The following is a 72,089-nucleotide window of genomic DNA, read 5'->3' on the forward strand; positions in this document are numbered from 1 at the left end:
GGGGAGTCCTCCTCCTAGTGGGAGTAGGACTCCCCTTTCCTAGTCCAACTAGGAAGAGAGAGGGGGAAGGAAAGAGAGGGAGAGGGAGAGGGGAAGAGGGGCCGCGCCCCCCCCCCCCTCCCTAGTCCAATTCGGACTCCCTATGGGGGGCGCCACCTCCTGGGCTGCTGCCCTCTCTCTCCCCTCAGGCCCACTAAGGCCCAATACTTCCCCGGGGGTTCCGGTAACCCCTCCGGCACTCCGGTTTTCTACGAAATCACCCGGAACACTTCTAGTGTCCGAATATAGTCGTCCAATGTATCAATCTTTATGTCTCGACCATTTCAAGACTCCTCGTCATGTCCGTGATCACATCCGGGACTCCGAACAACCTTCGGTACATCAAAATACATAAACTCATAATGAAACTGTCATCATAACATTAAGCGTGTGGACCCTACGGTTCGAGAGCAATGTAGACATGACCGAGACACATCTCCGGTGAATAACCAATAGCGGAACCTGGATGCTCATATTGGTTCCTACATATTCTACAAAGATCTTTATCGGTCAGACCGCATAACAACATACGTTGTTCCCTTTGTCATCGGTATGTTACTTGCCCGAGATTCGATCGTCGGTATCTCAATACCTAGTTCAATCTCGTTACTCGCAAGTCTCTTTACTCGTTCCGTAATACATCAACTCACAACTAACTCATTAGTTGCAATGCTTGCAAGGCTTATGTGATGTGCATTACCGAGAGGGCCCAAAGATACCTCTCCAACAATCGGAGTGACAAATCCTAATCTCGAAATATGCCAACCCAACATCTACCTTTGGAGACACCTGTAGAGCACCTTTATAATCACCTAGTTACGTTGTGACGTTTGGTAGCACACAAAGTGTTCCTCCGGCAAACGGGAGTTGCATAATCTCATAGTTATAGGAACATGTATAAGTCATGAAGAAAGCAATAGCAACATACTAAACGATCGAGTGCTAAGCTAATGGAATGGGTCATGTCAATCAGATCATTCAACTAATGATGTGATCCCGTTAATCAAATAACAACTCTTTGTTCATGGTTAGGAAACATAACCATCTTTGATTAACGAGCTAGTCAAGTAGAGGCATACTAGTGACACTTTGTTTGTCTATGTATTCACACATGTATTATGTTTCCGGTTAATACAATTCTAGCATGAATAATAAACATTTATCATGGTATAAGGAAATAAATAATAACTTTATTATTGCCTCTAGGGCATATTTCCTTCAGTCTCCCACTTGCACTAGAGTCAATAATCTAGATTACACAGTAATGATTCAAACACCCATGGAGCCTTGGTGCTGATCATGTTTTGCTCGTGGAAGAGGCTTAGTCAACGTGTCTACTACATTCAGATCCGTATGTATCTTGCAATTCTCTATGTCTCCCACCTGGACTAGATCCCGGATGGAATTGAAGCGTCTCTTGATGTGTTGGTTCTCTTATGAAATCTGGATTCCTTTGCCAGGGCAATTGCACCAGTATTGTCACAAAAGATTTTCATTGGACCCGATGCACTAGGTATGACACCTAGATCGGATATGAACTCCTTCATCCAGACTCCTTCATTTGCTGCTTCCGAAGCAGCTATGTATTCCGCTTCACATGTAGATCCCGCCACGACGCTTTGTTTAGAACTGCACCAACTGACAACTCCACCGTTTAATGTAAACACGTATCCGGTTTGCGGTTTTGAATCGTCCGGATCAGTGTCAAAGCTTGCATCAACATAACCATTTACGATGAGCTCTTTGTCACCTCCATAAATGAGAAACATATCCTTAGTCCTTTTCAGGTATTTCAGGATGTTCTTGACCGCTGTCCAGTGATCCACTCCTGGATTACTTTGGTACCTCCCTGATAGACTTATAGCAAGACACATATCAGGTCTGGTACACAACATTGCATACATGATAGAGCCTATGGCTGAAGCATAGGGAACATCTTTCATTTTCTCTCTATCTTCTGCAGTGGTCGGGCATTGAGTCTTACTCAACTTCACACCTTGTAACACAGGCAAGAACCCTTTCTTTGCTTGATCCATTTTGAACTTCTTCAAAACTTTGTCAAGGTATGTGCTTTGTGAAAGTCCAATTAAGCGTCTTGATCTATCTCTATAGATCTTAATGCCTAATATGTAAGCAGCTTCATCGAGGTCTTTCATTGAAAAACTCTTATTCAAGTATCCCTTTATGCTATCCAGAAATTCTATATCATTTCCAATTAGTAATGTGTCATCCACATATAATATCATAAATGCTACAGAGCTCCCACTCACTTTCTTGTAAATACAGGCTTCTCCAAAAGTCTGTATAAAACCAAATGTTTTGATCACACTATCAAAGCGTTTATTCCAACTCTGAGAGGCTTGCACCAGTCCATAAATGGATCGCTGGAGCTTGCACACTTTGTTAGCTCCCTTTGGATCGACAAAACCTTCTGGTTGCATCATATACAACTCTTCTTCCAGAAATCCATTCAGGAATGCAGTTTTGACATCCATTTGCCAAATTTCATAATCATAAAATGCAGCAATTGCTAACATGATTCGGACAGACTTAAGCATCGCTACGGGTGAGAAGGTCTCATCTTAGTCAATCCCTTGAACTTGTCAAAAACCTTTTGCAACAAGTCGAGCTTTGTAGACAGTAACATTACCGTCAGCGTCAGTCTTCTTCTTGAAGATCCATTTATTCTCAATTGCTTGCCGATCATCGGGCAAGTCAACCAAAGTCCACACTTTGTTCTCATACATGGATCCCATCTCAGATTTCATGGCTTCAAGCCATTTCGCGGAATCTGGGCTCACCATCGCTTCTTCATAGTTCGTAGGTTCATCATGATCTAGTAGCATGACTTCCAGAACAGGATTACCGTACCACTCTGGTGCGGATCTTACTCTAGTTAATCTACGAGGTTCTATAGTAACTTGATCTGAAGTTCTATGATCATCATCATTAACTTCCTCACTAATTGGTTCAGGCGTCACAGAAACCGGTTCCTGCGATGTGCTATTTTCCAATAAGGGAGCAGGTACAATTACCTCATCAAGTTCTACTTTCCTCCCACTCACTTCTTTCGAGAGAAACTCCTTCTCTAGAAAGGATCCATTTTTAGCAACGAATGTCTTGCCTTCGGATCTATGATAGAAGGTGTACCCAACAGTCTCCTTTGGGTATCCTATGAAGACACATTTCTCCGATTTGGGTTCGAGCTTATCAGGTTGAAGCTTTTTCACATAAGCATCACAGCCCCAAACTTTAAGAAACAACAACTTTGGTTTCTTGCATAAGGCGTCGTCTCAACGGATTTTGATGGTGCCCTATTTAACGTGAATGCGGCCGTCTCTAGAGCGTATCCCCAAAACGATAGCGGTAAATTAGTAAGAGACAACATAGATCGCACCATATCAAGTAAAGTACGATTACGACGTTCGGACACACCATTACGTTGTGGTGTTCCGGGTGGCGTGAGCTGCGAAACTATTCCGCATTGTTTCAAATGTAGACCAAACTCGTAACTCAAATATTCTCCTCCACGATCAGATCGTAGAAACTTTATTTTCTTGTTACGATGATTTTCAACTTCACTCTGAAATTCTTTGAACTTTTCAAATGTTTCAGACTTATACTTCATTAAGTAGATATACCCATATCTGCTTAAATCATCTGTGAAGGTGAGAAAATAACGATATCCGCCACAAGCCTCAACATTCATCGGACCACATACATCTGTATGTATGATTTCCAACAAATCTGTTGCTCTCTCCATAGTGCCAGAGAACGGCGTTTTAGTCATCTTGCCCATGAGGCACGGTTCGCAAGTACCAAGTGATTCATAATCAAGTGGTTCCAAAAGTCCATCAGTATGGAGTTTCTTCATGCGCTTTACACCGATATGACCTAAACGGCAGTGCCACAAATAATTTGCACTATCATTATCAACTCTGCATCTTTTGGCTTCAACATTATGAATATGTGTATCACTACTATCGAGATTCATCAAAAATAGACCACTCTTCAAGGGTGAATGACCATAAAAGATATTACTCATATAAATAGAACAACCATTATTCTCTGATTTAAATGAATAACCATCTCGCATCAAACAAGATCCAGATATAATGTTCATGCTCAACGCTGGCACCAAATAACAATTATTTAGGTCTAATACTAATCCCGAAGGTAGATGTAGAGGTAGCGTGCCGACCGCGATCACATCGACTTTGGAACCATTTCCCACGCGCATTGTCACCTCGTCCTTTGCCAGTGTTCTCTTAATCCGTAGTCCCTGTTTCGAGTTGCAAATAGTAGCAACAGAACCAGTATCAAATACCCAGGTGCTACTGCGAGCTCTAGTAAGGTACACATCAATAACATGTATATCACATATACCTTTGTTCACCTTGCCATCCTTCTTATCCGCCAAATACTTGGGGCAGTTCCGCTTCCAGTGACCAGTCTGCTTGCAGTAGAAGCACTCAGTTTCAAGCTTAGGTCCAGACTTGGGTTTCTTCTCCTGAGCAGCAACTTGCTTGCTGTTCTTCTTGAAGTTTCCCTTCTTCTTCCCTTTGCCCTTTTTCTTGAAGCTAGTGGTCTTGTTGACCATCAACACTTGATGTTCCTTTTTGATTTCTACCTCCGCAGCCTTTAGCATTGCGAAGAGCTCGGGAATTGTCTTATCCATCCCTTGCATATTATAGTTCATCACGAAGCTCTTGTAGCTTGGTGGAAGTGATTGGAGAATTCTGTCAATGACGCTATCATCTGGAAGATTAACTCCCAGTTGAATCAAGTGATTACAATACCCAGACATCTTGAGTATATGCTCACTGACAGAACTATTCTCCTCCATCTTGCAGCTATAGAATTTATTGGAGACTTCATATCTCTCAATCCGGGCATTCTGCTGGAATATTAACTTCAACTCCTGGAACATCTCATATGCCCAATGACGTTCAAAACATCATTGAAGTCCCGGTTCTAAGCCGTAAAGCATGGCACATTGAACTATCGAGTAGTCATCAGCTTTGCTCTGCCAGACGTTCTTAACGTCGTCAGTTGCATCAGCAGCAGGCCTGGCACCCAGCGGTGCTTCCAGGACGTAACTCTTCTATGCAGCAATGAGGATAATCCTCAAGTTACGGACCCAGTCCGTGTAATTGCTACCATCATCTTTCAACTTTGCTTTCTCAAGGAACGCATTAAAATTCAACGGAACAACAACACCGGCCACCTATCTACAATTAACATAAACAAGCAAGATACTATCAGGGACTAAGTTCATGATAAATTTAAGTTCAATTAATCATATTACTTAAGAACTCCCACTTAGATAGACATCCCTCTAATCATCTAAGTGATCACGTGATCCAAATCAACTAAACCATAACCGATCATCACGTGAAATGGAGTAGTTTTCAATGGTGAACATTGCTATGTTGATCATATCTACTATATGATTCACGCTCGACCTTTCGGTCTCAGTGTTCCGAGGCCATATCTGCATATGCTAGGCTCGTCAAGTTTAACCTGAGTATTCTGCGTGTGCAAAACTGGCTTGCACCCATTGTAGATGGACGTAGAGCTTATCACACCCGATCATCACATGGTGTCTGGGCACGACGAACTTTGGCAACGGTGCATACTCAGGGAGAACACTTTTATCTTGAAATTTAGTGAGAGATCATCTTATAATGCTACCGTCAATCAAATCAAGATAAGATGCATAAAAGATAAACATCACATGCAATCAATATAAGTGATATGATATGGCCATCATCATCTTGTGCTTGTGATCTCCATCTCTGAAGCACCGTCATGATCACCATCGTCACCGGCGCGACACCTTGATCTCCATCGTAGCATCGTTGTCGTCTCGCCAATCTTATGCTTCTACGACTATCGCTATCGCTTAGTGATAAAGTAAAGCATTACAGGGCGATTGCATTGCATACAATAAAGCGACAACCATATGGCTCCTGCCAGTTGACGATAACTCGGTTACAAAACATGATCATCTCATACAATAAAATTTAGCATCATGCCTTGACCATATCACATCACAACATGCCCTGCAAAAACAAGTTAGATGTCCTCTACTTTGTTTGTTGCAAGTTTTACGTGGCTGCTACGGGCTTAAGCAAGAACCAATCTTACCTACGCATCAAAACCACGACGATAGTTTGTCAAGTTGGTGTTGTTTTAACCTTCGCAAGGACCGGGTGTAGCCACACTCGGTTCAACTAAAGTTGGAGAAAATGACACCCGCCAGCCACCTGTGTGCAAAGCACGGCGGTAGAACCAGTCTCGCGTAAGCGTACGCGTAATGTCGGTCCGGGCCGCTTCATCCAACACTACCGCTGAACCAAAGTATGACATGCTGGTAAGCAGTATGACTTATATCGCCCACAACTCACTTGTGTTCTACTCGTGCAAATAACATCAAACCATAAAACCTAGGCTCGGATGCCACTGTTGGGGAACGTAGTAATTTTAAAAAAATTCCTACGCACACGCAAGATCATGGTGATGCATAGCAACGAGAGGGGAGAGTGTTGTCTACGTACCCTCGTAGACCAAAGCGGAAGCATTGACGCAACATAGAGGAAGTAGTCGTACGTCTTCCCGGTTCAACCGATCCAAGCACCGTTACTTCGGCACCTCTGAGTTCTTGGCACATGTTCAGCTCGATGACGCTCCCCGGGCTCCGATCCAGCAAAGCTTCGGGGAGGAGTTCCGTCAGCACGACGGTGTGGTGACGATATTGATGTTCAACCGTCGCAGGGCTTCGCCTAAGCACCGCTACAATATGACCGAGGTGTAATATCGTGGAGGGGGGCACCGCACACGGCTAAGGAATGATCACAAAGATCAACTTGTGTGTTCTAGGGTGCCCCCTTGTCCCCGTATATAAAGGAGCAAGGGGGAGGCCGGCCGGCCCTATGGGGCGCGCCAAAGGGAGGGGGGAGTCCTCCTCCTAGTGGGAGTAGGACTCCCCTTTCCTAGTCCAACTAGGAAGAGAGAGGGGGAAGGAAAGAGAGGGAGAGGGAGAGGGGAAGAGGGGCCGCGCCCCCCCTCCCTAGTCCAATTCGGACTCCCTATGGGGGGCGCCACCTCCTGGGCTGCTGCCCTCTCTCTCCCCTCAGGCCCACTAAGGCCCAATACTTCCCCGGGGGGTTCCGGTAACCCCTCTGGCACTCCGGTTTTCTCCAAAATCACCCGGAACACTTCCGATGTCCGAATATAGTCGTCCAATATATCGATCTTTATGTCTCGACCATTTCGAGACTCCTCGTCATGTCCGTGATCACATCCGGGACTCCGAACAACCTTCGGTACATCAAAATACATAAACTCATAATGAAACTGTCGTCGTAACGTTAAGCGTGCGGACCTTACGGTTCGAGAACAATGTAGACATGGCCGAGACACGTCTCCGGTCAATAACCAATAGCGGAACCTGGATGCTCATATTGGTTCCTACATATTCTACGAAGATCTTTATCGGTCAGACCGCATAACAACATAGGTTGTTCCCTTTGTCATCGGTATGTTACTTGCCCGAGATTCGATCGTCGGTATCTCAATACCTAGTTCAATCTCATTACCGGCAAGTCTCTTTACTCGTTTCGTAATACATCATCTCACAACTAACTCATTAGTTGCAATGCTTGCAAGGCTTATGTGATGTGCATTACCGAGAGGGCCCGGAGATACCTCTTCGACAATCGGAGTGACAAATCCTAATCTCGAAATACGCCAACCCAACATGTACCTTTGGAGACACCTGTAGAGCACCTTTATATCACCCAGTTACGTTGTGACGTTTGGTAGCACACAAAGTGTTCCTCTGGCAAACGGAAGTTGCATAATCTCATAGTTATAGGAACATGTATAAGTCATGAAGAAAGCAATAGAAACATACTAAACGATCGGGTGCTAAGCTAATGGAATGGGTCATGTCAATCAGATCATTCAACTAATGATGTGATTCCGTTAATCAAATAACAACTCTTTGTTCATGGTTAGGAAACATAACCATCTTTGATTAACGAGCTAGTCAAGTAGAGGCATACTAGTGACACTTTGTTTGTCTATGTATTCACACATGTATTATGTTTCCGGTTAATACAATTCTAGCATGAATAATCAACATTTATCATGATATAAGGAAATAAATAATAACTTTATTATTGCCTCTAGGGCATATTTCCTTCAGCAGATGCATTACATAAACCAAAAGGCATACGTCTATAAGCAAAAGTACTGAAAGGGCAAGTAAAAGTGGTCTTAGCTTGATCATCAGCTGACACATGTATTTGAGAGAAACCAGAGTAACCATCTAGAAAGCAAAAATGTGTATGTTTGGATAATCTTTCTAGCATTTGATCAATAAAAGGTAAGGGGTAATGATCTTTTTAGTAGCCTTATTTAATATGCGGAAATCAATTACCATCCTATAACCTGTAATAATTCTTTGCGGAATCAATTCATCTTTATCATTAGGAAGAACAGTAATACCTCCCTTCTTAGGGACACAATGGACATGACTTACCCACTGACTATCAGCAACGGGATAAATTATACCTGCCTCAAGGAGCTTTAATATTTCCTTTCTTACCATTTCTTTCATCTTAGGATTCAGCCGTCGTTGGTGATCAATAACTGGTTTGGCGTCTTTCTCCAAAAAAAATTGTGTTGACATAGAGTGGGACTAATGCCCTTAAGATCATCAAGAGTATATCCAATAGTAGCATGGTGCTTCTTCAGAGTTTTCAATAATTTTTCTTCTTCATGCTCTGAAAGGTTAGCACTAATAATAACAGGATATATCTTCTTTTCATCAAGATAAGCATATTTAAGAGACCTCAAACATGTGATCACCCTTGGGTGGAGGAGGATCCCCTAGGATTTCAACAGGCAAATTGTGTTTCAGAATGGGTCCTTGTTTAAAGAATACTTCATCTATTTCCCTTCTTTCATTCATAAACATATTATTTTCATGGTCTAGCAAATATTGTTCTAAAGGATCATTAGGAGGCATAACAATAGAAGCAAGACCAATAATTTCATCTTTGCTAGGCAATTCTTCATCACTGGGTTGTCTACAGAATTTAGAAAAATTAAACTCATGAGACATATCATCCAAACCAATAGTAACAACATCCTTCTTGCAATCTATCTTAGCATTAACAGTATTCAAGAAGGGTCTACCAAATACAATGGGACAAAAGCTATCTTGAGGGGAACCAAGAACAAGAAAATCAGTAGGATATTTAACTTTCCCACACAAGACTTCAACATCTCTAACAATCCCAACTGGTGAAATAGTGTCTCTATTGGCAAGCTTAATTGTGACATCAATCTCATCCATCTCAATAGGTGCAATATCATGCATAATTTCTTTGTATAAGGAATGCACTTGCACTAGTACCCATATCACATAAGCCATGATAGCAATGATCTCCTATTTTAACACAAATAACAGGCATGCCTACAACATGTCTATGTTTATTTTTAGTATCAGGCCTAGCAATTCTAGCAGCTTCATCACAGAAGTAAATAACATGCTCATTAATATTATCAGCCAAGAGATCTTTAACAATAGCAATATTAGGTTCAACTTTAACTTGCTCGGGAGGTGTATAAGTTCTAATATTACTTTTACGAACCACAGTTGAAGCTTTAGCATGATGCTTTATTCTAACACAGAAATGTGGTTTCTCAACATAAGCAGTGGGAACAACAGGATCATCATAAGTGATAGTTTTTTCTTCAACTTTAATAGGTGCAACTACTTTTACTTCAATGGGAGGATTATATTTAAACCACTTCTCCTTAGGGAGATTAACATGAGTAGCAGAGGATTCACAGAAAGAAGCTATTATCTCAGAGTCAAGTTCATATTTAGTGCTAAATTTACGGAAAACATCGGTATCCATAAAAGATTTAACACAATCAAACTTAGGTGTTATACCTGACTCCTTACCTTCGTCGAGATCCCAATCTTCAGAGTTGCATTTATTCTCTCCAATAAATTCCATTTGAATTCAATAGTCTTCATCATAAAGGAACCAATACAAGAAGTATCGAGCATGGAGCGATTGTTGTCAGAAAGCCAAGCATAATTTTTTTGAATAATCATTTCTCTTGAGAGCTCATGATTGGGGCATGAATATAACATTGACTTAAGCCTCCCCCAAGCTTGAGCGATTCTTTCTCTTTCGTGAGGCCAAAAATTATATATATAATTACGATCACGATGAACAAGATGCATAGGATAAAACTTCTGATGGAATTCCACTTTCAACCGTTTGTAGTCCCATGATCCCATATCATCACATAGCCTATACCATGTCAATGCATCTCCCTTCAAAGATAAAGGTAAGACTTTCTTCTTGATAACATCAGCAGGCATACCTGCAAGCTTAAATAATCCATAAACTTCATCCACATAGATTAAGTGTAAATCGGGATGCAATGTTCCATATCCTACAAAAGGATTAGCTAGCAGTTTCTCTATCATACCCGAAGGAATTTCAAAGTAAACATTTTCAGTAGGTTCAGTAGGTTGAGGGGTAACTAATTGTGGTTTTGGACGAGGTGAAGATACCTCGAACAAACCCCTTAAAGGATTACTTTCCATAGTAACAAGTGACAGTAAATTTCATCACACTATATAAATTTTTCCTTACCAAATTCCACCTACTAAAGGCGTTTCACTCCCCGGCAACGGCGCCAGGAAAGAGTCTTGATGACCCACAAGTATAGGGGATCTATCATAGTCCTTTCGATAAGTAAGAGTGTCAAACCCAACGAGGAGCGGAAGGAAATGATAAGCGGTTTTCAGCAAGGTATTCTCTGCAAGCACTGGAATTATCGGTAACAGATAGTTTTGTGATAAGGTAATTGGTAACGAGTAACAAGTAACAAGTGTAAATAAAGTGCAGCAAGATGACCCAATCCTTTTTGTAGCAAAGGAAAAGCCTGGACAAACTCTTATATGAAGGAAAGCGCTCCTGAGGACACATGGGAATTATTGTCAAGCTAGTTTTCATCACGATCATATGATTCGCGTTCGGTACTTTGATAATTTGATATGTGGGTGGACCGGTGCTTGGGTGATGTCCTTACTTGGACAAGCATCCCACTTATGGTTAACCCCCATTGCAAGCATCCGCAAATACAAAAGAAGTATTAAGGTAAACCTAACCATAGCATGAAACATATGGATCCAAATCAGCCCCTTACGAAGCAATGTATAAACTAGGGTTTAAGCTTCTGTCACTCTAGCAACCCATCATCTACTTATTACTTCCCAATGCCTCCCTCTAGGCCCAAACAATGGTGAAGTGTCATGTAGTCGACGTTCACATGACACCACTAGAGGGATGACAACATACATCTCATCAAAATATCGAACGAATACCAAATTCACATGACTACTAATAGCAAGACTTCTCCCATGTCCCCAGGAACAAACATAACTACTCACAAAGCATATTCATGTTCATAATCATAGGGGTATTAATATGCATAATGAATCTGAACATATGATCTTCCACCAAGTAAACCAACTAGCATCAACTACAAGGAGTAATCAACACTACTAGCAACCCACAGGTACCAATCTGAGGTTTGGATACAAAGATTGGATACAAGAGATGAACTAGGGTTTGAGATGAGATGGTGCCAGTGAAGATGTTGGTGGAGATTGACCCCCTCCCGATGAGAGGATCGTTGGTGATGACGATGGTGATGATTTCCCCCTCCCGGAGGGAAGTTCCCCGGCAGAACAGCTCTGCCGGAGCCCTAGATTGGTTTCGCCAAGGTTCCGCCTCGTGGCGGCGTAGTCTCATCCCGAAAGCTTGCTTATGATTTTTTCCTCGACGAAAGACTCCATATAGCATAGGATGGGCATCGGAGGGCCACCAGGGGGCCCACGAGGCAGGGGGCGCGCCCAGGGGGATAGGCCCCCATCCTCGTGGCTGGTGGGTGGCCCCCCTCTGGTACTTCTTGTGCTCAGTATTTTTTATATATTCTGGAAATAACTCCCGTGAAGTTTCAGGACTTTTGGAGCTGTGCAGAATAGGTCTCTAATATTTGCTCCTTTTTCAGCCCAGAATCCCAGCTATCGGCATTCTCCCTATTCATGTAAACCTTGTAAAATAAGAGAGAATAGGCATAAGTATTGTGACATAATGTGTAATAACAGCCTATAATGCAATAAATATCGATATAAAAGCATGATGCAAAATGGACGTATCAGTTTGCATCTTGGTAGACCATGCTCCTTTACTCTTCCCCTCCTCTACTATTGGAATCATTCCCATGACATATGGCGCATGCGACGTGAATGGATTCGTACAACGCCCACTGCTCATCCATGATGCCCGGATTCTCCTTGATGGCCTCCTCATTCGCCTGAATGCTGGTGATTTGGCCTCCATGAGCCGGTGCTGCTCGAGGAGCTGCAGGATGTACCACTGCTCCTCCTATGGCATCCGAAATGCGGAGACCAACGGTGCCGCCTACTGCTCCGACTACGCCTCTGCAATGACGTGGTCGAAGTGTGCCAAGCCTGCTCCGTAGTTAACCGATCGATCGACGCCCGCAAACATCCTCAGATTTGATGTTGTTTTGTGTGATTTCGGATGTGCGGACGTGTCTGTGGATGTTTGCAGCACGACCTTGGGTGGAAAAATATGTATGAACACTGCAGTCGATACATTTAGGGCAATTTGAGGTACACCGTTGGAGCTTCCCTAACAACACATCTAATAAAAACAGAAGCGGTAAGGGTGCATTTGGTAGGCTGCATCGCTGGATGCAACTCTTTTTCATGTTAGAATGTTTGGTTATATGCAAACACTGTTGGGTGTGCATCGCACAGTTCTTAAAGCACTATTTTGCCTGCATCACTGGAAATGCTTAAATCGACCGTTTCAAGTGAGTCAGGACCAGGCGGTGCTCTCGAGCCCACGTGGGTGACTCCGGCGAGGCATGCATGTACTTGGTTAGCAGGTATTTTCTTCTAAGCACCTCTTTAATCTCCTTCATCCCTTCTACACAATTGTGCTTCAATTCGTGATAAACAATACACAAAAAACATGTGCCTTGATATTCTGATTGCATTCAAGCGATCATATCGTAGTTTTGTTCACTCTATATGCGGAATTTCACGTTCATGTTTGAAGCATTTTTGGAAGAATTTTGACAAATTCGTGAGACGCGGTCGACCGTTTGAAGCTTCCTTTCAGGAGTAGTTTCACCTTGTTGTCTGACACGACTTTCGTTTTTGTGCGTTTTTTGTTTCACTAAGCATAGACGAGTAGATCTACATGTGACAGTGTGTGGAGGTTGGAGGGCGGCGTGTTGTCGTCAATGGAGATAACTGCGGGGCAAACCTCCTCACCAAAGGAGACGACGTTGCGGAAGGCATCTTCGTGCGCAGAGGAGGTGTTGCCATCGGCATAGGCCAGGAAGCATCCCTCGCTCCTCCAGTCGTCGGCACGCCTGCTCGCGCTGCAGTCGGTGAGCTTCTTGGCGGCCGTGACGAGGCACGTACGCCCGGCAGTCTCTCGACGCGGGGTCGCCCAGGCAGAGGCTCTAGGCAGCGCGGCTATGAGCGGCAGGAGGGTGTCCTGGAAGGCGGCACCAACGACGTTGTCTGAGGCAGGGGGTGGGGCGCAGTCGACCATGGCATAGCTAGTCGTGAAACACAGCTCCATGGTGCGACTGAGCAGCAGGAGGACGAAGAAGAGGAGGGCGGTGGGGATGGCTATGGTGGTGAGCGCGCAAGTAGACGCCATGGACGTGCATGATAGCTCCTCGCGCCGGCGGTGGCAGTGGTAGTGAGTCAGTGGAGGAGGAGCCAGCAGAGATTAGACTCGGTTCCGGTCGTAGTGGCAGTGAACATTCTATTTTAACCACTCTACTCAGTGTAGTTGTTAACTCCTAATCATGATGCATGTATGCAACCAAACACCGAGTAGAGGAGTCTTCCACGATGCAGGTAACCAATCAACATGCAAACGTCGTATTTTGGCATGTATCTCCTCAACCAGACTCTACTCGGCCTGACCTGTTTTTCCCATGCAACCTCGAAAAAACGGTGCAGGTAACAAAATGCGCCCTAAGTGGACGCCCTTCGGTGCACGAGTTGGTGATGCAGGCAAATCACAAAAGACCGTGCATTGCTAATCGGGGGAAGGATGGTAGCAGGAATAATCTGACACCAGGGTACGTCGGGGCACACATGTTTGACAAGGGTGGTGCATGGAGGCCAGGCCCACCCAGCCAATGCCAGCGACGGCGACCTTCTTTCGCTGCTCCTGGGAGGCGCTTCTGCTGGATGGAGCTTCCTTGGTGGCATAGAGAGGACGGAGGCCACTGGCTTGGCACGAAGAGGGTCGTACACTAGCATATTCTTTGCGCCGACAAGAAGCTTCAGGGGGCGCAGGAATGCGGGTGCTGCTCCAATGACATGTGGGTGGGCAGTCGCCCCGCGACATTTGCTGGCTGTTGGGTTGGATCCAGGTGGGATCTGGTTCCCAAGGCTGGTTGTCCTCTTTGCGTGGGCCGGCATCGATGTTGGCTTGCTTGACCATGGTGGTGCTATGACATGACGGTTTTGCCCTCATGTTGTCCATCTTAAGGGTACGCTGGTCGGTGGCCTGGTGGCGACGGTGGTGTGGTTCTCCTGAAAGCGGGGGCGGCAACCCTGAATGATGAGGTTGTGCGATGGGCTCAACGGCAAGCAGCGTTGTAGACGTGGTGAAGTCTTTTTTTTGGCTATGTGGGTAGCAAGCCGAGGGAGGGCGGGAGATTCTGGTGTCATCGTGGCTTCAACGGTGACGACTCCTTGGTTTGGATCTGCTGGCGGCAGCGCCCCCTCTCTCGTGGGTTGGGTCAAAAAAGTTATTGTGTGAGTGGCACTTGTGAGGGGATGAGCAAAAGCATCGCGCTCCGGCGCCGGCGTGTGGGTGTCGCTTCTCTATTGGGTCTTTGTTGTATGTCCTCTTTTAAACGACAAGATCTATATTTAAATTTTATAGTCACATCTTTATCTTTACCTAATATTAAAGGAAGGATTGTTTCTTCACTTATTTTCGTTTACTAGCAAAAGAGCCCGTGCGTTGCAACGGGAGAAAAAACCACACGGCCCTAACACAATAACCATGACTGAAGACTCCAATAGATCCACGGTGCATCCCATCTGTGTTGCCACTTATCCTTCTTTCTTCCCTTGTCAATGGTGACCACTGTGCTTACACAATCATAACACGTTTGAATATGGTCAATTCTAAGGTGTCTGTCTCTCCGCATAATAAGATGAGGAATCTATTTTTTTCCTTGGAGGGTTTGCCAAGGCATGCATGCATGGTAATAGATGATTCTTTTGCCTCCAAACTTATTTTGCTGAGGTTTTGATTTCCAATCCGGATATACGCCGGTATGAAGGAAAGATGGATCGTGCACTATTGATTAAAATTGCATCCTAAATATCATTAAATAAATGTTTAACACGTAAAACGATATCATATTCATATTCTACATATTATTCTAGTCAATTTTCATATATAACGTGCAAAATTAGAGTTAGATTTAAAAGATATGGATATTTTTAAAAATCATTTGAATCTACCCAAAAATAGTGGATGGACCGCGGGTTGATTAACCAAAAGACTATAGGGTTTTCTAAAAGGAAGAGCAAATCGTTGACGGGCAGATGCACTTCTCCCTTTATGAGTAGATATAGATTAAAATAAGACACGAGTTAATTTTAAAGAATGGCAGGGGGGTTTCCACAAAATTACTACGGATGGGCAGAAGTACGTCTCCCTATATTAGTAGGTATAGTAAAGAAACTATGTGTTGCAAAGGGATAAATAAATCCGTACACACCACTAACGATCCAAACCGTGGAGATCTTATGGAACTCAGCCTAGAAAGCAAACTTTACCTGAATAGATATCGTTAACGACGAGCCAACAGAAGTGCAAATAAGGTCGAAGTGAATCAATGGAGATGTGGATGGAGGTGTGGGCAAAGAGAAGGTAGCCGTTGATGATGAATCATATGGACCCATTGGCGACACGAAGAATAGCATGCGACACATGGTGGCGTGGGCGAGGTAGCCCCATGGCTAAAAGGCCCCATAAGTTTGTGCCCTCTATTTCAACACATCACATTACTCATGACAAACAGGAGCAGAACGGGACGAATGGGCAACGAACAATGGAAAAGGAGCAAAAATATTCTCCGACACAATCTGGAAGTTAAATATATGGAAAAACATCTGTAATTTAAGCTATATGTAAACATCAAAGGGAACTGTATGTATTTTGTGGTGTTGCTGGAGAGGATGTTCAGTGGCAGACCACCCCAATTACTGGTAGGCTTTCAGTCCCTACAACACACAATCAAGTCAAGAGGAGTGCTCATGGATGCATGTCACGATTTTTATTCTTGAAAAAATGTTATGAAGCATGGACAATAAAGTAGGGAACGCGGCGCCACCATGAGGATGCAGTTCCTTCAGTTGTCAGGCCCACCAATGCAAAATCTGCTTCAATCTATACTAAGCAAACAATACACTGCCGAATCAAACATCGTCACATTTATTCAGTAATTGGCCTAGAAGATATATGCTAGATTGCAGCATAATCTCTAGTGTATTTGCCAACATCATGTCCAGCCACAGTGCATGTAAAAAATCAAACAATACAGAAAACAACCTACTGCTCAGTTACCATCTCTCTAAATAAATCTCTGAAGAACAAAAGCTTGAGGGAAGGGGCAACAACAGGGCAGTTCCTTCAGTTGTCAGCCCCACCAATGCATAAGCTGCTTCAATCTATACTAAGCAATCAGTACACTGCCGAATCAACCATGGTCAGATTTATTCAGTAATTGGCCTAGAAGACATACACTGCCAACATCATGTCCAGCCACAGTGCATGCAAAAAATCAAACAATACAGATACTCTGAACACACAAAAGCTTGAGGGAAGGGGCAACAGCAGGGCTGTTTTTGAGGGAGGTCGAGGCATCACATACCTGTGTTGTAGCCACCGTTGGACTCAGAGTGCTTCTCTGGACCAAGAATTCCGGTGAACACAGTGCCGGTTCCTCCGGCGTACTCAAAGGCGAACTCGGTGCCGGTTCCTCCGGCGTACTCAAAGGCGAACTCGGTGCCTGTTCCTCCAGCGTACTCAAAGGCGGCATGATGCGGAGCATAAGCGACGGTGCACTACTCGCTGGTGGCGCTGGCCTGGTTCATGATTCGGGCCAAGAACAATTCAACTTATAGCAGCGAACTCCAATCCGGGTCGGGACGGTTTCTTTGTTTGAGAAGGAGACCTGAGCAGGAGTTTGAGAAGGACACGGGAGCAGGATTTCCGTCAGAAATTCAAATAAAACACGGGAGCAAAAATTCGTCAGGGACTCCATCCTCCCGCGCGAGGCGCCACCCGAGCCGCCTTCCGCCCCTTACCGCTGGCGACGGCGAGCGCGGAGCTGGCCTTGACGGCGAGGGCGGCCATCTCCTGCCCGGAGAGCGGCCGGCGGAGCATGGACATGGGCAGCGCGAAGTAGAGCCACCCGGGCTGCAGCGCCTCCTCGGCCGCCAGCGCACGGGCGGGCGCGTCGAAGCGGAGCTCGCGAAGTAGAGCCACACGGGCTGCAGCGCCTCCTCGGCCGCCAGCGCACGGGCGGGCGCGTCGAAGCAGAGCTCGTCGGCGCTGCACAGGAAGCTCGACGCGCTGGCGGCGTCCCCAGCGCCTCGCCCGCCATGACGGGCGCCGCGAACTGCACCAAAGAGCCGTCTGGGCCGACCACCTTCGCCGTGGCCACACGCCGGCGACGGCCGTCGACGGCGCACGACGGAATGGGCGTAGCCGCCGCCGTTGCCGCAGGAGGAATGGATAAGATGACGGGAGGACAGCGAGTGAAATTCAAATGAGTACAGGGTTTTTTTTGCAAAATGAAACGTTATATAGAGACCCATACTAAAACAGGGACTGCGGGTTGATTTTTTATAAACCGAGGGGCTTTTTCGTAAAACGCCAGCGACGACGGACGACCAGAAACCCACGGCGCTTTATTATTAGAGAGATGCGGGACGAAACCAAGAATATCACCTTGCTTTAATAGTAGGTATAGATATAGATGGTGGAACCTAGCTAATTTTCGTCCGTCATGGAACGCTGGCTTTTTTCCGTACGCCCTGGGAAGCTGGGGTTAATATTTAAGTTCGTCAGTGATTTTCTCGAACAACTGGGCCGTACGTTCGTTAGTGATTTTCTCGAACAACTGGGCCGGCCCATAAAGATAGTGATAGCCTGCGATGACGTACTGTAGCTCAAAAATGAGATGCCTGCGGGGGATCGAACCCAGGATGTCATATTACAAATGTCACACTACAACCAGTTGACCTACCAACCTTTGTCAGTTATAAAGCAGTGCAAAACACTACAAACCAATTCCCATTGTAGATACGTTTTTTTTTAATTTCGAACGCAATTGTTTTTTTAGATACGAGAATGTTTTGTGAAAAGCAAACACTTTACAAATTTGTAAACATATTTTAAAAAACTGAAACATTTTCTGAAAATCATGAACAAGTTTTCAAACAGGAACATTTTTTAATTCCTAAAAAATGTGAAAACATAAACATTTTTTAACTTACGAACAAAATTGGAAAACACAAAAAAAATTGAAACTCCTGCAAAAATGGAAACATGTATATTTTAATATATTTTTGAACAATTTTTGGAAACGGGAACATTTTTTTGAAATTCCAAAAAAAATCTGAAATGTTGTGAAAATTTGAACAAAAAAATGCCAAACAATTTTTGAAACCCCCCCAAAAAATTTGAAAACATATTTTTTTAAAAGATTTTTGGACAATTTTGGAAATTGGAACATTATTTGAAACTCCTAAAAATGAAAATATGAAAAAAATGTGAACAATTCCTGTAAACGGGAACATTTTCTCAAATTCTGAAGTTTTTTTAAAAGTTGTGAAAAAACAGAACAAAACCATTCTGAACAAACTTTGAAAAACTTGAGCATTTTTTAAAATCTAAAACATTTTTAAATTTATGTACAAATATGAAAACACGACCATTTTTGATTTTTTTTTAAAAGCGTGAACCTTTTTTTATATAGAGTGGGTTCATTTGAATATTTATCCCACCTTGCTTTAATCCACAAAAATCCACCAGTTTATATACACCGGAGAGTTGTCGAGTAATCATCATGCGCAACAAAGGTTAAAGTGTCGGAGTGAAAGAATTAAGATTTAGCTCTAATTAAATGAAATTGTGGGAATGGAGCCTGACAAAAGAATTAAATGTTAGCTCGAAATGTGAGAAGTATGGCTGGATCGTTCTCTCGTGATGTGCTTGCATGTCCTATGGAGTGTATGATTTGACTGAATCTAACTAACAAAAGATATAAGATACCTAATTGGAGTGGTATTTATAGCAGGTGAATGATGGTAGAATCTTAATGCATACTAACAAAACAACACCAGAGCCCTGCAAAAAAAACGAGGTGTGTGTGACATGAGAGATGTTGCTGCCTTCTTTCCATGGGTGCATTAAGAACGAAAAAAGAAAAAAGAAGCAAATGACCAACCGTCAGCTTTTATTTTTGGACGGCATGTTAACCTTTTCAAACGAAAAAAAGTAAATGACCTGCATTTTTATTTCTCGGTCTTTTTGCCGCTATCAAGTTTTACTTTTTTGAAAAAAATACCTGGTTAATCTACAAGCAACTTTCGATCAAGCATTGTTGCTGCAAATGACACACACAACAGTTTTAGGCACGCTGCTGTTGCTCAACGCATAACACAATGTTGGAAGACCAACCGCTTGCTACTTCCGAAAGCACGCCAATGTAAACCAGTCGCCGCTATTATTTTCTATTGGGAAGTTTTTTCTTTTGAACCGGGCATTACCTCTTTCCATTACTGCAACATAACGGAAATACAGCAGTCCAAAGAGAAGGAGAAAAAGGGAAGCGAGTCCAACGCATCGCCGGAAAACCCACTGTGAGCACTCGCCATCGAGATTACTCACTGCGGGGCGAAAACCCGACGACACCTAATCACAATAGCTAGCATCCAAGGCCTAAAGCCCCAAAAGAACACAAGACATAAAGCTCGCACATAACAGAGCAACATAGTTCAAGCCCACGTAAGAGGGGGGGGGGGGAGTAACTCAAGCAACTATTTGAACCATGGAGCAGCATCTCCAGCAGATCAGCATGCCGCCTCATCTTGGTTCGCCGCGCAGATTCTCATCATCATCGACGCGTTCTCCTTCAGCATCTCCGCCCCACCCCTCATGGCAGCCGCTTCATCTTGCCTCAGCAGTCCTGCCCAGTAGCACATTAAGGCACAAGCAGAAAAAAATACATTCAAACGGGTTTGTAAGCAGTTTGAATTCAAAGGTAGCTCTATTACGACAAGACCATATCGCCTAGCATACAGCAGCAATCCCTGCTGTATAAAAATTTGTTGGGGAATGTTGCAGAAAACAAAAATTTTCCTACGGTTTCACCAAGATCCATCTATGAGTTCATCTAGCAACGAATGATTGGATTGCATCTACATACCTTTGTAGATCACGCGTGGAAGCGTTCAAAGAACGGGGATGAGGAAGTCGTACTCGACGTGATCCAAATCACCGGAGATCCTAGCGCCGAACGGACGGCACCTCCGCGTTCAACACACGTACGGTCAGCGTAACGTCTCCTTCTTCTTGATCCAGCAAGGGGGAAGGAGAGGTTGAGAAAGATGGCTCTAGCAGCAGTACGACGGCGTGGTGGTGGTGGAGCTGCAGTACTCCGTCAAGGCTTCGCCGAGCTCTATGGAGGAGGAGGGGGTGTTGGAGAGGGAGAGGGAGGCACCAAAGGAAAAGGTAAGAGATCCTCCCTCCCCCCCCCACTATATATAGGGGGCCTAGGGGGGGCGCCGGCCCTAGGAGATGCAATCTCCTAGGGGGGGGGGCGCCGGCCAAGGGGTGGGGGGCTTGCCCCCCAAGCAAGGGGACGCCCCCTTTAGGGTTTCCCCCACCCTATGCGCATGGGCCCTAGGGGAAGTGGCGCCCCAGCCCACTTTGGGCTGAATCCCTTCCCACTTCAGCCCATGGGGCCCTCCGGGATAGGTGGCCCCACCCGGTGGACCCCCGGGACCCTTCCGGTGGTCCCGGTACAATACCGGTGACCCCAAAACTTGTCCCGATGGCCGAAATAGCACTTCCTATATATAATTCTTTACCTCCGGACCATTCCGGAACTCCTCGTGACGTCCGAGATCTCATCCGGGACTCCGAACAACATTCGGGTTACTGCATATACATATCCCTACAACCCTAGCGTCACCGAACCTTAAGTGTGTAGACCCTACGGGTTCGGGAGACATGTAGACATGACCGAGATCGCTCTCCGGTCAATAACCAACAACGGGATCTGGATACCCATGTTGGCTCCCACATGCTCCTCGATGATCTCATCGGATGAACCACGATGTCGAGGATTCAAGCAACCCCGTATACAATTCCCTTTGTCAATCAGTATGTTACTTGCCCGAGATTCGATCGTCGGTATCCCAATACCTCGTTCAATCTCGTTACCGGTAAGTCACTTTACTCGTATCGTAATGCATGATCCCGTGACCAGACACTTGGTCACTTTGAGCTCATAATGATGATGCATTACCGAGTGGGCCCACTGATACCTCTCCGTCATACGGAGTGACAAATCCTAGTCTTGATCCGTGTCAACCCAACAGACACTTTCGGAGATACCCGTAGTATACCTTTATGGTCACCCAGTTATGTTGTGACGTTTGGTATACCCAAAGCACTCCTATGGTATCCGGGAGTTACACGATCTCATGGTCTAAGGAAAGGATACTTGACATTGTAAAACTCTAGCAAACGAACTATACGATCTTGTGCTATGTTTAGGATTGGGTCTTGTCCATCACATCATTCTCCTAATGATGTGATCTCGTTATCAATGACATCCAATGTCCATAGTCAGGAAACCATGACTATCTATTGATCAACGAGCTAGTCAACTAGAGGCTTACTAGGGACATGTTGGTGTCTATTATTCACACATGTATTACGATTTCCGGATAACACAATTATAGCATGAATAAAAGACAGTTATCATGAACAAGGAAATATAATAATAATCCTTTTATTATTGCCTCTAGGGCATATTTCCAACAGTCTCCCACTTGCACTAGAGTCAATAATCTAGTTACATTGTGATGAATCGAACACCCATGGAATTCTGGTGTTGATCATGTTTTGCTCTAGGGAGAGGTTTAGTCAACGGATCTGCTACATTCAGGTCCGTATGTACTTTACAAATATCTATGTCTCCATCTTGAACATTTTCACGAATGGAGTTGAAGCGACGCTTGATGTGCCTTGTCTTCTTGTGAAACCTGGGCTCCTTGGCAAGTGCAATAGCTCCAGTGTTGTCACAGAAGAGCTTGATCGGCCCCGACGCATTGGGTATGACTCCTAGGTCGGTGATGAACTCCTTCACCCAAATTGCTTCATGTGCTACCTCCGAGGCTGCCATGTACTCCGCTTCACATGTAGATCCCGCCACTACGCTCTGCTTGCAACTGCACCAGCTTACTGCCCCACCATTCAAAATATACACGTATCCGGTTTGTGACTTAGAGTCATCCAGATCTGTGTCGAAGCTAGCGTCGACGTAACCCTTTACGACGAGCTCTTCGTCACCTCCATAAACGAGAAACATTTCCTTAGTCCTTTTCAGGTACTTCAGGATATTCTTGACCGCTGTCCAGTGTTCCTTGCCGGGATTACTTTGGTACCTTCCTACCAAACTTACGGCAAGGTTTACATCAGGTCTGGTACACAGCATGGCATACATAATAGAACCTATGGCTGAGGCATAGGGGATGACACTCATCTCTTCTATATCTTCTGTCGTGGTCGGACATTGAGCTGAGCTCAATTTCACACCTTGTAACACAGGTAAGAACCCCTTCTTAGACTGATCCATATTGAACTTCTTCAATATCTTATCAAGGTATGTGCTTTGTGAAAGACCTATGAGGCGTCTCGATCTATCTCTATAGATCTTGATGCCTAATATATAAGCAGCTTCTCCAAGGTCCTTCATTGAAAAACTCTTATTCAAGTAGGCCTTAATGCTGTCCAAGAGTTCTATATCATTTCCCATCAAAAGTATGTCATCTACATATAATATGAGAAATGCTACAGAGCTCCCACTCACTTTCTTGTAAACGCAGGCTTCTCCATAAGTCTGTGTAAACCCAAACGCTTTGATCATCTCATCAAAGCGAATGTTCCAACTCCGAGATGCTTGCACCAGCCCATAGATCGAGCGTTGGAGCTTGCACACCTTGTCAGCATTCTTAGGATCGACAAAACCTTCCGGCTGCATCATATACAATTCTTCCTTAAGGAAACCATTAAGGAATGCCGTTTTGACGTCCATTTGCCATATCTCATAATCATAGAATGCGGCAATTGCTAACAAGATTCGGACGGACTTCAGCTTCGCTACCGGTGAGAAAGTCTCATCGTAGTCAACCCCTTGAACTTGTCGATAACCCTTAGCGACAAGCCGAGCTTTATAGATGGTCACATTACCATCTGCGTCTGTCTTCTTCTTAAAGATCCATTTATTTTCTATGGCTCGCCGCTCAACGGGCAAGTCAGTCAAAGTCCATACTTCGTTTTCATACATGGATCCTATCTCGGATTTCATGGCTTCCAGCCATTTGTCAGAATCCGGGCCCGACATCGCTTCTTCATAGTTCGAAGGTTCACCGTTGTCTAACAACATGATTTCCAAGACAGGGTTGCCGTACCACTCTGGTGCGGAATGTGTCCTTGTGGACCTACGAATTTCAGTAGGAGCTTGATCAGAAGTATCTTGATCATCATCATTAACTTCCTCTCTAGTTGGTGCAGGAACCTCAGGAACATTTTCTTGAGTTGCGCCTTTTTCCGGTTCAAGAGGTAATACTTCATCAAGTTCTACTTTCCTCCCACTTACTTCTTTCGAGAGAAACTCTTTCTCTAGAAAGGATCCATTCTTGGCAACAAAGAGCTTGCCTTCGGATCTGAGGTAGAAGGTATACCCAATAGTTTCTTTAGGGTATCCTATGAAGACGCATTTTTCTGACTTGGGTTCGAGCTTTTTAGGTTGAAGTTTCTTGACATAAGCATCGCGTCCCCAAACTTTTAGAAACGACAGCTTAGGTTTCTTTCCAAACCATAATTCATACGGTGTCGTCTCAACGGATTTCGACGGAGCCCTATTTAAAGTGAATGCGGCAGTCTCTAAAGCATAGCCCCAAAAAGATAGCGGTAAATTGGTAAGAGACATCATAGATCGCACCATATCTAATAGAGTGCGATTACGACGTTCGGACACACCATTTCGCTGAGGTATTCCAGGCGGCGTGAGTTGTGAAACTATTCCACATTTTCTTAAGTGTGTGCCAAATTCGTGACTCAAGTATTCTCCTCCACGATCTGATCGTAGGAACTTGATTTTCCTGTCACGTTGATTTTCAACCTCACTCTGAAATTCCTTGAACTTTTCAAAGGTCTCAGACTTGTGTTTCATCAAATAGATATACCCATATCTACTCAAGTCATCAGTGAGGGTGAGAACATAACAATAGCCACCGCGAGCCTCAACACTCATCGGACCGCACACATCAGTATGTATGATTTCCAATAAGTTGGTTGCTCGCTCCATTGTTCCTGAGAACGGAGTCTTGGTCATTTTACCTATGAGGCATGGTTCGCACGTGTCAAATGATTCGTAATCAAGAGACTCTAAAAGTCCATCTGCATGGAGTTTCTTCATGCGTTTGACACCTATGTGACCAAGGCGGCAGTGCCACAAGTATGTGGGACTATCATTATCAACCTTACATCTTTTGGTACTCACACTATGAATATGTGTAGCATTACGCTCGAGATTCATTAAGAATAAACCATTCACCATCGGAGCATGACCATAAAACATATCTCTCATATAAATAGAACAACCATTATTCTCGGATTTAAATGAGTAGCCATCTCGTATTAAACGAGATCCTGATACAATGTTCATGCTCAAACTTGGCACTAAATAACAATTATTGAGGTTCAAAACTAATCCCGTAGGTAAATGTAGAGGTAGCATGCCGACGGCGATCACATTGACCTTGGAACCATTCCCGACGTGCATCGTCACCTCGTCCTTCGCCAGTCTCCGCTTATTCCGAAGCTCCTGCTTTGAGTTACAAATGTGAGCAACTGCACCGGTATCAAATACCCAGGAGCTACTACGAGTACTGGTAAGGTACACATCAATTACATGTATATCACATATACCTTTCGTTTTGCCGACCTTCTTGTCCGCTAAGTATTTGGGGCAGTTCCGCTTCCAGTGACCACTTTCCTTGCAATAAAAGCACTCAGTCTCGGGCTTGGGTCCATTCTTTGGCTTCTTCCCGGCAGCTTGCTTGCCGGGCGCGGCAACTCCCTTGCCGTCCTTCTTGAAGTTCTTTTTACCCTTGCCCTTCTTGAACTTAGTGGTTTTATTGACCATCAACACTTGATGTTCCTTCTTGACTTCTACCTCTGTTGATTTCAGCATAGCAAATACTTCAGGAATGGTCTTTTCCATCCCCTGCATATTGAAGTTCATCACAAAGCTCTTGTAGCTCGGTGGAAGCGACTGAAGGATTCTGTCAATGACCACGTCATTCGGGAGATTAACTCCTAGCTGAGTCAAGTGGTTATGCAACCCAGACATAGTGAGTATGTGCTCACTGACAGAACTGTTTTCCTCCATCTTACAGCTGAAGAACTTGTCGGAGACTTGATATCTCTCGACCCGGGCATGAGCTTGGAAAACCATTTTCAGCTCTTCGAACATCTCATATGCTTCATGTATCTCAAAACGTTTTTGGAGCCCCGGCTCTAAGCTGTAAAGCATGCCGCACTGAACGAGGGAGTAGTCATCGGTACGTGCCTGCCAAGCGTTCATAACGTCTTGTTCTGCAGGGAGAACAGGTGCGTCACCCAACGGTGCTTGTAGGACATAATCTTTCTTGGCAGCTATGAGGATGATCCTCAGGTTCCGGACCCAGTCTGTGTAGTTGCTGCCATCGTCTTTCAGCTTGGTTTTCTCTAGGAACGCGTTGAAGTTGAGGACTACGTTGGCCATTTGATCTACAAGACATATTGTAAATATTTTAGACTAAGTTCATGATAATTAAGTTCATCTAATCAAATTATTTAATGAACTCCCACTTAGATAGACATCCCTCTTCTAGTCATCTAAGTATAACATGATCCGAGTCAACTAGGTCGTGTCCGATCATCACGTGAGACGGACTAGTCAACATCGGTGAACATCTTCATGTTGATCGTATCTTCTATACGACTCATGCTCAACCTTTCGGTCTTCTGTGTTCCGAGGCCATGTCTGTACATGCTAGGCTCGTCAAGTCAACCTAAGTGTTTGCATGTGTAAATCTGTCTTACACCCGTTGTATGTGAACATTAGAATCTATCACACCCGATCATCATGTGGTGCTTCGAAACAACGAACTGACGCAATGGTGCACAGTTAGGGGGAACACTTTCTTGAAATTATTATGAGGGATCATCTTATTTACTACCGTTGTTCTAAGTAAACAAGATGCAAAAACATGATAAACATCACATGCAATCAAATAATAAAAGTGACATGATATGGCCAATATCACATAACTCCTTTGATCTCCATCTTGGGGCTCCATGATCATCTTGTCACCGGCATGACACCATGATCTCCATCATCATGACCTCCATCATCATGTCTCCACGAAGTTGCTTGCCAACTATTACTTCTACTACTATGGCTAACGCGTTTAGCAATAAAGTAAAGTAATTTACATGGTGTTTCTCAATGACACGCAGGTCATACAAAAAATAAAGACAACTCCTATGGCTCCTGCCGGTTGTCATACTCATCGACATGCAAGTCGTGATTCCTATTACAATAGCATGAACATCTCATACATCACATATATATCATTCATCATTCATCACAACTTTGGCCATATCACATCACAAAACACTTGCTGCAAAAACAAGTTAGACGTCCTCTAATTGTTGTTGCAAGTTTTACGTGGCTGCAATAGGGTTCTAGCAAGAACGTTTTCTTACCTACGTGAAAGCCACAACGTGATTTGTCAACTTCTATTTACCCTTCATAAGGACCCTTTTCATCGAATCCGCTCCAACTAAAGTAGGAGAGACAGACACCCGCCAGCCACTTTATGCAACTAGTGCATGTTAGTCGGTGGAACTGGTCTCACGTAAGCGTACGTGTAAGGTTCGTCCGGGCCGCTTCATCCCACAATACCGTTGAAGCAAGATAAGACTAGTAGCGGCAAGAAAGTTGACAACATCTACGCCCACAACAAATTGTGTTCTACTCGCGCAAGAAGAACTATGCATAGACCTAGCTCATGATGCCACTGTTGGGGAACATTGCAGAAAACAAAAATTTTCCTACGGTTTCACCAAGATCCATCTATGAGTTCATCTAGCAACGAGTGATTGGATTGCATCTACATACTTTTGTAGATCACGTGTGGAAGCGTTCAAAGAACGGGGATGAGGAAGTCATACTCGATGTGATCCAAATCACCGGAGATCCTAGCGCCGAACGGACGGCACCTCCGCGTTCAACACACGTACGGTCAGCGTAACGTCTCCTTCTTCTTGATCCAGCAAGGGGGAAGGAGAGGTTGAGGAAAATGGCTCCAGCAGCAGCACGACGGCGTGGTGATGGTGGAGCTGCAGTACTCCGTCAGGGCTTCGCCGAGCTCTATGGAGGAGGAGGGGTGTTGGAGAGGGAGAGGGAGGCACCAAAGGCAAAGGTAAGAGACCCTCCCTCCCCCCCACTATATATAGGGGGCCTAGGGGGGCGCCGGCCCTAGGAGATGCAATCTCCTAGGGGGGCGGCGGCCAAGGGGTGGGGGGCTTGCCCCCCAAGCAAGGGGGCGCCCTCTTTAGGGTTTCCCCCACCCTAGGTGCATGGGCCCTAGGGGAAGTGGCGCCCCAGCCCACTTTGGGCTGAATCCCTTCCCACTTAAGCCCATGGGGCCCTCCGGGATAGGTGGCCCCACCCGGTGGACCCCCGGGACCCTTTCCGGTGGTCCCGGTACAATACCGGCGACCCCGAAACTTGTCCCGATGGCCGAAATGTTGGGGAACGTAGTAATTTCAAAAAAATTCCTACGCACACTCGAGATCATGGTGATGCATAGCAATGAGAGGGGAGAGTATGATCTACGTACCCTTGTAGATCGCAACGGAATCGTTGACACAACGTAGAGGAAGTAGTCGTACGTCTTCCCGATCCGACCGATCCAAGCACCGTTACTCCGGCACCTCCGAGTTCTTAGCACACGTACAGCTCGATGACGCTCCCCGGGCTCCGATCCAGCAAAGCTTCGGGGATGAGTTCCATCAGCACGACGGCGTGGTGACGATGATGATGTTCCACCGACGCAGGGCTTCGCCTAAGCACTACAACGATATGACCGATGTGGAATATGGTGGAGGGGGGCACCGCACACGGCTAAGGAACGATCACGAAGATCAACTTGTGTTTTCTAGGGTGCCCCCTGCCTCCGTATATAAAGGATCCAAGGGGGGTGCGGCCGGCCTAGAGGAGGCGCGCAGGAGGAGTCCTACTCCTACCGGGAGTAGGACTCCCCTCCCTTTTCCTTGTCCAAGTAGGAGAGAGGGGGGAGAGAAGGAAAGGGGGGGCGCCACCCCTCCCTCCTTGTCCAATTCGGACTAGGGGGAGAGGGGGGCGCGGCCTGCCCTGGCAGCCCCTTCCTCTTCTCCACTTTAGGCCCATGAGGCCCATTAACCCCCCGGGGGGTTCCGGTAACCCCCCGGTGCTCCGGTTTTATCCGAAACTTCCCGGAACGCTTCCGGTGTCCGAATATAGTCATCCAATATATCAATCTTTATGTCTCGACCATTTTGAGACTCCTCGTCATGTCCGTGATCACATCTGGGACTCCGAACTAACTTCGGTACATCAAAATGTATAAAACTCATAACAACTGTCATCGTAACTTTAAGCGTGCGGACCCTATGGTTCGAGAACAATGTAGACATGACTGAGACACGTCTCCAGTCAATAACCAATAGCGGGACCTGGATGCCCATATTAGCTCCTACATATTCTACGAAGATCTTTATCGGTCAGACCGCATAACAACATGCGTTGTTCCCTTTGTCATCGGTATGTTACTTGCCCGAGATTCGATCGTCGGTATCCAATACCTAGTTCAATCTCATTACCGGCAAGTCTCTTTACTCGTTCCGTAATACATCATCTCACAACTAACATATTAGTTGTAATGCTTGCAAGGCTTATGTGATGTGCATTACCGAGAGGGCCCAGAGTTACCTCTCCGACAATCGGAGTGACAAATCCTAATCTCGAAATACGCCAACCCAACATCTACCTTTGGAGACACCTGTAGAGCACCTTTATAATCACCCATTTACGTTGTGACGTTTGGTAGCACACAAAGTGTTCCTCCGGCAAACGGGAGTTGCATTCTCTCATAGTCATAGGAACATGTATAAGTCATGAAGAAAGCAATAGCAACATACTAAACGATCGGGTGCTAAGCTAATGGAATGGGTCATGTCAATCAGATCATTCACCTAATGATGTGATCCCATTAATGAAATAACAACTCTTTGTTCATGGTTAGGAAACATAACCATCTTTGATTAACGAGCTAGTCAAGTAGAGGCATACTAGTGACACTTTGTTTGTCTATGTATTCACACATGTATTATGTTTCCGGTTAATACAATTCTAGCATGAATAATAAACATTTATCATGATATAAGGAAATAAATAATAACTTTATTATTGCCTCTAGGGCATATTTCCTTCAGTCTCCCACTTGCACTAGAGTCAATAATCTAGATTACACAGTAATGATTCTAACACCCATGGAGCCTTGGTGCTGATCATGTTTTGCTCGTGGAAGAGGCTTAGTCAGCGGGTCTGCAATATTCAGATCCGTATGTATCTTGCAAATCTCTATGTCTCCCACCTGGACTAGATCCCAGATGGAATTGAAGCGTCTCTTGATGTGCTTGGTTCTCTTGTGAAATCTGGATTCCTTTGCCAAGGCAATTGCACCAGTATTGTCACAAAAGATTTTCATTGGACCCGATGCACTAGGTATGACACCTAGATCGAATATGAACTCCTTCATCCAGACTCCTTCATTTGCTACTTCCGAAGCAGCTATGTACTCCGCTTCACATGTAGATCCTACTATGATGCTTTGTTTAGAACTGCACCAACTGACAGCTCCACCGTTTAATGTAAACACGTATCCGGTTTGCGATTTAGAATCGTCCGGATCAGTGTCAAAGCTTGCATCAACGTAACCATTTACGATGAGCTCTTTGTCACCTCCATATATGAGAAACATATCCTTAGTCCTTTTCAGGTACTTCAGGATGTTCTTGACCGCTGTCTAGTGATCCACTCCTGGATTACTTTGGTACCTCCCTGCTAAACTTATCACAAGGCACACATCAGGTCTGGTACACAGCATTGCATACATGATAGATCCTATGGCTGAAGCATAGGGAACATCTTTCATTTTCTCTCTATCTTCTGAAGTGGTCGGGCATTGAGTCTTACTCAACTTCACACCTTGCAATACAGGCAAGAATCCTTTCTTTGCTTGATCCATTTTGAACTTCTTCAAAATCTTGTCAAGGTATGTGCTTTGTGAAAGTCCAATTAAGCGTCTTGATCTATCTCTATAGATCTTTATTCCTAATATGTAAGCAGCTTCACCGAGGTCTTTCATTGAAAAACTCTTATTCAAGTATCCCTTTATGCTATCCAGAAATTCTATATCATTTCCAATCAGTAATATGTCATCCACATATAATATCAGAAATGCTACAGAGCTCCCACTCACTTTCTTGTAAATACAGGCTTCTCCAAAAGTCTGTATAAAACCAAATGCTTTGATCACACTATCAAAGCGTTTATTCCAACTCCGAGAGGCTTGCACCAGTCCATAAATGGATCGCTGGAGCTTGCACACTTTGTTAGCTCCCTTTGGATCGACAAAACCTTCTGGTTGCATCATATACAACTCTTCTTCCAGAAATCCATTCAGGAATGCAGTTTTGACATCCATCTGCCAAATTTCATAATCATAAAATGCGGCAATTGCTAACATGATTCGGACAGACTTAAGCATCGCTACGGGTGAGATGGTCTCATCGTAGTCAATCCCTTGAACTTGCCGAAAACCTTTTGCGACAAGTCGAGCTTTGTAGACAGTAATATTACCGTCAGCGTCAGTCTTCTTCTTGAAGATCCATTTATTCTCAATTGCTTGCCGATCATCGAGCAAGTCAACCAAAGTCCATACTTTGTTCTCATACATGGATCCCATCTCAGATTTCATGGCTTCAAGCCATTTTGCGGAATCTGGGCTCACCATCGCTTCTTCATAGTTCGTAGGTTCATCATGATCTAGTAGCATGACTTCCAGAACAGGATTACCGTACCACTCTGGCGCGGATCTCACTCTGGTTGATCTACGAGGTTCAGCAGTATCTTGTTCTGAAGTTTCATGATCATCATCATTAGCTTCCTCACTAACTGGTGTAGGTGTCACTGAAACAGTTTTCTGTGATGCACTACTTTCCAATAAGGGAGTAGGTACAGTTACCTCGTCAAGTTCTACTTTCCTCCCACTCACTTCTTTCAAGAGAAACTCCTTCTCCAGAAAGTTTCCGAATTTAGCAACAAAAGTCCTTCCTTCGGATCTGTGATATAAGGTGTATCCAATAGTTTCCTTTGGATATCCTATGAAGACATATTTCTCCGATTTGGGTTCGAGCTTATCAGGTTGAAGCTTTTTCACATAAGCATCACAGCCCCAAACTTTTAGAAATGACAACTTTGGTTTCTTGCCAAACCACAGTTTATAAGGCGTCGTCTCAACGGATTTTGATGGTGCCCTATTTAACGTGAATGCGGCCGTCTCTAGAGCGTATCTCCAAAACGATAGCGGTAAATTAGTAAGAGACATCATAGATCGCACCATATCCAGTAAAATACGATTACGACGTTCGGACACACCATTACGCTGTGGTGTTCCGGGTGGCGTGAGTTGCGAAACTATTCCACAATTTTCAAATGTACACCAAACTCGTAACTCAAATATTCTCCTCCACGATCAGATCGTAGAAACTTTATTTTCTTGTTATGATGATTTTCAACTTCACTCTGAAATTCTTTGAACTTTTCAAACGTTTCAGACTTATGTTTCATTAAGTAGATATATCCATATCTGCTTAAGTCATCTGTGAAGGTGAGAAAATAACGATATCCGCCACGAGCCTCAATATTCATCGGACCACATACATCTGTATGTATGATTTCCAACAAATTTGTTGCTCTCTCCATCGTACCGGAGAACGGTGTTTTAGTCATCTTGCCCATGAGGCACGGTTCGCAAGTACCAAGTGATTCATAATCAAGTGGTTCCAAAAGTCCATCAGCATGGAGTTTCTTCATGCGCTTTACACCGATATGACCTAAACGGCAGTGCCACAAATAAGTTGCACTATCATTATCAACTCTGCATCTTTTGGCTTCAACACTATAATATGTGTATTACTACTATCGAGATTCAATAAGAATAGACCACTCTACAAGGGTGCATGACCATAAAAGATATTACTCATATAAATAGAACAACCATTATTCTCTGATTTAAATGAATAACCGTCTCGCATTAAACAAGATCCAGATATAATGTTCATGCTCAACGCTGGCACCAAATAACAATTATTTAGGTCTAATACTAATCCCGAAGGTAGATGTAGAGGTAGCGTGCCGACCGCGATCACATCGACTTTGGAACCGTTTCCCACGCGCATCGTCACCTCGTCCTTAGCCGATCTTCGCTTAATCCGTAGTCCCTGTTTCGAGTTGCAAATATTAGCAACAGAACCAGTATCAAATACCCAGGTGCTACTGCGAGCATTAGTAAGGTACACATCAATAACATGTATATCGCATATACCTTTGTTCACCTTGCCATCCTTCTTATCCGCCAAATACTTTGGGCAGTTCCGCTTCTAGTGACCAGTCTGCTTGCAGTAGAAGCACTCAGTTTTAGGCTTAGGTCCAGACTTGGGTTTCTTCTCTTGAGCAGCAACTTGCTTGCCGTTCTTCTTGAAGTTCCCCTTCTTCTTCCCTTTGCCCTTTTTCTTGAAACTAGTGGTCTTGTTGACCATCAACACTTGATGCTCCTTTTTGATTTCTACCTCCGCAGCTTTCAGCATCGCGAAGAGCTCGGGAATAGTCTTATTCATCCCTTGCATATTATAGTTCATCACGAAGCTCTTGTAGCTTGGTGGCAGTGATTGGAGAATTCTGTCAATGACGCAATCATCTGGAAGATTAACTCCCAATTGAATCAAGTGATTATTATACCCAGACATTTTGAGTATATGCTCACTGACAGAACTGTTCTCCTCCATCTTGTAGCTATAGAACTCATTGGAGACTTCATATCTCTCAATCCGGGCATTTGCTTGAAATATTAACTTCAACTCTTGGAACATCTCATATGCTCCATGACGTTCAGAACGTCGTTGAAGTCCCGATTCTAAGCCGTAAAGCATGGCACACTGAACTATCGAGTAGTCATTAGCTTTGCTCTACCAGACGTTCATAACATCTGGTGTTGCTCCAGCAGCAGGCCTAGCACCCAGCGGCGCTTCCAGGACGTAATTCTTCTGTGCAGCAATGAGGATAATCCTCAAGTTACGGACCCAGTCCGTGTAATTGCTACCATCATCTTTCAACTTTGCTTTCTCAAGGAACGCATTATAATTCAACGGAACAACAGCACGAGCCATCTATCTACAATCAACATAAACAAGAAAGATACTATCAGGGACTAAGTTCATGATAAATTTAAGTTCAATTAATCATATTATTTAAGAACTCCCACTTAGATAGACATCCCTCTAATCTTCTAAGTGATCACGTGATCCAAATCAACTAAACCATGTCCGATCATCACGTGAGATGGAGTAGTTTCATCGGTGAACATTACTATGTTGATCATATCTACTATATGATTCACGCTCGACCTTTCGGTCTCCGTGTTCCGAGGCCATATCTGTATATGCTTGGCTCGTCAAGTATAACCTGAGTATTCCGCATGCGCAACTGTTTTGCACCCGTTGTATTTGAACGTAGAGCCTATCACACCCGATCATCACGTGGTGTCTCAGCACGAAGTACTTTCGCAACGGTGCATACTCAGGGAGAACACTTCTTGATAATTAGTGAGAGATCATCTTATAATGCTACCATCAAACAAAGCAAGATAAGATGCATAAAGGATAAACATCACATGCAATCAATATAAGTGATATGATATGGCCATCATCATCTTGTGCTTGTGATCTCCATCTTCGAAGCACCGTCGTGATCACCATCGTCACCGGCGTGACACCTTGATCTCCACCGTAGCATCGTTGTCGTCTCGCCAATCTTATGCTTCCATGACTATCGCTACCGCTTAGTGATAAAGTAAAGCATTACATCGCGATTGCATTGCATACAATAAAGCGACAACCATATGGCTCCTGCCAGTTGTCGATAACTCGGTTACAAAACATGATCATCTCATACAATAAAATTTAGCATCATGTCTTGACCATATCACATCACAACATGCCCTGCAAAAACAAGTTAGACGTCCTCTACTTTGTTGTTGCAAGTTTTACGTGGCTGCTACGGGCTTAAGCAAGAACCAATCTTACCTACGCATCAAAACCACAATGATAGTTTGTCAAGTTCGTGCTGTTTTAACCTTCGCAAGGACCGGGCGTAGCCACACTCGGTTCAACTAAAGTTGGAGAGACTGTTGCCCGCAAGCCACCTATGTGCAAAGCACGTCGGGAGAACCGGTCTCGCGTAAGCGTACGCGTAATGTCGGTCTGGGTCGCCTCGTCCAACAATACCACCGAACCAAAGTATGACATGCTGGTAAGCAGTATGACTTATATCGCCCACAACTCACTTGTGTTCTACTCGTGCATATAACATCAACATATAAAACCTAGGCTCTGATACCACTGTTGGGGAACGTAGTAATTTCAAAAAAATTCATACGCACACGCAAGATCATGGTGATGCATAGCAACGAGAGGGGAGAGTATGATCTACGTACCCTTGTAGATCGCAACGGAAGCGTTGACACAACATAGAGGAAGTAGTCGTACGTCTTCCCGGTCCGAGGGGAAGTGGCGCCCCAGCCCACTTTGGGCTGAATCCCTTCCCACTTAAGCCCATGGGGCCCTCCGGGATAGGTGGCCCCACCCGGTGGACCCCCGGGACCCTTTCCGGTGGTCCCGGTACAATACCGGCAACCCCGAAACTTGTCCCGATGGCCGAAATGTTGGGGAACGTAGTAATTTCAAAAAAATTCCTACGCACACTCGAGATCATGGTGATGCATAGCAATGAGAGGGGAGAGTATGATCTACGTACCCTTGTAGATCGCAACGGAATCGTTGACACAACGTAGAGGAAGTAGTCGTACGTCTTCCCGATCCGACCGATCCAAGCACCGTTACTCCGGCACCTCCGAGTTCTTAGCACACGTACAGCTCGATGACGCTCCCCGGGCTCCGATCCAGCAAAGCTTCGGGGATGAGTTCAATCAGCACGACGGCGTGGTGACGATGATGATGTTCCACCTACGCAGGGCTTCGCCTAAGCACTACAATGATATGACCGAGGTGGAATATGGTGGAGGGGGGCACCGCACACGGCTAAGGAACGATCACGAAGATCAACTTGTGTTTTCTAGGGTGCCCCCTGCCTTCGTATATAAAGGATCCAAGGGGGGGGTGCGGCCGGCCTAGAGGAGGCGCGCAGGAGGAGTCCTACTCCTACCGGGAGTAGGACTCCCCTCCCTTTTCCTTGTCCAAGTAGGAGAGAGGGGGGAGAGAAGGAAAGGGGGGGGGCGCCGCCCCTTCCTCCTTGTCCAATTCGGACTAGGGGGAGAGGGGGCGCGCGGCCTACCCTGGCAGCCCCTTCCTCTTCTCCACTTTAGGCCCATGAGGCCCATTAACCCCCCGGTGCTCCGGTTTTATCCAAAACTTCCCGGAACGCTTCCGGTGTCCGAATATAGTCATCCAATATATCAATCTTTATGTCTCGACCATTTCGAGACTCCTCGTCATGTTCGTGATCACATCCGGGACTCCAAACTAACTTCGGTACATCAAAATGTATAAAACTCATAACAACTGTCATCGTAACTTTAAGCGTGCGGACCCTACGGTTCGAGAACAATGTAGACATGACCGAGACACGTCTCCGGTCAATAACCAATAGCGGGACCTGGATGCCCATATTGGCTCCTACATATTCTATGAAGATCTTTATCGGTCAGACCGCATAACAACATCCGTTGTTCCCTTTGTCATCGGTATGTTACTTGCCCGAGATTCGATCGTCGGTATCCAATACCTAGTTCAATCTCGTTACCGGCAAGTCTCTTTACTCGTTTCGTAATACATCATCTCACAACTAACATATTAATTGTAATGCTTGCAAGGCTTATGTGATGTGCATTACCGAGAGGGCCCAGAGAAACCTCTCCGACAATCGGAGTGACAAATCCTAATCTCGAAATACGCCAACCCAACATCTACCTTTGGAGACACCTGTAGAGCACCTTTATAATCACCCATTTACGTTGTGACGTTTGGTAGCACACAAAGTGTTCCTCCGGCAAACGGGAGTTGCATAATCTCATAGTCATAGGAACATGTATAAGTCATGAAGAAAGCAATAGCAACATACTAAACGATCGGGTGCTAAGCTAATGGAATGGGTCATGTCAATCAGATCATTCACCTAATGATGTGATCCCATTAATGAAATAACAACTCTTTGTTCATGGTTAGGAAACATAACCATCTTTGATTAACGAGCTAGTCAAGTAGAGGCATACTAGTGACACTTTGTTTGTCTATGTATTCACACATGTATTATGTTTCCGGTTAATACAATTCTAGCATGAATAATAAACATTTATCATGATATAAGGAAATAAATAATAACTTTATTATTGCCTCTAGGGCATATTTCCTTCACGAAATAGCACTTCCTATATATAATTCTTTACCGTCGGACCATTCCGGAACTCCTCGTGATGTCCGGGATCTCATCCGGGACTCCGAGCAACATTCGGGTTACTGCATATACATATCCCTACAACCCTAGCGTCACCGAACCTTAAGTGTGTAGACCCTACGGGTTCGGGAGACATGTAGACATGACCGAGATCGCTCTCCGGTCAATAACCAACAACGGGATCTGGATACCCATGTTGGCTCCCACATGCTCCTCGATGATCTCATCGGATGAACCACGATGTCGAGGATTCAAGCAACCCCGTATACAATTCCCTTTGTCAATCGGTATGTTACTTGCCCGAGATTCGATCGTCGGTATCCCAATACCTCGTTCAACCTCGTTACCGGTAAGTCACTTTACTCGTACCGTAATGCATGATCCCGTGACCAGACACTTGGTCACTTTGAGCTCATAATGATGATGCATTACCGAGTGGGCCCAGTGATACCTCTCCGTCATACGGAGTGACCAATCCCAGTCTTGATCCGTGTCAACCCAACAGACACTTTCGGAGATACCCGTAGTATACCTTTATGGTCACCCAGTTACGTTGTGACGTTTGGTATACCCAAAGCACTCCTACGGTATCCGGGAGTTACACGATCTCATGGTCTAAGGAAAGGATACTTGACATTGTAAAACTCTAGCAAACGAACTATACGATCTTGTGCTATGTTTAGGATTGGGTCTTGTCCATCACATCATTCTCCTAATGATGTGATCTCGTTATCAATGACATCCAATGTCCATAGTCAGGAAACCATGACTATCTGTTGATCAACGAGCTAGTCAACTAGAGGCTTACTAGGGACATGTTGGTGTCTATTATTCACACATGTATTACGATTTCCGGATAACACAATTATAGCATATGAATAAAAGACAATTACCATGAACAAGGAAATATAATAATAATCCTTTTATTATTGCCTCTGGGGCATATTTCCAACAAAAATTTCCCCACTAGGGAAGAACGTATAGCACCATGCGTAAGCTTGCCAAATGTTATCGGGACACAGTGCAGTACCAAACATGCATGCCACCGTCCTCCGGGTCACCCTGGCAACAGGGCATGTAAAGAATAAGTGTTGAGCAGTCTCTCGCCCACCACAAAAAGAACATTTAGGATTTCCCTTCCACCCTCGATGCTTCATCACATCTCTCGTTAGGACAGCGTCTTAAAACAGCTGCCACAAAAATATTTGGATCTTAAGAGGTATTCTGGCATTCTAGATCCATCTATAATCGCATCCAGCAATGTTCCTTTCCAGGAAAGAGTAAACTGATTTAGTAGTAAAAGAAGATTTCCCTCCCATGCCCCATCTAATCACATCGAAGGCCTCTGAGACACAAGCCTCTCTAGCCATTTTACTCACATTCACCCATTGAGCACTGAGCTCATTGTTCAATCTCCTTCTAAAGAAAGAGGAGGGATCAGCATTTAGGCACTGGGCCACTGTGCACTCAGGAAAGTTGCAGATGGAGAATAAACGAGGAAATTGTTCCTTCTATTGGGAAGTTGGACCGTTGTATTACATAAACGCTGCCAGGACAACAGGTAACACAGACAACGTAGCAAAGACGGCCACATGGACACAACGAGGATGACCGCTATTGCTGCAAGCCGGACGCGTGTTCTAGCGAGGTCAATCAGTGTTGCTATAAGTTGGATGCATAGAGGTGTAAAGCTAACTAAGTGTAGATGCTAAGACTATAAGGAGAACTAATTGATCCTTAGCATCGGTGTTAAGGGTTGTTGCGTGATTAATGGTTGACTGATATGTCTGTTAGAATTTGATGTGCGTCTCCCTGTTGTGAATCTGATTGCTATCATGCCACACTGATGGACATGTTAACTTTTACTCCCCTTGTAATGCACGGGCATATGTGCTAATTTGACATAAAAATCTTTTCGGTGGTCTAGCGGTGACTCAGAGAAGGTGGCAAAATTCGCATAAAGTTCACTTGGTAGGCTTTATCAGTCAACCGTGGTCACACGCTGAACAATCTCTTCTCTCCCAAATGTCAACCACCATCGCTTTGTTACTTGTTCACCTCCACCTACTCCTGTGCGGCCATGGCGCCGCCGCCGTCGCAGCAACGGCGACACCGCCGCCGTCGCAGCAACGGCGACACCGCCGCCTCTCCCGATTCTGCCCGTCCCTTCCTACGCGCAGCTCCAGTGGCAGCTCTCCGAGATGGCCCTCTTCATCCACTTCGGGCCCAACACCTTCACGGACTCCGAGTGGGGCTCCGGTCACGCCGACCCCGCCGTGTTCGCGCCGTCCGCGCTCGACGCCGGCCAATGGGCGCGCGTCGCGGCGGAGGGAGGGTTCGGCCGCGTGGTGCTCACGGCCAAGCACCACGACGGGTTCTGCCTCTGGCCGTCGGCGCTGACGGACTACTCGGTGGCCGCCTCGCCGTGGCGGGGTGGGGCGGGGGACGTCGTCGGCGAGCTCTCGGCCGCCGCGCGCGCGGAGGGGATCGGGCTGGGGCTGTACCTGTCGCCGTGGGACCGCCACGAGCCGGTGTACGGCGACACGGTCGCGTACAATGAGCACTACATGGGCCAAATGACGGAATTGCTCACCAGGTGTGTCAATCTGTGTGATCCGAGTTACTACAATGTTGTTGCTGCTCCATCTTTTATTTGCAGTTTTTTAGGAGAACTACTGAATTTAGAATCAATGTAAAAAATAGCGTGCTAGGACCAAATTGTGTGGCCCTTAAAATATGCTATTAGCATGCTATAGCGTGCTTATTAGCGAGACATTATACACAGATGTATTTAGCAAGGCATTCCTCAAAACACTATAGCTTGCTATTAGCGACGCTATGGGGCGCTTTTTTTTCACTGTTTAGAATGCAGGTCGTTGAAGATGTGATTTTGGAGTGAAAACTCAAAAGAAAAAGGCTTCCTTCTTGACCTTTGCAGAAAACCGTAGTATCTGTTCTTACAGCATTACAGGATTACGATCTTGGATCAGTGTTTATTGTTCTGCTCGATTGAAAACATGAAGTTTGGCCCTTGTGGTGTTTCCTTGGTGAAAATTACTGCAATTTATCTCTATGATGATATTAACATTTTGTGCATATGCTTCTAGTATGTTGCTTCATGCATTACTTTGAACTCGGTTGATTACACATAATCAACAGTGGTACATTTGGTACCTGGATTGTGGAGCGTGTGGATTGTACCCATATGTTTTGCCTATGTTTTGTGGTGGACTTGGTGCTTAAGCTGTTTGTAAGCAGTCTATAAATTCTTCCTTTTATATGTTCAGGTATGGAGATGTGGAGGAAGTTTGGCTTGATGGTGCAAAGGGCGACGACATGTACATGGATTACATGTTTGATGCCTGGTTTGCGCTTATCCATCAGCTCCAGCGAAGGGTGGTTATCTTCTCAGATGCTGGACCAGATACTAGATGGGTAGGAGACGAGGCGGGGATTGCGGGCCGTACTTGCTGGTCTCCTTTCAACAAGACTGTTGTGACAATTGGACATATCATTCCTGAGTAAGTGATTTAGTCCTGCTTAATTGGAAAAGGTGTGATAACTATTGTTAATTAGTGTAAAGCCCATGCTTTAGTGCGGTTATTATTATATATTTTAGGTAGTCTATTTTAAAACATTTACATATAAAATTTGTAGTCTGTTAAGGATAGAGCTGCAAAGTATAAACATCATATTGCTAAAAAAGTATAAACATCCTTGAAATGCATAAATAAATTGAAATGTTACATTGTAGTATATAGTTTTCTAGCACAAATAAGGCTCGATGGTTGCATTTTTTGGGAAGTTATAAATTGAATTTTGTAATGTGTTAATCTATAAATTATTGTTCTTCTTTTTATTCTTTTACAGTATGTCTTTTCATGTAAAGAAGTATTTTCACCAAGAGACATGTCTTTCCACGACGAGACATCTTTTACTACCAAGATCTAATGAACTGTTCTTTTTAGGGTGACATGGCTTAACGTGGATTCTACATTAGGCGTTAGTTTTAGAATAAAGAAGGATCATGTACAATTATATTGTATTTGGTTGTATATAAAAATTTGGAGTGTTTGTCAAAAATCCTACCCTGCATTAGATCTTATCTCCCAGCTTACAATCACAGAGGTTATGTCACGTACTTCTGTTGAGATCCTAGCATGGATGAGACCTTTAGCCATAGGTAGACTTGGAATTTCAATAGCTTTTCTTGTGTGGATTCCGGATTCTTGACAAACTGCCGAAATGCCTTAGTTGTAGAAAAATTAAGGTATGTATAATCTTCCCATTTAGTAGGAGACAAATATAATTTAACATAACCGTGCTTCCATTTTTTTTCTCTGTTTCGCATGAGGAAAAAATTAGTACTGTAGTGCAATTATTGATTTGGAAGACAGCTGATGCTGCATAGCTTTACTGGAAGATGCATGAGAACGGACCGTTAAACTTTCATTCCCAGTACAGTACTACATTTGTACCGATGCTTCCAACTACTGTAATGATAGCATATCTTGAGGAACTATTGTCCTTCCAAAGTACTACCTAACTATAACCTCTAAACAGACAGCTAATGATAATACTTGATCTAAATAAATACTGCAGCTATCTTCACTTCGAAGGTAAGCTTCATTCATGGCATCAGGCGGTTGAAAGTACTTAATTAGGGTGCTATTATTTAGCAGAATTTGGTAATGGATGTATGGACCGAAAAATACCCACTACAGTGCCTCCTTTAGTAGAAAACATAATCAAGACAGCATGTTTTGGGATGTGATTTACGTACTGGGTTGCCTCAGAATGAAATGAGCTATAAGATTCCAAAGTTAAAATCCCTTGTTAAACCAAAAATTGGACTAGTGGACTTGATTCCTTTACTTATGTGTAGCAACGACAGCCATGAAAATGATTGGCATGAAATAATCTGTAGTTGGTTCATATACTTTTAGACTATGCCTCTATGGCGTATTGGCATTGACATCTCATCTCATAATTGTACAACCTGCAGTGTTCTGATTTTGAGGGATGTTTACTGAAAGTGGAGTTCGCTTGTCATTGACAAGCATATTGCTTTTAAGAAACAATTAGTCTACTGACTGGCATGCCAACTTTATTGCCAGATACTCACAAAGTGGGGATCAATTTGGTGAAGAATGGGTTCCTGCAGAATGTGATGTTTCCATCAGGCCAGGATGGTTCTGGCATGCCTCAGAGAAACCAAAAAGTGCTGTAACCCTGCTTGACATATACTACAAATTAGTTGGTAGAAATTGTCTCCTCATATTGAATGTTCCTCCCAATTCATCCGGGCTTATTTCCGACGAAGATATGCAAGTCCTTCAGGAATTCACCGAGATCCGACAGACAATTTTCTCTCACAACTTTGCTGCCAACGCGACTGTCACAGCAAGCAGTGTGCGTGGTGGGTTGGAGAACCTGCAGTTTGCACCCTCCAACGCCCTCCGAGATAGCATATACTCCTACTGGGCACCACAGGAAGGGCAGACAAGCTGGGAAATGCTCTTCGACCTCGGGCGATCCACTTCCTTCAACTTGCTCCAGCTCCAGGAGCCTATCCAGATGGGCCAGCGTGTGATCGAGTTCCATGTGGATGTCCTACTGGGTGGACTGTGGCAAACAATTCTTGAAGGCACGACAATTGGGTACAAGAGGCTGCTCCGGTTCCCTGCCGTCGAAGCCCGGTACCTGAAGCTATGTGTCGACAGTGCACGTGCAGACCCACTGATTGCATTCGTCGGCGTTTTCATGGACCCCTTCTCGGATGCATATGGTTTAGACCATGAGAAGCCATCCCATACTAATAGCAGTGAAGTCATAATGTTAAGGAGAGGCCATGCTGCTGCCAACAGGAGTACTGCTGCAATGTAAGCCCGAGCGCAGTTTGTGAAGTGCCACTTCAGATTTCCCAGTGTCATGTTTCATCATCACCTGGCCCTTGTTTTGGGATCAACATGGTGTCCGTGTATATCTTACGATTCGATTGAAGACGAAGCGCGTGGTGTTCGATGGTAAAGCGGTACGTGTGCACATATTTTCCGTCAGTATGGATTGTTCTTCGAAGCATTCTGAAGTAACAAATTTAGTTTCTGCAACCAAGCATGGTTGATCATCCTTTGTACTTTCCCAGGCCAGTTCTTGTTCTGAAAAAATCGCTGTAGAATGGTGTGATCAGAAACCTTGTACACTAGTTCCTGAATAATGTGATTTTTCTTTTGAACACGCTGAATAATGTGATGAGGAACTCTGCTTTCTGTGAAGTGTCAATTTCCGTATGACCGCGTCTCTGAAGATGGTAATTCACAAACCGCCCTGCTTTACGTATCCTACACTCGAAGGCGTAAATTGGCTGCTTTGCCGTCTTCCACCTCACAGATGCACACAGCCGCCCATGGCTCGGCCTTGCACGGCCCCCGTGTAAACCCCAGATTTATCGAGCAGGCGGAGCCGCTCTCGCCGCCGCCGCCGGCGATAATGTCCGACCAGCAGCAGCCCAGCACCCTCCTTCCCCTCGCCTCCCTTCCCGCAAACCCTAACCCTACCCCGCCCCCGGTACCCGCCCCCACCCTCGCCCTCCACATCCCCGCCCTTCCCAGCCCCAGCAAGCGCAAGCGCACCGGGTTCCGCCGCAAAGTCCCCTCCGCCGCCTCCCCTGCTCCCCACCCGCCAGTTCCCCCCTCCGCCGCGGACGACATCATAGTGATCAACCGGGAGCCGACAGCGGAGGCCGTCACCGCGCTCACCGCCGGGTTCCCGGCGGATTCCCTCACCGACGAGGAGATCGAGGCGGGGGTGGTCTCGGACGTGGGCGGCATCGAGCAGGTCAACTACATCCTCATCCGCAACCACCTCCTCACCAGGTGGCGCGAGACCTTCAACTCATGGCTCGCCAAGGAGCCCTTCGCCTCGCTCATCCCGCCCCACTGCGAGCACCTCCTCACCTCCGCCTACAACTTCCTCGTCTCCCACGGCCACGTCAACTTCGGCGTCGCCCCCGCCATCAAGGAGCGCCTCCCCAAGGAGCCCACCAGGCCCAACACTGTCATCGTTGTCGGCGCTGGCCTTGCTGGGCTCGCCGCGGCACGGCACTTGCTGGCGTCCGGCTTTAAAGTGATTGTATTGGAGGGACGCAAGAGGTGCGGTGGCCGCGTGTACACGAAGAAGATGGAGGGTGGTGGGCACTCAGCTGCTGCTGACCTCGGTGGCAGCGTGCTTACCGGCACATTTGGGAACCCTCTCGGTGTTGTGGCTAAGCAGCTCGGCTTGCCGATGCATAAGATCAGAGACAAGTGCCCACTGTATCGGCCGGATGGGTCGCCAGTTGATCCGGAGGTGGATAAGGAAGTGGAGGGAACATATAACAAGTTTCTTGATAATGCCAGCCACCTGCGGGCAGCCATGGGGGATGTGGCGATGGATATCTCTCTTGGGGCGGCGCTCGAGACATTACGGCAGTCTGATGGGGGTATCTCCTCAGAGGAGGAGATAAACTTGTTCAATTGGCATATAGCAAATCTGGAGTACGCCAATGCAGGATTATCTTCAAGGCTTAGCTTTGCATTCTGGGACCAGGACGATCCGTATGACATGGGTGGGGATCACTGCTTCTTGCCTGGTGGCAACGGAAGGCTTGTACAGGCCCTGGCAGAGAATGTGCCCATTGTTTACGAGAGGACAGTGCACACTATACGGTATGGAGGGGATGGCGTGCAGGTGGTTGTCAATGGTGGTCAGGTGTATGAAGGGGACATGGCGCTCTGCACTGTGCCACTTGGGGTTCTGAAAAATGGGGGTATCAAGTTTGTACCTGAGCTGCCACAAAGGAAGCTTGATAGTATCAAGAAACTAGGCTTTGGGTTGTTAAACAAGGTCGCGATGTTGTTTCCTCATGTTTTTTGGAGCACCGACCTTGATACCTTTGGACATCTGACTGAAAATCCAAGTCGTCGAGGGGAATTCTTTCTGTTCTATAGCTATGCAACAGTGGCTGGTGGTCCATTGTTGATGGCTTTGGTTGCTGGTGAGGCTGCCCACAACTTTGAAACCACGCCTCCAACTGACGCTGTCAGCTCAGTTCTTCAGATACTAAGAGGTAAGGCTTCAATGTGATAGTTTCTATCATCAAATTTTACATTTTTGCTATATAGTACTCCCTCCGTTCGGAAATACTTGTCGCCAAAATGGATGTATCTAGAACTAAAATACATCTAGATACATTCATTTTTCCGACAAGTATTTCCAAACGGAGGGAGTAACAGAGTATATAAGGTATTCAATACCTCTCGCAACTGATTACTAGAACAGATTCTTAGTTCCGTTCACATAGGCAATTGCACTGAAATGTGTAGTGTTCATTCATATTGTACCAATGAATTTAACTGCTCAAAAATGGTTTCTGTCTAAAAAGTGAAGCTTGTATGTTGCAGGTATCTATGAACCACAGGGAGTTGAGGTACCAGATCCTCTACAGAGTGTTTGTACTAGATGGGGCACAGACTCTTTCAGTCTAGGTTCATATTCGCACGTTGCTGTTGGAGCATCTGGAGACGACTATGACATATTAGCCGAAAGTGTTGGAGACGGCCGGTTGTTTTTTGCTGGAGAAGCCACCACAAGGCGTTACCCTGCAACGATGCATGGAGCATTTATTACTGGCGTACGAGAAGCTGCTAACATCAATATCCATGCCACCGCCCGAGCAACAAAGACCAAAGTAGTAAAAAGCCCATCTACAAATGCTCAAGCTTGTGCTACCTTGCTAGTAGACCTGTTTAGGCAACCAGACTTGGAATTTGGGAGCTTCTCTGTCATTTTTGGCGGAAAAGCCTTGGATCCCAAATCTCCAGCCATTCTGAAGGTGGAACTGGGTGGCCCTCAGAAGAAAAGTGCGACCGAAGGAGGGAAAAAAGAGCAGCACCACTCAAACAAATCGTTGTTTCAGCAGCTACAGTCACATTTCAACCAGCAGCAGCAGCTCTATGTGTATACATTACTATCGCGGCAGCAGGCTATGGAGCTAAGAGAGGTTAGAGGGGGTGATGAGATGAGGCTGCATTACCTCTGTGAAACACTGGGCGTGAAATTAGTTGGCAGGAAAGGTCTTGGTCCTGGGGCTGATGCTGTGATTGCTTCCATTAAGGCGGACCGGAACAACAGTAGAACTAAATCTGGCCCCTCGAAGCTGAGAGTGCGGGTTTCTAAACCCCAACCTTCTGCTAAATCATGATCCCTGACTACTGATTCTGTTAGGAGCCTGGATGTACATAATTTGATAGAGTTGGTTGTCTTTGTTGTTCAATCATACTTTTGCTTGGAGATTCATTTGGATGGAGCCTCTCCTCAGATGTGCTCACAATCTCATGCCTCATGTTTGGTGATAGTTTAATGATGCCACTATCTAGATTTCGGGTAGGGCATCCAAATTTGCGTAACATCTAATTTATTTGTACCATTACGGCTTACCCTTGAAGAAGGTTGTTCAAATGGGATAAGTTGGTTAGCTGGTGTGCATGAACTTCAGATAATTGAAAAGGAACATGTCTGCTGTTTTTTAGTTGTAAATTTCTTCTTATATACTCCGTCCGGAAATATTTGTCATAAGCATGTAAACAAGTGACTATCTTAAAGTCTATATATCTATGTGATACATCCATATCTCGACAAGATTTAGGACGAGGGAGACAAGTTTATTTGCATATGTTGATAATCTGAATGAATGGCCATGAATCGTGTAACAGCTGGTAATTGCTGCAATTTGAGCAATTCAGTATTAGACAAAGCTTCAAGGATCAGCCAGCCTTTCCTTTGCTGTGTTCATTGGTGTTTATCATTTGGCAGCAATTGTACGCCTAACAACAACAATGTCCAATCGTGCAATCACTAGTCACCGCTGACTGAGTGTGTGCTCAGTGCCCCGGTCTTTGAATAGCTGCGAGTGAAAATGCTCCTCTTCAGTAGCACCCAGATTTGCAGGCAGCGCATGTTTATAGATACCAGAACAACCCACTTCCATCACTAGCAGCATTAGTTGCTGATGTATTACAGTCATGGTTCAATTACAGTGTAAAATGCTTTGCGAGTAAATAATGAAAAATAATGGCTTCTGCCTGGGAGAGAAACTAGCAACACGCTAATCAGTTTAACATTGCCCTTCCTTTCCACATCAAACAAGACTTCAGAAAAAGGATAAATCCGAGGTACAGTGCATAACTAAGTACATGAAAACAGCAGCACTGCAAGCCAAAGCCTAGAAATCACGAATGCAACCACAACCGATCCCGTAGCCTCTCTTCCCCTGCACCAAACATCTCATCCACCCTTTCTCCATCCCGGTAAAAATGGAAGGTCGGGGTGTATTGTATGTTCTGAGTTGTTTCGGGGCATTCATCAACATGGGCATAGACGAAAGTAAGATTCTTGAATTCGTTGCTGAATTTGTAGAAGGGTGGAAGAATCTGATTGCAAACACCGCACCTGGGTAATCGACAGGGATGAGTCGAGTTAATCACATTATGAGGAATGTATTCTCACTAACGAACAGTAGTGATAGGCAGACCGCTAAGCTATGCAACATACTAGTACGTATTATACAGCATGTAATGAAACAAACTTTAGATACACAGCTAGTAGTAGATAACTTGGACCATGTACAATGCAAGGTGCTCATAATTAATAAACCAAATTTTCTTAAGCGTCAGTGCTTATTTCTACAGAAGAGGTGCCTAAGTAAGCGCCTGTTCTATACAAATAAGCACCGGTGCTTAAATAAAAAACCAGCCATTTTCACAAGCACCCTGTAAGCACCTTGCATTGTACATATGCAGATTTCACCACTTTAGGACATAAAGCTTGCATTGGAAAAGCTTAGCTCATATGAATCTCAATAATTAGCTGTGTGTGTTGTATACTCTCCACATACATCCTAAAATGGCTGCAGAATTACATAAGATAGACATAGTACTGCAACAACTGATTATTACTCAATTGGGAAGAATAGTATCAAGTCATCAAGCAGTCAAAAGATTGATGCACAATCTTTAGTAGTTGCTAGTAGTTACAGTATAAGGTTCTCAATGCAAGAAGAAACAAAAGGTACATAGCAAGAAGGTTACATACCATGAGGCGCCATAGTTGATCACGGCCTGCAATGGAACAAAGCCAAAGAGTTCAATCAAAACAAACTTCCAGGTGACAAATTTCCATGGATTCGAAAGATCATCGATACTCTAGTAACAAATCTACTTTTTAAGGCTCATGCCTGTTTACCTTTCGTGCTCATTTTCTGGATATCATGTGGCAGAAAAGAAACATGGTTTTACTATCTCAGTATCGTATCTGCCAGTGCCAGTTAAACCGAGGTAGTCCGGCATGCATATCAGTATTTTCACCATGTGTGCTATTAAATAAAAAAGCGAAGGCGCGTAGAGGTAACATCTACACTTACTGAAGACTTGGAGGATTTGAGGGAATCAAGCATCTGTCTCAACTGCGGGTCGCTGCCAGCGCATCGCACGCTGCCATGGGAGCCACCTGGAAGGGGCAGTCCGGTGCCCTCCAAACCTGTCTTCCTGGCTTCCTCCTTCCCGTTGCCTGCCTCGGCGCTCATACCACCCGCCAGGTTTCTTCTGCGGCTATAATCCCTCAAAAGCCTGCAGTTGGAGCAAGGATTTAGGATTACAGTATACAAAACCCTTATAAATCCTGGCAATTAAGGGCAGTTCCTCCACTAGAACGAGGAAGAGATCACGGATGCCACACCGCTTGCAACCGATCTCACCAGTCAGGGGCAGACCAACCAACTGGGTGAGCGAGCAATATATAGCTCATAGGCATAACATTGGATTGTTGCTTCTCAAAATGACTAACAGAAAATTTACGTTCTCAGGTATCGAAAATTATGACAATCTCTTCAAGCATCAAAGTTTCGCATCAATTCTTTGCGTGGTCCCCACCCATCCCAAAACCTAGGGTTTAAAGGATTGCCCAAATGATGCAACAGAACATACAAGCAAGAAAAGAAGAAGGAAGAAACCTTATCTAGCAGCTGTGTCACTGCTCCACCAGGAGGGCGGCTTCGGAGGTGGAAGGGGTCTGGGAGGCGTCCTAGTGTCAGCGGCTTTTGGGCTCCATTATGTGGACTTCACCAATTTGTGAATTATGGACTTGGTGGATCAGAGCTCCACGGAGAAAGCGGGGGCTGTGGTAGCGTCACGCGATACGGGGAGGCGGTGGCGATCTCGACGGGAAAGCGGTGCAAGAGGGAGCGCGCGGCGGCCGGCGAGAGGCTTCGCGCGGCTGTGAGATCGACGGGAGGGGCTCCTCTCTCACACGGACTGAGGCTGCGTTTGGTTGAGCTGCAAATTCTGAAAAGGCTGCTGTGAGCTGTGAGAAAGCTGCTGTGAACTTCCAGCTGTGGAAAAGCTGGAAGCTGTTTGCTTGAAATAACTGTGAAATTGTAGATTTGGCTGTGAATTGTCTGTAATGCCCCTGGGCCATGAGTGAATATGTTTACATGCTAATTAAACCTTAAAGCAGTGATTTGTACATTGGTAGACAATAGAACAACCTTTTTGCAAAGGAAATTTGTGACAATGAAGATGATTCATAGCTAACACATACGCAATTCAACGACTATACTTTGATGTTACATATTACATATAAATAGATATTGACCCCATAATAATATTACAAAAGGCATGCACCATAGAAAATACATATGGTTCACATGATGATGGCCTCCATCAAGGCATCAACATAGCTAACCTATGTTGCTATCACGAGACAAGCATCAGCTATCCTACTATGAATAGTGTTCATGGTATCTTTGTTCTCTTCCTCTTCAGCTTTCATGACATCTCATTCTTTGTGTTTTTGTTTAATTTCTCTTCTTCCATGACACGGCCAAGACAATCACTGAAGCTGAAACCCAGGCAATTTTGGAAATGTTTTCGGCGAAAAATCTATCCAGTGGGATAAACCACTGATGCACCATACTGTCATTTATCAAGCAATTGTTCAGACTTATCTAAAAATCAACGAAATGTACGACTCCCTTCAGCTGGGCTTGAGGATGTTAATCAAAGGTTAGCTTGACAATTGATGAAACATGTCAATTACGCTGCAGTTTATAGTCAGGAAAAATATGACATGATTTTACTTTTACTTGTTCATTCAGGAGAGGAAAATGGGGTCTTCCAAAGATTGGATGACATAACGAGACAAGCATACAGAATAGCAAAGGCTTTGCTTGCCAAGTTGCCAGGCAGCGACTCATGGCTTTGCTAAATCTACAAGACGAAAGATAATCAATCTCGGTAGAAATGCAACAAGCAAGTGATATCAATAGAAAGAAGCTGCCCAGAACCGTTACTGACAAAGTCACCAGTGAATAATGAACACTGGTGATGAAATACAGCAAATGCAATGATTCAGAATAACACCAAGACGTTCAGTACAGAGTACTGCAAGGAATTTCAGATACTTCAGTTGCAGTAGTTGTCAAACAAAAATATCAGTCCACTAATCTTCAAAGTATACTAATTGTGACATTAGCATGACAGGGGAGCAACCGAAGCATGATATTAGATGAAACAGACTAAATTTTTGGTTGGGACTTTCAGCTTAAATTCCAAGGAAATACTGAGCAACACCATGGAAGGAAAGAAACCATTCGTTGATTTTTGAGGTTCACAAACAACAACAGCACAATGGAGACCTGATAGCCTTGCTGATGGCAACAGGATGGTAACATCAGACACAGCACTATTAGGAACATAACATGGCCCACATAGCAGGGGGCCGCCGTTGATGAGGGGAGGAACGGGCAAGAGGGAAGATGGAGGAGGAAGGAAGTACTAGGAGGGAGGAGGTCCGGTGCGCCGGAGCCGGAGCCGGCGGCCGGCCGGCCGGCCGGACCAGGGCCGCCGGGAACAGGAGAAGCAAGAGGAAGAGGGAGGAAGCTGTACCTGGGTGGAGGGTGGAGGTTCGCTGGCGCGGGCGGCGGCGGCCAATCCTAGCCTGCGTTTCCTGCCTTCCTGGGAGGCTCGATTCCTGTCGGTCGTGCGCGAGGGCGAAGCAGCTCATTCGTTTCTAGTGAAAAGACGGCGAACGGGTATTCACTTGCTAGTGGCATCCGGGGTAAATACTTCTCAATTTTAGAACCTGAAATCTAAAAAGCGGCCGGCCACTAAATAGACAGAACGAGCGGCCGGCTCCTGGCCGCTCGATCCTGACCCGAATCGCCACATCCGGGGTAAGTACAGCCATCAAGTGTGACTACATAAATAACAATCTCGCCGAGTGCTTCAACGCTTGGGTGCGAGATATCAAGGACTTGCCGATTGTTCAGCTAGCTGACAAGATTAGAGAGATGATTATGGAACTATTTAGAAAAAGAAGAATGATTGGAGAAAGATTTACAGGGATAATACTTCCATTTGTCATACACCAACTAAATGCAAAGACTCGAGGACTAGGTCATCTCAAGGCTAAAGCATCAGCTGATTGGAGTGGGGAAGTGAAAAATGCTAACAAAGAGGATGAAAGACATGTGGTCAAAACTCTCACACATGAGTGTACATGTCTGCAATGGCAGCACACGGGCAAGCCTTGCGACCATGCACTAGCCTTCATAAATGTCTTGCAAGCTCGCAACTTTGTTAACATGGAGGACTATGTACATGAGTACTACTCAGTTAGCAGATTTAGGGCAGCATATGAAGGTGTAATTGAGCCCCTTACAGACAAGAATCAATGGCTACACGTGGACACAGGCTTTGTGCTGCGTCCACCAATTCCAATAGGCAAGAAGAAAGGTGCTGGAAGAACAAGAAAACAGAGGATAAAGAGTTGGTGGGAAGGTGGATCAAGGAAAGGATCCTTGAACAAATGCAAAAAATGTGGGGAGGTAGGACATAGAGAAGCTGGGTGTCCTCAAAATGGAACAAAGAAAAGGTACATAGTAGTACTTGTTGCTATTTTCTATCTATAATACCATGGTCCTTTACATGAAAATAGTTCTAAATTGCTTCTTTTTGTAGGAAAAGTAGGGGAAAAAGAATCCATCTCCATGGTTTGATGTTTCCGTTAGCAATGCCGTTCCATCTACACCAACCAAGAGCAAGAATGATGCCACTTGTAGCAGTCCTGGAGCTGTCACAAGAAGCCAAGCTGCAGCTCAAGCTAGTCCTGGACCTGTCACAAGGAGCCAAGCTGCTACCCCACCACCAAAACCTCCAGCAAAAGGAAAGAAGAAGAAAATGACACCTAAGAGGAAGAAATTAAGCGACCTCTGAGCTTGTTTGTGGCTGTGATGAACTTGGCTGTTAGTGGAGACTCACTTTTATTGTTGTGTATGTGAGATGCAAACTCACTTTTATTTGCTCTGTAAGTGAGGTAGAGACTCACTTTTATTTCCTATGTATGTGAGGTAAAGACTCACTTATTTTGCTGTCATGAAGTCCTGTAGAACATGGCTGAATTATTCTCTATGCTATCATTGAATCATTGTGACCCTATATTATTTCCAGTCTGTTTGTGTGGAAGCCTATTGATTACAGCAAAATCATGTCACTTTTTTTTTCTGAAACATAGCACACAGCTTTAGAAAATCATGTCATTTCTTATTTGGCCAAAATATTTTGTGGAGCATGTTTGAAAATTCGGACAAGGTACAGAGATGTGCCTTTCAAACAGAGGGGTACTTTTGTCTATTCCTATTTCTATATGTTAGTTATATACTAACAAAGTTGTTAACAATGCCAAACGGGGGTACCAGCAACAAGTAGACAGAACTGGGGGGGGGGGGGTTCAGAGAAAGGCAAACGAACAGAGGGGCTTAAGATCAAAGGCGCGTGAGCTGGGGGGGTTAAAATCGATTCTCCCGGGCAAAAGAAGGATGAAAAACAAAGTGTCAAGATAAAAAATATGTTGTATTTCATTCAGGTTCTCCTAGGTTGGCTTGCGTGATTCAACAGCAGAACAAGAATACGATGAGCTACGGCATCACGTGCGCTTGGTTTTCATTTACTTGGAACCAACCAAATTCTTAATTAGTTGCCATCATCGGACGGACACTTGCTCAAGCATGTGACCTCATTTGCCATGAATACCCCGCTCGAAGTGGAACGAGACTGAGTGCGCACGCTTCGATCAATCGATCGGCAGAATGCTATATGGAAAGCGGGGGAAACACGGGTTCCCACCTCGTTTAGGTGGAGAGGCTGTCGGGGCGACAACTGACAGTTTAGGGGCGGATCTAGATGGCGCGCACCGGCACGCCCGGAAATCGCGGAGGCTCGGCGGGGCTCAGCTAATCACTGGGCGGAAACAAGCTCGTACCTCGGAAACCGGCGGCCGGGGACCGCTGACGGGGCGGAGGCAGCAGGAACGCGGCGCCCCGACGAGCGAAAGGGGGGGACGGCGGGGACGCGCCGTGAGGGGCCGGGCCGGGGGTGCTTGGAGGAGGCGGCACGGGACGGGGGCGTCGGCGGCGGCCGTGGGGCGGGCGGACGGCGAGGGGAGATTCCGAGCTGCTGCGGTGGGGAAGGCGGGTTGGTAGGTCGGGTCGGGTCAGCAGGAGGAGGGAGGAAGAGGGAACAAAGGCAAGGGAAAGAGATGGACGATGCTTCTCTCTTCTAGGAGTATTTTTTTTTTCTCGGCTCCGCACCCAGCACTGGCACACTTGAAGGGGCAGAGGACAAGTCCACCCTCAGTCGAACGTTGCGACGCCCCGTGTACGTCGGAGTACTCCCTCCGATTCTTTTTTGTCTGCGCCTAAGAGCAGACCCGGATACCAAGAGGTGGGCTCGCTGCATGCTATATGGACAGAAATGCCCCTCTGCGCATGCGCGTGGACGGGAGGAGCAAAGCAGCAATAAATGCCCCCATGCAACCCATTGGCTCTCCGCCCGCATTCTCCTCTCTCTGCATGTTGCATGGCTGTCTATCTCTCTCTCTCACACGACGTGCATGCCGTGACGCTGGCCTATGAGCAGCTCGAGTAGAGATAGCAATCTTCTCTTCAAAAGAGATGTGATCTTCCACAGATTTTTGCTTCGATCAAAACTGTATAGCGCCAACAATTCAAGTTCCCTCCTAAACGCAACACAGCGCAATTTCACTTCCCTCCTAAACAAGCAGAGCGCCATGAAGTAGCCTCGAAAATTTGCTTCGAAAATTAGCTTACCGGCCGCCAGCGCCATGGATTTGCAGTTCCCTCCAAAACCAAAAAATCATGTCTATAAATCAAGCTCCATGGAAAGACCAGCCTACACACCTCTCCTTAGTCCGTATGCTTTTCCCTGCATCAGCACGAGCATATTTCAAACAGAACAACTAGCTAGCAGCACAAGTCAAACTAAACAACTGGTTTCACATAGGTTCACGTCAAACAAAACAACTAGTAGCAAGATCATCACATTGGTTTAACTAGCAAAAGTTCTTCAACTCCAGCATCGCACCTGCATGGTTCAAACTCCACAAGGCTGATCATCACTCATGAAACTCCGGCAGATAAATTTTCATGAACTCACGCTTTGTCGTTTCATCCGGCACAGAGAATTGCTCCGGCAGTGGCAAAGATTCTTCCTCCGGCATCGAGTCAGGAGCATAAAGAAGAGATGCATCAATGTCGCCGGCCTCTTCACCCTCCGTGCCGGCCAGCAACTCCTCGTCGTTTGTCGTCTCGTTGCTGCTTTCTGGGTCAACTTTGCCATTGTCCACGAGCGCGCGCACCTGGTCATTGCCGTCTCCTGCCACTATCTTGACAGCGCCGTGCATGCTGCCGTCGCGCTCCAGTGCGTGCACGCTGCTGTCCGCGAGCAAGCGTCCCCATCGCGCACACCTTGGGCAGTTTGTGTTGCCTCGTCCATGGCCACCACACAAAGAGCACGGGAAGCCAGGTGTGTAACCGTAACAGTTGGACATTAGATCTGCATCATCGGAAAATGATGCACTCACCTCCGGCGAGTGTACTTTTGCATGCATGCCGCCGTCGCTGGCGACGCCCTCCGCAAACGCATGGCCTCCCGAAGCGAGCGCCGGGAGGACGACGTCGCCCTCCTCCGCGACCACCTGGACGCCGAGCGGGTGGATGACGCCGTCCGCGAGCGCGCCATCGCCCTGTTGGATGCCGCCCTCCACGGACACGCCGTGAGGCAGCTGGAGGACGCCGTCCGCGAGCGCGCAATCGCCCTGCAGGACGCCGCCCTCCACGGACACGCCGTGAGGCAGCTGGAGGACGCCGTCCGCGAGTGCGCAATCGCCCTGCAGGACGCCGCCTGTCGTGGGAACGCCGTCGCGCGAGTGGTCGACGCCGTTCTTGAGTGCTCCGTCGTCCTTCTGGACGGCGCCCTCTGCGGGAATGCCGTAGTGCGGATGGACGTCGCCGTCGTCAAGCGCGCCGTCGTCCGGGGCGCTGCAGTCAGCGAGCATGCTGTCCTCCGCAAGCAGGCTATCAAGCACGAGCTCGCTGTCTTCTACAGGCTGGCTGTCTTCCCACAAGTAGCTAGACTCCATGAGGTTGAGCTTGAGAGGGAGGAGAAGAAGATGGAGTAGAAGGCGAGTAGATAGGAGGAGGACGCATGCGTGCTGGCGTACTGTACGAGGAAGAAAAAGGAGGCGAGCTAGCTGGCTTAATTAATGCGAGAGAAGGAGGCGAAGCGAAGGAGGAGGGGTATTCCAGGAAAGAATGGGTGGCTGAACCGAACGCGCAGATCATTCCGGATTTTTCGGGAAAAAGTTATACGCAGACTAAATGGGATCGGAGGGAGTACGTACGACCACGAGACGGTCAGTCTTTAGCACACACAGCACTGGAAACTGGAAGGAAAGCGAAGCCAGAACTGAACTGGAGTCTCCGGTTTCACTCGCTGGCAAAGCGGCAACCGCCGAGCGATCGGCGCGGCGTGCCTGCCGGGATCTCTGCTGGATCCCCTCTGCCTTTCAACTGCGAACTGCAAGGCTACTCCCTCGTCCGGGGAGCTTGGTGTTGAATGGAGTTGGGGTCTTAGTTGACCCGTGGCTTGGGGAATGGTTTTAATTCGAGGTGAGTTGCTGCAGTTTCTGATAATTTGCCAATCAATCGGGTATTGAAAACTGTTCTGCCCCTTTTTTTGCCAGAGGGCCCGATTGCTTGGCATGGCACTTGGCGCAGAATGGATGTGTTTTCGGTGAAATCCGCGTGCCATACGGACTGAAACTATCAGTTAGGAAAAATGATATATAGAAGACCGAATGGGAAGGTAGATCGTGTGTCAACCCGGTTTGGAAATGTGTATGGAATACGAGAATTTCTCGAACGGCAGAGGCCATTGCATCGCGAGCTGTGCATGGTATATTATTGAAAGACAACGAAAATAAATATGTGGACTCCTATCACATTGTCTAGTGTGTGTTCGAATATGGCAAGCGTTGAATCTGGTGGGAAATGCTCATATAACTTTCTTAGTTGACCGTGTTTGTTATCAGAGGTGTGCATTGCTGGGAGTTGGCACCTATGGTGAAAAGTAATAGGCCAATTCATATCAAACCTATGCATGTCCCTCTGTGTAAAACAAGATCATGAAAGAGCATCATCGGCAAACTCGGAGCCGAGGGAAGATCCTCGATAGCTAGCAGATATCGATTGTATAAGCCATCGTGGGGCACGATGAAGATCAATGTAGATGTTATGTTCAGCAGGTAATGCAGATTGTGTGACATGCGTGGTGACTCATTGTTTACTCCGGAATCCTGTAACACTCCTTGTGACGTTGCAACATACGAAAGAGAACCTTCCCAATCCAGACTATGGTAGATGGCGCAAGAGAAATAGGTGGGACGAAGACAACGATGGGGAGTGCGAGGAACCGACCACAACTGCCCATAAAACCTAGCGACCACCTCATCATCTCCCACCCAACGTGAAGATGTATTCACATAAAACCGTTTCTTGGGACCACCCGGACGGACGGTGAGGATTGAACCAACAAGCTAAAGAGACCGATAGGTGGGACCGAAGAACAAGCCGACGGTGGGGAATTTGAAATATTGGCCACGTCAGCTCCCGACCATGTGGGCCGGGCCGAGGACCCCTAAGATTATCAACCAGTGGGCTACATTCGTCAGGCCAAGGAGAGCCAAGATGGAAGATTCCAAAGACTTGGCGTGTACTCCAAGACTTAGAGGTTTGTCTTCGTCATGTCTAGATGTAACTGACATATATATGTGTAAACCTCAGGCACCCCCGGTATCTATATAAGCCGATGGGTGAGGAACGTAGACGACAATATTTATACATACACGATCTCTTGGTAGATTAACTAGTAACTTGTACACCCTTCAAATCAATACAATCAAAGCAGGACGTAGCGTATTATCTCTTCGAGTGAGCCCGAACCTGGGTAAATCATGTGTCATTGATATCATCGTGCCAAGGCTACCAGCTCAGGGCCCCCTTCCTGAGATCTGCTGGATTTGACTTCATCGCCCCTTTTGTGGAATGGATGAGTCCATTGATCATTTGCTTATGAAATGCTCTCTAGCTAGAATGCTTTAGAACATCATCTCAAATGTGCCTTTGATATCCTTGATATCCATGATAATATTGATGCCCTTCTTGACAATTGGATCCACAAATTCCACTCAGATGATAAACACTTGGGGTTTGCTGGAAGAACACTTGGGGTTTGCTTGGGATCCACAAATTCCACTCAAATGCCCTTCTTAACCCGTTTCTAATCTTCCAGATAGTTCAACTGTGAGGCATAGTTGTATAATATCAACTGCCACTTCTAAAGTTTGTTTGCTCTTTTCCCTCCCTAAAGTCCTTGTTCTTTCTTTTAGGCCAAACTACTCTCTTTCTTAAAACTAATTGTATCCTTCTATGATTTTTTTATTTCTTCTATCAGGTAACTCCACTACTAGAATATTTCTTTCTTGGAAGGGATTTTTCTTCTCTCTTCTATTTTTCTTCATTCTTTCTTATGGTTACCCTGCTCCTAGATTCTTTTTTCTTCCTTGCATTCAATTTTGTTGTCGTTTATATTTATATTTTGTGCATTTCTTCTTTCTGCAACAATGCTAGAAGATCCCGTGTCATATGGGGACTAGGGAAGGATTATACAGAGGCTTGGGTCTGTCCTTTTTCTGCTTTTGGACAACACAAATCCAATGATTTATTTTCATTGTATAAGAAACTTGATCTTGTATGTTTCCAACTTTTTCATTTCTCATATGAGGAAAAACCACATCTAGAATTATTCCTTCCTTATGTTAAAATATATCATCACCATCATCATCATCATCATCATTATTATTTTATCTTTCTTTATGTATAATCTAGTTTACAGTTTCTTTGTTCGCTAATCTTTTTTAGTATTTTATTATATTCTTTTTGTTCGGCGGTGGTTTGATGTTGCAATCATGTGTGAAGGAAATATGCTATAGAGGCAATAATAAAGTTGTTATTTTATATTTCCTTATATCATGATAAATGTTCATTATTCATGCTAGAATTGTATTAAATGGAAACTTGATACATGTGTGAATACATAGACAAAACACTGTGTCCCTAGTATGCCTCTACTAGACTAGCTCGTTAATAAAAGATGGTTAAGTTTCCTAGCCATAGACATGTGTTGTCATTTGATGAACGGGATCACGTCATTAGGAGAATGATGTGATGGACAAGACCCATCCGCTAACTTAGCATAATGATCGTTAAGTTTTACTGCTATTGCTTTCTTGATGACTTATACATATTCCTTTGACTATGAGATTATGCAACTCCCGAATACCGGAGGAACACCTTGTGTGCTATCAAACGTCACAACGTAACCGGGTGATTATAAAGATGCTCTACAGGTGTCACCGAAGGTGTTTGTTGGGTTGGCATAGATCGAGATTAGGATTTGTCACTCAGAGTATCGGAGAGGTATCTTTGGGCCCTCTCGGTAATGCACATCATGATAAGCCTTGCAAGCAATGTGACTAATGAGTTAGTTACGGGATGATGCATTACGGAATGAGTAAAGAGACTTGCCGGTAACGATATTTAACTAGGTATGAAGATACCGATGATCGAATCTCGGTCAAGTAACATACCGATGACAAAGGGAATGACGTATGTTGTCATTACGGTTTGACCGACAAAGATCTTCATAGAATATGTAGGAACCAATATGAGCATCCAAGTTCCGTTGTTGGTTATTGACCGAAGATGTGTCTCGGTCATGTCTACATAGTTCTCAAACCCGTAGGATCCGCATGTGTAACGTTCGATGACGATTTATATTATGAGTTATGTGTTTTGGTGACGGAAGATTGTTCGGAGTCCTGGATGAGATCACGGACATGACGAGGAGTCTCGAAATGGTCGAGAGGTAAAGATTGATATATTGGATGATAGTATTCGGACACCGGAAGTGTTTCGGAATGTATCGGGTACGTATCGGAGTACCGGGGGGATTACCGGAACCCCCCGGGGGAAGATATGGGCCATAGGAGGGAGGCAAGGCAGCCCACAAGCCCCCCCCCCAAGGGAGGAGTCTGAATTGGACTATGGGAGGGGGCGGCGCCCCCCCTTCCTTCTCCTTCTCCCTCTCCTTCCCCCTTTCCCCCTCCGATAAAAGGAGGGGAGCGAATTGGACTAGGAGCCCAAGTGGAACTCCTCCCACTTGGGGTGCCCCTAGGGCGGCCTCCTCCCCTCTCCCTCCTTTATATACGGGGGTGGGGGAGCCTCTAAGACACACAAATTGTTCTTAGCCGTGTGCGGTGCCCCCTCCACCGTTTACTCCTCCGGTCATATTGTCGTAGTGCTTAGGCGAAGCCCTGCGCGGATCACTTCATCATCACCGTCACCACGCTGTCATGCTGACGAAACTCTCCCTTGACACTTTGTTGGATCAAGAGTTCGAGGGACGTCATCGAGTTGAACGTGTGCTAAACTCGGAGGTGCCGTACGTTCGGTGCATGATCGGTTGGATTGAGAAGACGTTCGACTACATCAACCACGTTACGCTAATGCTTCCGCTTTCGATCTACGATGGTACGTGGACACACTCTCCCCCTCTTGTTGCTATGCATCTCTAGATAGATCTTGCATGATCGTAGGAAATTTTTTGAAATTGCATGCTACATTCCCCAACAGTGGCATCCGAGCCAGGTCTATGCGTAGATGATATGCACAAGTAGAACACAAAGAGTTGTGGACGATGATAGTAATACTGCTTACCACCAACGTCTTACTTTGATTCAGCGGTATTGTTGGATGAAGCGGCCCAGACCAACCTTACATGACCACGTTCATGAGACTGGTTCCACCGACAGACATGCAACTTGTTTTGCATAAAGGTGGCTGGCGGGTGTCTGTTTCTCCAACTTTAGTTGAATCAAATTTGACTAGGGCCGGTCCTTGTTGAAGGTTAAAACAACAAACTTGACGAAACAACGTTGTGGTTTTCATGCGTAGGTAAGAACGGTTCTTACTAGAAGCCCGTAGCATCCACATAAAACTTGCAACAACAAAGTAGAGGACGTCTAACTTGGTTTTGCAGGGCATGTTGTGATGTGATATGGTCAAGACGACACCGTATTGAAGGAAATATGCCCTAGAGGCAATAATAAAGTTGTTATTTATATTTCCTTATATCATGATAAATGTTTATTATTCATGCTAGAATTGTATTAACAGGAAACTTAGTACATGTGTGAATACATAGACAAACAGAGTGTCACTAGTATGCCTCTACTTGACTAGCTCGTTGAATCAAAGATGGTTAACTTTCCTAGCCATAGACATGAGTTGTCATTTGATTAATGGGATCACATCATTAGAGAATGATGTGATTGACTTGACCCATTCCATTAGCTTAGCACTTGATCGTTTAGTATATTGCTATTGCTTTCTTCATGACTTATACATGTTCCTATGAGTATGAGATTATGCAACTCCCGAATACCGGAGGAACACTTTGTGTGCTACCAAACGTCACAATGTAACTGGGTGATTATAAAGGTGCTCTACAGGTGTCTCCGATGGTACTTGTTGAGTTGGCATAGATCAAGATTAGGATTAGTCACTCCGATTGTCGAAGAGGTATCTCTGGGCCCTCTCGATAATGCACATCACTATAAGCCTTGCAAGCAATGTGACTAATGAGTTAGTTGTGGGATGATGCATTACGGAACGAGTAAAGAGACTTGCCGGTAACGAGATTGAACTAGGTATTGAGATACCGACGATCGAATCTCGGGCAAGTAACATAGCGATGACAAAGGGAACAACGTATGTTGTTATGCGGTTTGACCGATAAAGATCTTCGTAGAATATGTGGGAACCAATATGAGCATCTAGGTTCCGCTATTGGTTATTGACCGGAGATGAGTCTCAGTCATGTCTACATAGTTCTCAAACCCGTAGGGTCCGCACGCTTAACGTTTGGTGACGACCGGTATTATGAGTTTATGTGTTTTGATGTACTGAAGGTAGTTCAGAGTCCCGGATATGATCACGGACATGACGAGGAGTCTCGAAATGGTCGAGAATTAAAAATCGATATATTGGAAGCCTATGTTTGGACATCGGAATGGTTCCGGATGAGTTCGGGCATTTACCGGAGTACCGGGAGGTTACCGGACCCCCCCCCCCGGGAGTGTATGGGCCTTATTGGGCCTTAGTGGGAGAGAGGAGGAGGCGGCCTAGGAGGGGGCGCCCCCCGAAAGCCCAATCCGAATTGGGAGGGGGGCCGGCCCCCTTTCCTTCTTCCCTCTCTCCTCCTTCCTTCCTTCCTCTCCTACTTGGAAGGGGGGAATCCTACTCCCGGTGGGAGTAGGACTCCCCTAGGGTGCGCCATAGAGAGGGCCGGCCCTCCCCCTCCTCCACTCCTTTATATACGGGGGAAGGGGGCACCCCATAGACACATAAGTTGATCATTGATCTCTTAGCCGTGTGCGGTGCCCCCCTCCACCATAATCCACCTCAGTCATATCGTCATAGTGCTTAGGCGAAGCCCTGCGCCGGTAACTTCATCATCACCGTCATCATGCCGTCGTGCTGACGAAGCTCTCCCTCGACACTCTGCTGGATCGTGAGTTTGTGGGACGTCACCGAGCCGAACGTGTGCAGATCGCGGAGGTGTCATACGTTTGGTACTAGGATCGGTTGATCATGAAGACGTACGACTACATCAACCACGTTGTCATAACGCTTCTGCTTACGGTCTACGAGGGTACGTGGACAACACTCTCCCCTCTTGTTGCTATGCATCACCATGATCTTGCATGTGCGTAGGATTTTTTTTGAAATTACTACGTTCCCCAACAGTGGCATCCGAGCCAGGTTTATGCGTAGATGTTATATGCACGAGTAGAACACAAGTGAGTTGTGGGCGATAATAGTCATACTGCTTACCAGCATGTCATACTTTGATTCGGCGGTATTGTTGGATGAAGCGGCCCGAACCGACATTACGCGTACGCTTACGCGAGACTGGTTCTACTAACGTGCTTCGCACACAGGTGGCTGGCCGGTGCCATTTTCTCCAACTTTAGTTGAATCGAGTGTGGCTACGCCCGGTCCTTGTTGAAGGTTAAAATAGCACATACTTGACGAAAAATCGTTGTGGTTTTGATGTGTAGTTAAGAACGGTTCTTGCTCAGCCCGTAGCCGCCACGTAAAACTTGCAACAACAAAGTAGAGGACGTCTAACTTGTTTTTGCAGGGCATGTTGTGATGTGATATGGTCAAGACATGATGCTAAATTTTATTGTATGAGATGATCATGTTTTGTAACGAAGTTATCGGCAACTGGCAGGAGCCATATGGTTGTCGCTTTATTGTATGCAATGCAATCGCGCTGTAATGCTTTACTTTATCACTAAGCGGTAGCGATAGTCGTAGAAGCAATAGTTGGCGAGACGACAACGATGCTACGATGGAGATAAAGGTGTCGCGCCGGTGACGATGGTGATCATGACGGTGCCTTGGAGATGGAGATCAAAGGCACAAGATGATGATGGCCATATCATATCACTTATATTGATTGCATGTGATGTTTATCCTTTATGCATCTTATTTTGCTTAGTTTGGCGGTAGCATTATTATAAGATGATCTCTCACTAAATTTCAAGGTACAAGTGTTCTCCCTGAGTATGCACCGTTGCGAAAGTTCCTCATGCCGAGACACCACGTGATGATTGGGTGTGATAAGCTCTACGTTCACATACAACGGGTGCAAGCCAGTTTTGCACATGCAGAATACTCGGGTTAAACTTTACGAGCCTAGCATATGCAGATATGGCCTCAGAACACTGAGACCGAAAGGTCGAGCGTAAATCATATAGTAGATATGATCAACATAGTGATATTCACCATTGAAACTACTCCATCTCATGTGATGTTCGGACATGGTTTAGTTGATTTGGATCACGTGATCACTTAGATGATTAGAGAGATGTCTATCTAAGTGGGAGTTCTTTAGTAATATGATTGATTGAACTTTAATTTATCATGAACTTAGTACCTGATAGTATTTGCATGTCTATGTTGTTGTAGATAGATGGCTCGTGCTGTTAATCCGTTGAATTTTAATGTGTTCCTAGAGAAAGCTAAGTTGAAAGATGATGGTAGCAACTACATGAACTGGGTCCGCAACTTGAGGATTATCCTCATTGATGCACAGAAGAATTACGTCCTGAAAGCACCGCTAGGTGCCAAACCCTCAACAGCAGCAACGCCAGATGTTATGAACGTCTGGCAGAGCAAAGCTGATGACTACTCGATAGTTCAATATGCCATGCTTTACGGCTTAGAACCGAGACTTCAACGACATTTTGAACGTCATGGAGCATATGAGATGTTCTAGGAGTTGAAGTTAATATTTCAAGCAAATGCCCGGATTGAGAGATATGAAGTCTCCAATAAGTTCTACAGCTGCAAGATGGAGGAGAATAGTTCTATCCGTGAGCATATACTCAAAATGTCTGGTATAACAATCACTTGATTCAAATGGGAGTTAATCTTCCTGATGATAGTGTCATTGACAGAATTCTTCAATCACGGCCACCAAGCTACAAGAGCTTCGTGATGAACTATAACATGCAAGGGATGATAAGACAATTCCCGAGCTCTTCGCAATGCTAAAGGCTGCGGAGGTAGAAATCAAGAAGGAGCATCAAGTGTTGATGGTCAACAAGACCACCAGATTCAAGAAAAAGGGTAAAGGGAAGAAGGCGAACTTCAAAAAGAACGGCAAGCAAGTTGTTGCTCAAGTGAAGAAGCCAAAATCTGGACCTAAGCCTAAGACTGAGTGCTTCTACTGCAAAGGGACTGGTCACTGGAAGTGGAACTTGAAGGAAATATGCCCTAGAGGCAATAATAAAGTTATTATTTATTTCCTTATATCATGATAAATGTTTATTATTCATGCTAGAATTGTATTAACCTGAAACATAATACATGTGTGAATACATAGACAAACAGAGTGTCACTAGTATGCCTCTACTTGACTAGCTCGTTAATCAAAGATGGTTATGTTTCCTAACCATAGACATGAGTTGTCATTTGATTAACGGGATCACATCATTAGGAGAATGATGTGATTGACTTGACCCATTCCGTTAGCTTAGCACACGATCGTTTAGTATGTTGCTATTGCTTTCTTCATGACTTATACATGTTCCTATGACTATGAGATTATGCAACTCCCGTTTACCCGTGGAACACTTTGTGTGCTACCAAACGTCACAACGTAAATGGGTGAGTATAAAGGTGCTCTACAGGTGCCTCTGAAGGTACTTGTTGGGTTGGCGTATTTCGATATTAGGATTTGTCACTCCGATTGTCGGAGAGGTATCTCTGGGCCCTCTCGGTAATGCACATCACCTAAGCCTTGCAAGCATTGCAACTAATGAGTTAGTTGCGGGATGATGTATTACGGAATGAGTAAAGAGACTTGCCGGTAACGAGATTGAACTAGGTATTGAGATACCGACGATCGAATCTCGGGCAAGTAACATACCGATGACAAAGGGAACAACGTATGTTGTTATGCGGTTTGACCGATAAAGATCTTCGTAGAATTTGTGGGAGCCAATATGAGCATCCAGGTTCCGCTATTGGTTATTGACCAGAGACGTGTCTCGGTCATGTTTACATAGTTCTCGAACCCGTAGGGTCCGCACGCTTAACATTTCGATGATAGTTATATTATGAGTTTATATGTTTTGATGTACCAAAGGTAGTTCAGAGTTCTGGATGAGATCGGGGACATGACAAGGAGTCTCGAAATGGTCGAGACGTAAAGATCGATATCTTGGACGACTATATTCGGACATCGGAAAGGTTCTGAGTGATTCGGGTATTTTTCGGAGTATCGGAGAATTACGGGAATTCGCTGGGGAGTATATGGGCCTTATTGGGCTTTAGGGGAAAGAGAGAGGAGAGGTTGGGCGCCCCCCAAGGCCTAGTCCGAATTGGACTAGGGGGAGGGGCTGCACCCCCTCCTTCCTTCTCTTCTCTCCCCTTTCCTTGACTCCTACTCCTACTACTTGGAAGGGGGGGAATCCTACTCCCGGTGGGAGTAGGGCTCCTCCTAGGGCGCGCCATAGAGAGGGCCGCCCTCCCCCCTCCACTCCTTTATATACGGGGAGGGGGCACCCCTTGGAGACATAACAATTGATCTGTTGATCTTTTAGCCGTGTGCGGTGCCTCCTCCACCATAGTCCACCTCGATAATATCGTAGCGGTGCTTAGGCGAAGCCCTGCATCAGTAGAAAATCATCATTGTCACCATGCCGTCGTGTTGACGAAACTCTCCCTCAACACTCGGCTGGATCGGAGTTCGAGGGACGTCATCGGGCTGAACGTGTGCTGAACTCGGAGGTGTCGTGCGTTCGGTACTTGATCGGTCGGATCGTGAAGACGTACGACTACATCAACCGCATTGTGCTAACGCTTCCGCTTTCGACCTACGAGGGTACGTGGACAACACTCTCCCCTCTCGTTGCTATGCATCACCATGATCTTGCATGTGTGTAGGAATTTTTTTGAAATTACTACGTTCCCCAACAGTGGCATCCGAGCCTGGTTTTATGCGTAGATGTCATATGCACGAGTAGAACACAAGTGAGTTGTGGGCGATATAAGTCATACTGCTTACTAGCATGTCATACTTTGGTTCAGCGATATTGTTGGATGAAGCGGCCCGGACCGACATTATGCGTACGCTTACGCGAGACTGGTTCTACCGACGTGCTTTGCACATAGGTGGCTAGCGGGTGTCAGTTTCTCCAACTTTAGTTGAACCGAGTGTGGCTACACCCGGTCCTTACGAAGGTTAAAACAACACCAACTTGACAAACTATCGTTGTGGTTTTGATGCGTAGGTAAGAACGGTTCTTGCTAAGCCCGTAGCAGCCACGTAAAATTTGCAACAACAAAGTAGAGGACGTCTAACTTGTTTTTGCAGGGCATGTTGTGATGTGATATGGTCAAGATATGATGCTAAATTTTATTGTATGAGATGATCATGTTTTGTAACCAATTTATCGGCAACTGGCAGGAGCCATATGGTTGTCGCTTTATTGTATGCAATGCAATCGCCCTGTAATGCTTTACTTTATCACTAAGCGGTAGTGATAGTCATAGAAGCATAAGATTGGCGAGACGACAACGATGCTACGATGGACATCAAGGTGTCGCGCCGGTGACGATGGTGATCATGACGGTGCTTCAGAGATGGAGATCACAAGCACAAGATGATGATGGCCATATCATATCACTTATATTGATTGCATGCGATGTTTATCTTTTATGCATCTTATCTTGCTTTGATTGATGGTAGCATTATAAGATGATCTCTCACTAAATTTCAAGATAAAAAGTGTTCTCCCTGAGTATGCACCATTGCCAAAGTTTGTCGTGCCCAAAAACCACATGATGATCGGGTGTGATAAGCTCTACGTCCATCTACAATGGGTGCAAGCCAGTTTTGCACACGCAGAATACTCGGGTTAAACTTGACGAGCCTAGCATATGCAGATATGGCCTCGGAACACTGAGACCAAAAGGTCGAGTGTGAATCATATAGTAGATATGATGAACATAATGATGTTCACCATTGAAAGCTACTCCATTTCACGTGATGATCGGTTATGGTTTAGTTGATTTGGATCACGTGATCACTTAGAGGATTAGAGGGATGTCTATCTAAGTGGGAGTTCTTAAGTAATATGATTAACTGAACTTAAATTTATCATGAACTTAGTCCTGGTAGTATTAGCATATCTATGTTGTAGATCAATAGCTCGCGATATTGCTCCCCGTTTATTTTGATATGTTCCTAGAGAAAAATTATGTTGAAAGATGTTAATAGCAATGATGCGGATTTGGTCCGTGATCTGAGGTTTATCCTCTTTGCTGCACAGAAGAATTATGTCCTTGATGCACCACTAGGTGACAGACCTATTGCAGGAGCAGATGCAGACGTTATGAACGTTTGGCTAGCTCAATATGATGACTACTTGATAGTTTAGTGCACCATGCTTTACGGCTTAGAACCGGGACTTCAATGATGTTTTGAACGTCATGGAGCATATGAGATGTTCCAGGAGTTGAAGTTAATATTTCAAGCAAATACCCGAGTTGAGAGATATGAAGTCTCCAACAAGTTCTATAGCTAAAAGATGGAGGAGAATAGCTCAAGCAGTGAGCATGTGCTCAGATTGTCTGGGTACTAAAATCTCTTGAATCAAGTGGGAGTTGATCTTCCAGATAAGATAGTGATTGACAGAATTCTCTAGTCACCATCACCAAGTTAGTAGAACTTCGTGATGAACTATAGTATGCAAGGGATGACGAAAACAATTCCCAAGCTCTTCGCAATGCTAAAATCGGCGAAGGTAGAAATCAATAAAAACATCAAGTGTTGATGGTTGACAAGACCACTAGTTTCAAGAAAAGGGGCAAAGGGAAGAAGGTGAACTTCAAGAAGAACGGCAAGCAAGTTGCTGCTCAAGTGAAGAAGCCCAAGTCTGGACCTAAGCCTGAGACTAAGTGCTTCTGCTGCAATGGTACTTGTCACTAGAAGCGGAACTACCCCAAGTATTTGGCGGATAAGAAGGATGGCAAAGTGAACAAAGGTATATTTGATAATTAGATTATTGATGTGTATTTTACTAGTGTTCATAGCAACCCCTCGGTATTTATACTGGTTCAGTTGCTAAGAGTAGTAACTCGAAACGGGAGTTGCAGAATGAACAGAAACTAGTTAAGGGTGAAGTGACGATGTGTGTTGGAAATAGTTCCAAGATTGATATGATCATCATCGCACACTCCCTATACTTTCGGGATTAGTGTTGAACCTAAATAAGTGTTATTTGGTGTTTGCATTGAGCATGAATATGATTTTATCATTTTTATTGCAATACGGTTATTCATTTAAGTTAGAGAATAATTGTTGTTCTGTTTACATGACTAAAACCTTCTATGGTCATACACCCAATGAAAATGGTATGTTGGATCTCGATCGTGGTGATACACATTTTCATAATATTGAAGCCAAAAGATGCAAAGTTAATAATGATAGTGCAACTTATTTGTGGCACTGCCGTTTAGGTCATATTGGTGTAAAGCGCATGAAGAAACTCCATGCTGATGGGCTTTTGGAATCACTTGATTATGAATCACTTGATGCTTGCGAACCATGCCTTATGGGCAAGATGACTAAAGACTCCGTTCTCTGGAACAATGGAGCGAGCAACTGACTTATTGGAAATAATACATACTGATGTATGCGATCCGATGAGTGTTAAGGCTCGCGGCAAGTATCGTTATTTTCTGACCTTCACAGATGATTTGAGCATATATGGATATATCTACTTGATAAAACATGAGTCTAAAACGTTTGAAAAGTTCAAAAGAATTTCAGAGTGAAGTAGAAAATCATCGTAACAAGAAAATAAAAGTTTCTACGATATGATCGCAGAGGTAAAATATTTGAGTTACAAGTTTGGTCTTGAGTTAAAACAACGTGAAATAGTTTCACTACGCATGCCACCTGGAACACCATAGTATAATGGGGTGTCCGAACGTCGTAACCGTACTTTATTAGATATGGTGCGATCTATGATGTTTCTTACCGATCTACCACTATCGTTTTGGGGTTATGCATTAGAGACAGCTGCATTCATGTTAAATAGGGCACCATCAAAATTCGTTGAGACGATGCCTTATGAACTGTGGTTTGGCAAGAAACCAAAGTTGTCGTTTCTTAAAGTTTGGGGCTACGATGCTTATGTGAAAAAATTTCATCCTGATAAGCTCAAACCCAAATCGGAGAAATGTGTCTTCATAGGATACCCAAAGGAGACAGTTGGGTACACCTTCTATCACAGATCCGAAAGGCAAGACATTCGTTGCTAAGAATGGGTCCTTTCTAGAGAAGGAGTTTCTCTCGAAAGAAGTGAGTGGGAGGAAAGTAGAACTTGATGAGGTAACTGTACCTGCTCCCTTATTGGAAAGTAGTTCATCACAGAAATCTGTTCATGTGACTCCTACACCAGTTAGTGAGGAAGCTAATGATGATGATCATGTAACTTCAGATCAAGTTACTACCGAACCTCGTAGGTCAACCAGAGTGAGATCCGCACCAGAGTGGTACGGTAATCCTATTCTGGAGGTCATGTTACTTGACCATGACGAACCTACGAACTATGAGGAAGCGATGATGAGCCCAGATTCCGCGAAATGGTTTGAGGCCATGAAATCTGAGATGGGATCCATGTATGAGAACAAAGTATGGACATTGATTGACTTTCCCAAATGATCGGCGAGCCATTGAGATTAAATGGATCTTCAAGAGGAAGAAGGGTGCTGATAGTAGTGTTACTATCTACAAATCTAGAATTGTCGCAAAAGGTTTTCGACAAGTTCAAGGTGTTGACTACGATGAGAGTTTCTCACTCGTATCTATGCTTAAGTCTGTCTGAATCATGTTAGCAATTGCCGCATTTTATGAAATCTGGTAAATGGATAAACAAAACTGCATTCCTTAATGGATTTATTAAAGAAGAGTTGTATATGATGCAACCAGAAGGTTTTGTCGATCCTAAAGGTGTTAACAAAATGTGCAAGCTCCAGCGATCCATCTATGGACTGGTGCAAGCATCTCCGAGTTGGAATATATGCTTTGATGAGTTGATCAAAGCATATAGTTTTATACAGACTTGCGGTGAAGCCTGTATTTACAAGAAAGTGAGTGGGAGCACTACAACCTTTCTGATAAGTATATGTGAGTGACATATTGTTGATCGGAAATAATGTAGAATTATTCTGCAAAGCATAAAGGAGTGTTTGAAAGGAGTTTTTCAAAGAAATACCTCGGTGAAGCTGCTTACATATTGAGCATCAAGATCTATAGAGATAGATCAAGAAACTTGATAAGTTTTTTCAATGAGTGCATACCTTGATAAGATTTTGAAGTAGTTCAAAATGGAACAGTCAAAGAAAGAGTTCTTGCCTGTGTTACAAGGTGTGAAATTGAGTAAGACTCAAAAGCCCGACCACGACAAAAGATAGAAAGAGAATGAAGGTCATTCCCTATGCCCCAGCCATAGGTTCTACAAAGTATGCCATGCTGTGTACCAGATCTATTGTATACCCTACCACTGAGTTTGGCAAGGGAGTACAATAGTGATCTAGGAGTAGATCACTAGACAGCGGTCAAAATTATCCTTAGTGGAATAAGGATATGTTTCACAATTATGGAAGTGACAAAAGGTTCGTCGTAAAGGGTTACGTCAATGCAAGTTTTGACACTAATCTAGATGACTCTAAGTCTCGGTCTAGATACATATTGAAAGTGGGAGCAATTAGCTAGAGTAGCTCCGTGCAGAGCATTGTAGACATAGAAATTTGCAAAATACTTACGGATCTGAATGTGACAGACCCGTTGACTAAAATTATCTCACAATCACACCTTAGTACTCTTTGGGTGTTAATCACATAGCGATGTGAACTAGATTACTGACTCTAGTAAACCCTTTGGGTGTTGGTCACATGTCGATGTGAACTATGGGTGTTAACCACATAAAGATGTGAACTATTGATGTTAAATCACATGTCGATGTGAACTAGATTACTGACTCTAGTGCAAGTGGGAGACTGAAGGAAATATGCCCTAGAGGCAATAATAAAGTTATTATTTATTTCCTTATACCATGATAAATGTTTATTATTCATGCTAGAATTGTATTAACCGGAAACATAATACATGTGTGAATACATAGACGAACAGAGTGTCACTAGTATGCCTCTACTTGACTAGCTCATTAATCGAAGATGGTTATGTTTCCTAACCATAGACATGAGTTGTCATTTGATTAACGGGATCACATCATTAGAAGAATGATGTGATTGACTTGACCCATTCCGTTAGCTTAGCACATGATCGTTTAGTATGTTGCTATTGCTTTCTTCATGACTTATACATGTTCCTATGACTATGAGATTATGCAACTCCCGTTTACCTGAGGAACACTTTGTGTGCTACCAAACGTCACAACGTAGCTGGGTGATTATAAAGGTGCTCTACAGGTGTCTCCGAAGGTACTTGTTGGGTTGGCGTATTTCGAGATTAGGATTTGTCACTCCGATTATCGGAGAGGTATCTCTGGGCCCTCTCGGTAATGCACATCACCTAAGCCTTGCAAGCATTGCAACTAATGAG

General features: G+C 45.1%; 3 protein-coding genes and 1 pseudogene across 3 annotated transcripts; 2 read left to right on the forward strand and 2 right to left on the reverse strand.

Moving 5' to 3' along the window:
* Positions 1-17,256: 17,256 nt before the first annotated feature.
* On the reverse strand, positions 17,257-17,990 carry LOC123191821 (uncharacterized; the record flags this gene model as incomplete). The annotated part of the gene is made up of 2 exons (XM_044604407.1): positions 17,257-17,397; positions 17,531-17,990. Coding segments are annotated over 2 exons (516 nt in total), but the record flags the coding sequence as incomplete, so codon positions are not given.
* A 21,403-nt stretch (positions 17,991-39,393) lies between these two features.
* On the forward strand, positions 39,394-43,257 carry LOC123190078 (putative alpha-L-fucosidase 1; annotated as a pseudogene).
* A 304-nt stretch (positions 43,258-43,561) lies between these two features.
* On the forward strand, positions 43,562-46,944 carry LOC123190077 (lysine-specific histone demethylase 1 homolog 3). Its single transcript, XM_044602644.1, has 2 exons — positions 43,562-45,475; positions 45,810-46,944. Exons 1-2 carry the CDS (start codon positions 43,759-43,761, stop codon positions 46,607-46,609), a joined length of 2,517 nt encoding a protein of 838 aa, XP_044458579.1. The 5' UTR covers positions 43,562-43,758; the 3' UTR covers positions 46,610-46,944.
* Positions 46,945-47,394: 450 nt separating this feature from the next.
* On the reverse strand, positions 47,395-54,038 carry LOC123190079 (thioredoxin-like 3-3). Its single transcript, XM_044602645.1, has 4 exons — positions 53,722-54,038; positions 48,827-49,031; positions 48,499-48,524; positions 47,395-47,856 (listed from the first exon to the last, which is right to left on the reverse strand). The coding sequence occupies exons 2-4, from the start codon at positions 48,986-48,988 to the stop codon at positions 47,637-47,639; spliced, it is 408 nt and encodes a 135-aa protein (XP_044458580.1). The 5' UTR covers positions 48,989-49,031; positions 53,722-54,038; the 3' UTR covers positions 47,395-47,636.
* Between the last annotated feature and the right edge of the window lie 18,051 nt (positions 54,039-72,089).

Source organism: Triticum aestivum, chromosome 2A (assembly GCF_018294505.1).
Source record: "Triticum aestivum cultivar Chinese Spring chromosome 2A, IWGSC CS RefSeq v2.1, whole genome shotgun sequence".
Taxonomy (NCBI): Eukaryota; Viridiplantae; Streptophyta; class Magnoliopsida; order Poales; family Poaceae; genus Triticum; species Triticum aestivum.

What these genes read in the sequence shown, in the direction of transcription:
- LOC123190077 (XM_044602644.1), top strand. Translation starts at nt 43,759, where the DNA reads ATGCACACAGCCGCCCATGGCTCGGCCTTGCACGGCCCCCGTGTAAAC. An exon ending in AGTTCTTCAGATACTAAGAG is followed by an intron (nt 45,476 to 45,809) that starts GTAAGGCTTCAA and finishes TGTATGTTGCAG; the next exon opens with GTATCTATGAACCACAGGGA.
- LOC123190079 (XM_044602645.1), bottom strand. Translation starts at nt 48,988, where the DNA reads ATGAGCGCCGAGGCAGGCAACGGGAAGGAGGAAGCCAGGAAGACAGGT. An exon ending in TCAAATCCTCCAAGTCTTCA is followed by an intron (nt 48,525 to 48,826) that starts GTAAGTGTAGAT and finishes GTTCCATTGCAG; the next exon opens with GCCGTGATCAACTATGGCGC. An exon ending in ATCAACTATGGCGCCTCATG is followed by an intron (nt 47,857 to 48,498) that starts GTATGTAACCTT and finishes TCGATTACCCAG; the next exon opens with GTGCGGTGTTTGCAATCAGA.